Genomic DNA, 69,446 nt, shown 5'->3' on the forward strand with positions numbered 1-69,446 from the left:
TATCTTAATTTAGTAATGAGTTATGCGCGTTTGAGTGATTTTCGGGAGGGGACCTTGTATGGGAGCTATGACCAATTATGGACCGATCGGAAAAAACTTTCACAGTAATATTTCTATGCATATGGGCAATACTTATACCAAATTTTATTTGGATATCTTAATTTAGTAATGAGTTATGCGCGTTTAAGTGATTTTCGGGAGGGGACCTTGTATGGGAGCTATGATCAATTATGGACCGATCGGAAAAAAATTTCACAACAATATTTCTGTGCATATGACTAATATTTGTACCAAATTTTATATGGATATCTTAATTTAGTTATGAGTTAAGCGAGTTTAAGTGATTTTCGGGAGGGGACCTTGTATGGGAGCTATGACCAATTATGGACCGATCGGAAAAAACTTTCACAGTAATATTTCTATGCATATGGGCAATACTTATACCAAATTTTATTTGGATATCTTAATTTAGTAATGAGTTATGCACGTTTAAGTGATTTTCGGGAGGGGACCTTGTATGGGAGCTATGTCCAATTATGGACCGATCCATAAAATTTTTCCTCTGAAAGAATTCTATTGACATAAGATTTTAATTTGTAAAATTTTGTGAAGATATCGACATTGTGGCAGAAGTTATTAACAAAAAACCCATTTTCCGGGAATATGTACTTTTGTATGGGAGGTATATGAAATTGTGGACCGATTCTGGCAATTTTCAGCAGGGATCAAGATCTTGTGCAGAAACGAATGTATGGTGATTTTCATGGAATTATCTTGCATAGTTTTCGAGAAAATTACATCAGAATGTGTAAAAAATGGTTATTTTTTTCCGAGGTTGTTTTAAATTTTGATTCATAACTTTTCCCGGTGTGAACCGATTTTGCCCATTTGCAATACCAAACAACTTAGGAAAACGAAGAACATTTTGGGTGAATTTAGTTAAGCTCTATTGCTTCGTTTTATCGTGAGCGTGTTTTACACAGACAGACGGACAGACGGACATAGCTAAATCGACTCAGAATTTGATAAGGACCCAGAATATATATACTTTGTTGGGTCTCAGATGAATATTTCTTGGTGTTACACACGGAATGACAAAGTTATATATACCCTCTATCACCACTGATGGTGGTGGAGGGTATAAAAAATGTATTTTGAAGTGTCCATAATTTATACTAATAAATAAATAGAACATGTTAATGTTTATATTTATTTAAATTTATTATTAATTTTTTTGCATCAGCTGTTTACACTTTTGCATTTCGTGCTTAAGATTAAACCACCTCCATTGGGCGCTTAATCTTGCAAACAAAATTAACTAATTGAGTACTCCAAAACATCTTTCGAGGATTAATTTTAATTTAATCGCTAATCTTTCACCTAAAAATTGGCCCTTAAAGACTAACTACAAGCTAACTATCATGTAATGACTAAGTGCTCCAAAATTATCTGGAGAGAATTTTATTTCAACATGTTTTCTCATGTTTCTGCATTATTATGAATTTTATTGGTTAACTTTAGTAGACTGACTATAAATGAACTACAATATAATGAAGAAATGTTCCAAAATTTGGTATTTGTTAACGTAAGCAACCGACTTTTAAAGACTAGCTACAAGCTAACTATCATATAATGCAGAATTACCCCAAAATTATCTGGAGAGCATTTTGTATCGACATGTTTTCTCATGTTTCTTTATTATTTGGAATTTTGTTTTACATTTTTGTAATTTTATTGTATACATTGTGAAATTAGAGTCAGTAAATTGGAAAAATAAATTATAAAAGGTTAAATATTTCAAAACTCGGTCCCTAAATTAGATTTGGATCAATGAGAATCATGGATACCGGTATTATTAATAGTTCCCCTGCGGAAAACTGATGTCTATTAATTTTAACAAACTACTATCACGACTTGAAAAAGCAGATCATATTACATAAACATTCAAAATCTTAAAAAGGTGTCTTTTTCCACAGTATTTTCAACTACTTAGTGGATCCAACGAACTTGAGCCATAAATAGCTTCAAGAATAAGCAGTGGAACTAATTTCCATTCAGATTTCTCTGTTTTTAACATGTTTTGCATAATTATCAAAAAAAAATTTTTTAAAGAATATTTTATTAAATCGAAGTGTAATTTGGATAACTAATAGTTAAATAAATTTTAAATATATTTACCCCCATTTTCACCACCTACAGTTATCGTTTAACCGGTAGTTATTCTTCCAGTTAAGACAATTTTTGTATGAGAACTGTCAAAATATCTTGAAGTTAAAAAATAACTAGACATGGTGAAAATGGGGGTTAGTGTCTCATTTTATAAAACGAAACGACAAACGTTCAAAAAATTTAAATTTTCAAAAATATCCCAGTATTTTTCATACAAATTTTTCACGTTAACGAAAGTTTCGTTTTATAAAATGATGGGGTTAATTAATATAAATAAATTTTACATATATTTTATTAAAATGTAATTAATTAATACAGTAGGTAACACAAAAGAAAACTATTAGTTGACTTATCTGCAACTAACTTTAAGTTAGTTAATAAACAGTTAACTTTAAGCTAATCTTTTTGTAACTAACTTTAAGTTAGTTGAAAAGTCACGCAGAGTCGGACAATTGACTACTGCGTAGGACATCGCCATGTTAAAATAGTCAGTTGGCTCCATTAAAAATAATCCAATGATCAACCATAACTAGTTGATGAAAAAGTCTGCTTTTAATGCATTTAAAGTTAGTTGAGTTGCTGGCAGGATAATTACTTTCAACATTTACAGGAAATAAAAATGTAAAATTTGGTGTGGAGACATACAGAAAGAAACAGGGATTTTGCAAATTCATTCTAACAAAACAAATTTTATTTATTTTATATAATGGTGTTTCGTATGTGTGCTGATGCTAATAATGTCAACTTCAAATTTTATAAAACGGTTGAAAGCCTTTCTGTGTGATCGGTCGGCTGGCTGTCCATGTATACCTTATAAGCAAGGGACTGGTCAAAGCAATTTGATCTATAGTCAGAACAAAGATTAGGGTATAGGGTAGCACAGACAATATAATAGTCTGTACTCCAGACTAAAGTCCAAACTATGGACAAGACTATTCGACTATAGAATATATCATATTCCTGATTATAGACTAAACTATAGTCCAGACTATAGTATAGACTATAGTCCAGAGTATAGACTAGACTAGTATAGACTAGTCCAAACTATCCACTAGACTATAGTTTAAACTATCGACAAGACTCTTGTTCAGACAATAACCTATACTATAGTACAGTTTAGAGACTAGACACTAGTCCATTATTGGCAGGATGATAGTGTTAGTCCAGACATATGCGTGATATAGATATACATTTATCCTGTATAAGATATATAAAATTTATATTATATTATAAATAAAAACTTTTACAAAAGCAGAACCTTTATAACTAATAGTATACGCACAATTGTGACGAACGACCAATTTCGCCCAACACAACGAATTGCTTGACAATGATTCGTTGCGTATATTCGTCGATTGGAACACAATAAATCCTTCCGTATGGCGAATTGCTTTAAAATTTCTTATTTTTTCTCAATTTTCGCGGCACTTCCCGTAATATAAAATCACAACAAATAATATTTTCAACACATTTTTAAACAAACTACACGAAATTAATAAAAATTTATGAATTTTCAAATCTGTTTTTGTTTACATACTGATTGGTGTGACCATATATCTAAAACAATAAATGTTTTATTTGAAAAATTTCTCAATATTTTTTTATTTTCATATTAAAAGAAAATTATATTAATAAAAAATCGTGTTAACTTAATTTTTATACTATAAACATAAAAGAAGCCACTACTTAAAACAAAAAATAACTTAATTTACAAAAAAGTTCTTAAACCAAAATATGAAATAGAAATAAATCTATCGCACAGTTCGAATTTCGTCATAAGCATTGATTGTGCGTATTTTCATATAGTTTAGTGTGTTATATATCTGACGACGAAAATTCGTTCCGAAAAATTCGCCGTTCGTCCCAATTGTGCGTATAGCATAATCGTTGTGTCGTTTCTACAATTTAGGAGCAGAAGTTAGCAATCGATCGTTTAACTATATTATTTATATATTTCTGGCAATTTATATATGTGCAGATTTCAATGCATTACTTATGTACATATCGTCACCTAAAACGCAAACGGCCCTATCTAACATTTTTAAAATTTTACAGGAGAACCAAAAAACGATTTAAATTGAAAAGTTTGTCTCTATCAAGGCGATTTATTTGTAGTAAATGAGCAAATTGTTAATAGTGAAACCTATCATTTGTTGTCATAGTTGACAATGGCGTATATAAAAATGGATAAATTGGACTTTTTACCAGGATAGGTAAAAATATCGCTCGCGATCGCTATTTTATTTATATCGCTCGTTTTAAAATTCAAAATCGCGAGTTTTATTTTTCAACACGCGAGCACAATTTTAATTAGAATTTTATGTGTTTTGCATTCGCTTCGTAAGCGATATTTACATGTCTACCTTTTTATTTAAATGTGTATGTTTTTTATCTGTAGTTATGTATGTACATATGTATATTGATGGACATGCAAGAGATCTTTAAAATTTTTTTTATTTATTACTGCCGGTTTATCTAAATGCGAAAGAACATTTTCTTTCTTACAAATATATTGAAAACAACAAATAAATTTAAAATTTTGTTTTTGTTTTCAATATATTTATAAGAAAGAAAGTGTTGTTTCGATATTGTGAAACAGGCAGTTAGATTATTGATTGTGAATCATGTATATATGTATATATATGTATGTATGTATGTATGTATGTATGTATGTAATGTATGTATGTATGTATGTATGTATGTATGTATGTATGTATGTATGTATGTATGTATGTATGTATGTATGTATGTATGTATGTATGTATGTATGTATGATGTATGTATGTATGTATGTATGTATGTATGTATGTATGTCTGTATGTATGTATGTATGTATGTATGTATGTATGTATGTATGTATGTATGTATGTATGTATGTAGTATGTATGTATGTATGTATGTATGTATGTATGTATGTATGTCTGTATGTATGTATGTATGTATGTATGTATGTAGGTATGTATGTATGTATGTATGTATGTATGTATGTATGTATGTATGTATGTATGTAGTATGTATGTATGTATGTATGTATGTATGTATGTATGTATGTATGTATGTATGTATGTATGTATGTATGTATGTATGTATGTATGTATGTATGTATGTATGTATGTATGTATGTATGTATGTATGTATGTATGTATGTATGTATGTATGTATGTATGTATGTATGTATGTATGTATGTATGTATGTATGTATGTATGTATGTATGTATGTATGTATGTATGTATGTATGTATGTATGTATGTAGTATGTATGTATGTATGTATGTATGTATGTATGTATGTATGTATGTATGTACGAAGTGTCTACTACTTTGCAGCAAATAATGTACGTACATATGTATTTGCGTACATAATTTTAATGGGAAACTTATTTGGTTATGTCATATTTATATATAAATTGATTATGCCTTATAAATTTAAATTTATTCCATTTACAAAATTATAAAACTCGCGATTAACTCGTTTTGACTCGAATCGCGATTCGCGAGCGGGTTCTATTTTACGCTCTTTAAATTTTCAACTCTTATCGCGAGTTTAAAAATTAAACTCGCGAGTCGAATAGATTTATTCGCCGGAAAATAAATTATTTAAATCGCTCGAATTAAACTCGCTCGCGATCGAATTGAATTCGATCGCTATCTGTACCCTGCTTTTTACCTTTAATATTTAAATGTTTTTGTAGATAGGGCCTTTTGTTTTCTGTCAATAAAATCGATAATTATGGTCGGAGGAGTCCAATTTTTGGTGTGGACATTTGTTTTGATGCAATACATTAGAATCACCAATAAAATCGATTGCGTTTCAGGTGACGATATGTATGTATATTATAGTTTATGTACAATTTTAAATTACACATTTGTCATAAATATCTTCATGAAAATCTAAATATTCTTTTATTATTGTGGCAACGCTACATATAATAATTAAGAGAAAAGGAAACTTCAAAAAACCTTATTAAAAAAAAAAAAAATTTATTGGCACTACCTTCTTTATTTTTATTACAGTTTCGTCACCCCAACTTTGGCTATTGGTTTCGGCACCGCAACTTCGGTTGTTGGTTAAGATACTGCGACTTCTTGAACCAGAAATCCAGACTGCCAGAGAAGATTTCGTGTTCCTGAGAATCCCGACTTATTATCAACGCTGTTAATAATTTCTTTTTAACCGAATTTATTGTATCGAATAAGAAATATAAATAAAACATTGTTATTTAATCCCCAATAAGGGTAAAACAATTGTGTTTCCTTCTACTTGAGGTTTGTGGACCGGTAAGTCGACTTTAGACAGCCTGAACTCAGCCGACGATAAAACCACGTTACAAATGAGTATACTTATACAGAAATATACATAAACTAAGTGAGAATTATAACATACTAGCTATACTCAGTGTGCTTTGCTAGCCTAAAAGCAATATAAATAAAAAAACACTTTACGATTTTGAAGATTCTAACTATAATAGTTTTCCAGATATACATTTTTAACATATTGGGGATGCTACGCAAATTATTGCAAGTTCGCCAATTTTTGCAAACGTTAATTTAGATTTTAATGTAACCTATGAAAAATTTGAATAGTATAATATTTTCCCAGATGGGAGATGCCTAGGTCCTATTGAAAGTCCACCCATTTTTCTCTAAATGTTCACATGAATGTCAAAGTTTTTCATGTCAAATTTTTGTATTTAATTCATATGGGAGGTTCCAATTTACTAGTCCGCCAATTTATTACCAAAATGTTCACATTGATGTCAAAGTATTTTTGCTCTAATAGTTTCCCAGACATTTAATTGTATTTAATTCATATGGGAGGTTCAAACTCCCTCTAATAAAGGTCCGCCCAATTTTTCTCAACATGTTCAAATAAATGTTAAATTTCTTCGTGGAAAATTTGAAGATTTTAGGTTATTAGTTTCCCGGACGAACGACAATGCCAAATTCAGGATTTTGCAAAATTTAAGGATTTTAGCTCTAATAGTTTCTCAGATATACGAATTTATCTTTTAATTCATATGCGGCGTTCCAAGACTCCTGATGAAAGTTCGCCCTTTTCCCCCAAAATATTAAATTAAAGTTCTTCGTGCAAAATTTTAAGATGCTACATATGCTACATTTGTATATTTTATTCATATGGGAGGAGCAATTGGTAGTCCGCCAATTTATTACCAGTTCCCTTCAGTAAAATTTCCTATACCATCTCAAATTAACGTAAAGTGTGGTTGAAAATGACTAGTACCATTAAGGTGGAAGTACACAACACGCGTTGTACGCGGAAACGTGTTATAGGCTTTTGTCAAAAATAGTCTTAAACAAGTTAGAGTGCTATATTCGGCTGAGCCGAATCTTAAATACCCTCCACCAGCAACTTTTGTATTAATACATTTCTAATTAATAAGTTTTCTCATGTCTTAAATATAAAAATCCCAAGATTTAAACAGCTTAAATCTACTACAATTCCAAGATTTATTGAACATTAGAAACACCACTTTCATTTAAATTTTTATAGCGCCCTAAGATATGCTTTAGCGATATCTCGTATTTGCATGTATGCATGTGTGTGAAAGATTTAAGGATTTTAAAAATACATACATATATATAATTTTGTTCTACACAAATTGATAATGCATATAGTTAAATACGGTTAAAGCGCTTTTAGGGGCAGGACCTAGTATGAGAGATATGACCAAATATAGACCGATCGTGAACAATTTTTGAAATAGTATTAAGTGCTTTTTGCATTACAAAATATTATTTATGAACAAAAATAGTATTTATTTATATCATTATTTGGTAATGAGTTATGTGCCTTTAAGTGTTTTTCTGAAAGGGACCTTGTATGGGAGCTATGATCAATTATGGATCGATAGGAAAACAATTTCACAGTAATATTTCTCTGTATATGAGCAATATTTCTGCCAAACTTTATATGGATATCTTAATTTAGTAATGAGTTATGTGCGTTTAAGTGATTTTCGGGAGGGGACCTTGTATGGGAGCTATGACCAGTTATGGACCGATCGAAAAAAAAATTATCTGTAATATTTCTGTGCATATGAGTAATATTTGTACCATATGGGTATCTTAATTAAGTAATGAGTTATGCGCGTTTAAGTGATTTTCGGGAGAGGACCTTGTATGGGAGCTATGACCAATTATGGACCGATCGAAAAAAATTTTCGCAGTAATATTTCTGTGCATATGAGTAATACTTGTGCCAAATTTTATATTGATATCTTAATTTAGTAATGAGTTATGCGCGTTTAAGTGATTTTCGGGAGGGGACCTTGTATGGGAGCTATGACCAATTATGGACCGATCGGAAAAAAATTTCACAGTAATATTTCTGTGCATATGAGTAATACTTGTACCAAACCTTATATGGATATCTTAATTTAGTAATGTGTTATGCGCGTTTAAGTGATTTTCGAGAGGGGACCTTGTATGGGAGCTATGACCAATTATGGACCGATCGGAAAAAAATTTCACAGTAATATTTCTATGCATATGGGCAATACTTATACCAAATTTTATATGGATATCTGAATTTACTAATGAGTTATGCGCGTTTAAGTGATTTTCGGGAGGGGACCTTGTATGGGAGCTATGATTAATTATGGACCGATCGGAAAAAAATTTCACAACAAAATTTCTGTGCATATGAGTAATATTTGTACCAAAGTTTATATGGATATCTTAATTTAGTTATGAGTTAAGCGCGTTTAAGTGATTTTCGGGAGGGGACCTTGTATGGGAGCTATGACCAATTATGGACCGATCGGAAAAAAATTTCACAGTAATATTTCTTTGCATATGGGCAATACTTATACCAAATTTTATTTGGATATCTTAATTTAGTAATGAGTTATGCGCGTTTGAGTGATTTTCGGGAGGGGACCTTGTATGGGAGCTATGACCAATTATGGACCGATCGGAAAAAACTTTCACAGTAATATTTCTATGCATATGGGCAATACTTATACCAAATTTTATTTGGATATCTTAATTTAGTAATGAGTTATGCGCGTTTAAGTGATTTTCGGGAGGGGACCTTGTATGGGAGCTATGATCAATTATGGACCGATCGGAAAAAAATTTCACAACAATATTTCTGTGCATATGACTAATATTTGTACCAAATTTTATATGGATATCTTAATTTAGTTATGAGTTAAGCGAGTTTAAGTGATTTTCGGGAGGGGACCTTGTATGGGAGCTATGACCAATTATGGACCGATCGGAAAAAACTTTCACAGTAATATTTCTATGCATATGGGCAATACTTATACCAAATTTTATTTGGATATCTTAATTTAGTAATGAGTTATGCACGTTTAAGTGATTTTCGGGAGGGGACCTTGTATGGGAGCTATGTCCAATTATGGACCGATCCATAAAATTTTTCCTCTGAAAGAATTCTATTGACATAAGATTTTAATTTGTAAAATTTTGTGAAGATATCGACATTGTGGCAGAAGTTATTAACAAAAAACCCATTTTCCGGGAATATGTACTTTTGTATGGGAGGTATATGAAATTGTGGACCGATTCTGGCAATTTTCAGCAGGGATCAAGATCTTGTGCAGAAACGAATGTATGGTGATTTTCATGGAATTATCTTGCATAGTTTTCGAGAAAATTACATCAGAATGTGTAAAAAATGGTTATTTTTTTCCGAGGTTGTTTTAAATTTTGATTCATAACTTTTCCCGGTGTGAACCGATTTTGCCCATTTGCAATACCAAACAACTTAGGAAAACGAAGAACATTTTGGGTGAATTTGGTTAAGCTTTATTGCTTCGTTTTATCGTGAGCGTGTTTTACACAGACAGACGGACAGACGGACATAGCTAAATCGACTCAGAATTTGATAAGGACCCAGAATATATATACTTTGTTGGGTCTCAGATGAATATTTCTTGGTGTTACACACGGAATGACAAAGTTATATATACCCTCTATCACCACTGATGGTGGTGGAGGGTATAACAAGTTAGAGTGCTATATTCAGCTGATCATAATCTTAAATACACGCCAGCTATTTTTATATTAATACTTTTTTAATTGATCAAATATTTGTAGAAATAAGTTTTCTCATGTCTTAAATAGAAAAACCACAAGATTTAAACAGCTTAAATCTATTATAATTGCAAGATTTATTGAACATTATAAACGCCATTTTCATTACTTATTTCTAAAGCGCCCTAAGATATGCTTTAGCGATTTTTTATAAATTTCTGTGAAAGATTTAAGAAAAACCATATTTTCGGGGCAGGACCTAGTATGGAAGATATGACTTATTTTGGAATGATCGTAAAAAATCTTTAAGTATCATTTCTTTATATAAAAGCTATATTTCAGTCAAATTTTGTATCTATACGTAATTTAGTAATAAGTAATGTTTAAGTGATTTCGGAAGGGATCCTTGTATAGGACCGATCGCACCCAAATTATGTACCGATCGTGAAAAAATCTTAAAATATAATTTTTGTATTTTATATCAATAGCAATGAGTAATGTGCGTTTAACAGATTTTCTTAAGAGGAACTTGTATGGGAGCTATGACCAATTATGCACCGATCGGAAATTTCACAGCAGTATTTTTATATATAAGGGCAATACTTGTACCAAATTTTTATGGATATCTTAATTAAGTAATAAGTTATGAGCGTTTAAGTGATTTTCGTGAGGGAACCTTGTATGGGAGCTATGACCAATTATGGGCTGATCGGAAAAAATTTCACAGCAATATTTTAATGTACAACAGCAATACTTGTACCAAATTTCATATGGATATCTTAATTTAGTACTGAGTTATGTGCGTTTAAGTGATTTTGGGGAGGGGACCTTGTATGGGAGCTATGACCAATTATGGACTGATCCTAAAATTTTTTTCTTTGACTGAATTGACATAAGAATTAAATGTGTAAAATTTTGTGAAGATATCAACATTCTGACGGAAGTTATTAACAATAAACTTATTTTCCGGTAATATGTACTTTTGTATGGGAGGTATATGAAATTGTGGACGTATTCCGCCAATTTTTAACAGGAATAAAGTGGTCATGTAGAAAAGAATATATGATGATTTTCATGGAATTACATTGCATAGTTTCCGTGAAAATTACATCAGAATGTGTAAAAAATGTTTTTTCGGAGTTGTTTTAAATTTTGATTCATAACTTTTACCGATGTGAACTGATTTTGTTCATTTTCAATACCAAACTGCCTAGGACAATAAGGAATATTTTGGCCAAATTTCAATAATTTATTTCACATCCTTTTTACGTGAGCGTGTTTTACACAGACAGACGGACATAGCTAAATCGACTCAGAATTTTATAAGGACCAAGAATATACATATATACTTTGTGATGAATATTTCTTGGTGTTACACACGGAATGACATGTATCAAAGTTATCACCACTCATCGTGGTGGAGGGTATAAAAACATTAAAAGAAAGATCAAAATGATAAGTGGTGTGTAACTTGTCGCTTATAAAGCGCGAAAAGTTCGAAAAGCGTAAAACGCGTTGCCGCCTCAATGCGTGTTGTGTACTTCCACCTTTAGTTACAGGCTTATAGACTTGCACGCAATTGGAACCTTTATTACTAGTTTTAATGTTCACAAAAAGTCCCCAAATTTGTTTTGCTTCTTTGCGATGCTCCTGTTCCTGAAGCACAAAGATACTGTTCGCTAAAGAATCCTATTGGGTTCTATGGTCCATAATGATAATTGAATATGGGAAAGCGCAGATGGTAAAACTGTAGCAATTCAATTGTATTACCTTCCTCTGAAATAATATAAGTAATGTAAGAGTTTTATGATAGTCCCAGTGGTGGTCATCTTGGTATGCCAAAAACCTACAAGAAGTAAAGCAACGGTTTTATTGGGTCGGTTGTAAACAAGCGGTAACCCATTGGATAGCAAATTGTCCACAATGCAAATCTGCCAAAGGTCCAGTAAGAAGTCGTGCACATTTTCAGCAGTACAACTCAGGAGCGCCACTTGAGAGGATGGCAATGGAGGAAGCAGGTCCTTTCCCATCATTGATGCCGGAAACCGTTACGTTGTGGTGGTTATGGACTATTTCAGCAAATGGTCAGAGATATATGAAGAAGCCAGAACAGTCGTAGGAGTATTTGTGAACAACTGAGTGTTATGGTATACTATTGGAGTTACACTCTGACCAGGACAGAAATTTTGAATCCGCGGGGTCCAAGGAAGTATGTGATTTATACGAAGTAAGAAAAACAAGAAAAATCCGCTGCATCCTCAACCAGAAGGTATCGTAGAATGATTCAATCATGCACTGGTATATTTAAAAAAAGTGGTTAGTACCCATTAGAAGGATCAACAGATGTTCTCAATTCCACCTCCACAAATTATCTTTGCAACAGAACTCAACCCAGCAAAAGTAAAACGAAGTACTTCCGAAAGAATAACATTTGTCACCACTTCAAAAGCAGCACTAAGTGATTTTTTTACATTCTGTGGAAGTGATGTTTAATGACTTCCGAAGAAGCAAAAAAATTATATTTTTTTTAACGCTTAAGATATTTTTTTTTGATTTTTATGAGCTAAAAAAATTTGTTTTTGGGATTTTGTATTTAAATGTTTATCCCTTATTAATGTTAATACTATTTAAGTCACATTAATTGTATTCTATAATACTACAATTTCACTTGCAAATAAGTTCAAAAAAATAACATACAAGTTACTTCTTCAAATTGACTTCTTTGGAAGTTCGTAAGTTGCCTGGGGATTTAGAATTTGGTATAAAGCCTTCTTCAACAAGTAAGGATGTTGAAATCTTTTCCCAAGAACGGGACTACCCTTATGAACTTTATGAATTCGTATAAAATGAGCAATCTATAGTTATAAACTCCTCATCAAAAAAAAAAGAACTTCCAAAAGCCCAAAAATTAATTTTTTTTATCCCACAAAAATTTAAGAACAAAAAATATATCTTCAGTATTGAAAAAATTTAATTATTATATTTGACAAAGTAATAAAATGTTTTTTCTATGTTTACTATAAATTATTTCAACCGTCCGTCCTTTGCTGGGTAGGTTTTCAAAACTATACCTTAAAGCCGTTTGTGTCGAGGTGTAGACGAAAAACAACATCATTCGCTTCAGCCTCTTCTAAACATTTGGATCTGCATAATAACTGTGGTAAATATTCTTTGATCCATCTCTTCCGCAGACGATATTTTAAATGTTGAGCTATATGCCACTGTTTGCGTAAACACATTTCTTAATTTGTAGTATTCTGAGTTTCGGTTGTGTTAAGGCATACTAGAAGGAAATTGTTCAGCATTAATGGTTCCTCCTTTTTTTTATTTTTTTTATTTCTTCATTTATTATAACCGAGCCTTTTAGGCCATATATAGTTATAAAAAGCTACTACAACAATAATTATAATACATTTTTAGAGAAAGTGTTAAACATATAATAAAAAATAATATAAAAAATAATAAAAATAAAATAATAATAAACAATTACTGAAGATATTGGAATTTCAGTGAGTGATCAGGAATTTATAATATTTTCTGCTTCGATCAGAATACTTCTTAATGTCTCAACTCTTTTAAAGTTTTCTGTAACAGTCGTTAACAATACGTATTAAGCGTTCCCAACAACCTCAAGAACTTGATTGGTATTTGCCAATCAGTTTCATCATGCTTCAGGAAAGAGGGCTTGACTATCCATTTACTTTCTGTATTGAACTTTGGCGGGTATATTGTTCGTGTTCCAGTGTCTGCTACATTTATTGAGTAGGAACCCTGTTCCACTGAACAGGCTTTGTATTTTATAGGATTTCTTCAACACTATGACTTACATAAGCTTTGACATGACGATCCTTTGAATAAATCCATTCCAAAACTGTTTGGGAATAGGACCAGTAGTGACATAACGATATTTTGAACTCGTGGTTTGGCATAACTGACTTAGACAATCTAACTCCTAAAACCGAAGCTTGTAATTCTAGACGAGGTATGCTCAATATCCTTTTTATAGCATAATGTACCTTTCCAATAACAAAAGAGATATCTACATCATCATAGACTATTCGCAGATAACATATGGCAGCAAAAGCTTCTTGACTAGCATCAACAAATACATGAAGATGGATGTTATCACTTTGTAGTAGGTTTACCTACAAGCAGCGGGGAATTTCAAAACGTTTTACATCTTTAAATGCGGACTTCCAATTTTAATGAAGTTCTTCATGAATAGGATCGTCCCAATTGTTATTTGTTTTCCAAGTCTTTTGCACCAAAGTTTACGATTACAACAAAAAATCATCTACCCAAAGGATCAAATATCGACATGGTTATTTCTCTTTTTGTTGGTACTCGGGATTGGTCTTAAACCTCAGTTGGTAAACTATGAAATTTATTATGGAAACCTAAGATTTTATCAACGGTTACTTGCTTTTCCATTTTGACTGGAGTAACATCGTCTGATGAATTAATTAATATTAAGAAGAGATTCAACTCGTATATTGTTGGAAGTGAAACCTCTTAATTCGAATCCACCTTGAGAGTGTATGTAAACCACTTCATGACACACTTTTATTGTCTCTTTTTCGCTGTTGAAACTACATACGAAGTCGTCTACATAATGTTTTTCTATAATAGCAGAACTGGCTTCAGGAAACTGTTCCGCGAATTGAGTTGCGTTTAAATTTTTTATATATTCTGCACAACTGGGTGAACAAATTGCGCCAAATGACATCTACTCCATTTGATTAATTGATTTTTCATCATCACCATTTCTCGAAAAAATTTGTGTGTGTTGATCTTTCGGTATTATTTTTATTTGAGAAAACATTTCTCTTATATCAGGTGCTCACTTAATGGCTTAGCTTGTTCAGGACATCTTAATATTCAGAATTAAGTGATACATCACCAACTTTAGCAGCTGCGTCAAAAACAATACCAAGTTTATCAGTTTTGTGTGGATTTATTACTCCAAAATGTGGTAAATACCAGATATGAACAGAGTTATCATTTATTTCTTCGGCAGTCAACTTTCGGGCATAAACTTTCTCTAGGTATTTATTGATTTCTTTTATATATCTTTCAGCCTATTGGGGATCATGCCTCATTTTTCGCTTTATAGTAAAGAACTTTTTCAAAACTTGGTTGCAAAACTGGTGGACAATTCTTCCACAAAAGACCAATTTCCAATCTATTACCAATATTTTTCGTTAATTTATGTATGTTCACCTGAAAGCAGCAATTGAGCACATATTACCAAAATTCTCGTTTTCGATGAATTCTTCAAAAATATTGTGGATTTTATTATCATTAGTACACATTACTGTTGACGTAAAATATCTAACATGCTTTGTTTGACCATATACTACCCAACCAAGTTTAGTTTCAACACCAATTTGATTTAAGTTTTTGAATTCTTTGATATCAGAATTCACACCAAGATGAGAGTTATCTAATACAAGAAGTATAACTGGAGAAGCATTCCAATAGTTCTCAATCAATAGGCAACAAATCTAACTCAGTATATTCTGATTTTTTGAAAGTTTGAGTTGGCAGGTTTAAATTTGGAACAGTATGGACATTCTTTAATAGATGCATATTCCTGTATGTTTTTATCTCATTGTAAAGCATGAAGCATTTTGTGATGATTTTTTCGACAACCTTCAATACCACAAGACTTCTTATTGGTACATACGGAAGTTCCATGGCCTTTATGCAGCCAGCTAAAGCAAAGTTTTAATTGCTTCACCTTTCCCCAGCGTGTTGACAATGACATGTTTTCAAATTCGTTACGTTTGGTAATACTATGTTCATTGTTGCAAATTTTATCAATAACCATAATGGGCTTTGGCTGCACAATTTGCCATGATGTACTTGGCATAAGGCCAATATCTTCCAATTTTTAGGGTATATTGAAGATTCTAAAAATGGTACTGTAATCCACTCTACTATGTAGACCTACCAACTTCATTAGGTCTCACGATTAGTGTATTGATTTTTTGTAATTTTGTCACACCGTGTTATTAGACAAACAGAAAAAATAGTATTTGTATGTGAAAACCATTATTTGACTTACAATAAAACAGCTAAGCGGTGGTGTGGAGAGAGTGTGGCGAACTGGCAGACGGAAGATTCCAAGTTCAACCCCTGCCTGTGTCGACTTTTTATTTATAAATTACAGTGGGACCTCGATTTTCCGTGATGGTCGGGACCGGAACCATTCTGTATAATCGATTTTCCCGGTTAATTGAGTACCAATTTTGGCTAGTTTTTTATTTTATTTTGCCTGTATTAATTAATAAATGAATAGTACATATTTATATAAAATCTAAATAATTCAAGGATTTTATATTCATACATGTTTCAAAAATATTAAGAATAATAATTTTGTCAGAATACAGTAAACAGTGGATAAGGATTTTGTGTTATGTAATTTCTAAAAATAATCATGTAATGTTGTTTGTCTCTTATTTTTCAATTTTATATTTACGTTTCAAGGGAATTCCCCTTTTCGATTTGTTCTAATTGTGCATGGTCGTTAAAAAATAACAGAATTTTCCCAGCAAAAAATGGTGCTTCCTCGGAAGCAGGTTTGTAAGGCAGAGAGCACTTGTATACTGCTACCACTTCGCATGAAAGATTACATGATTTTTATATTGGATTCCTCGCGTAAAGGCTCTGCATAAGGAATCCAAAATAAGCATATTTCACAGCTTTTAAATTAACCTGATTTCATCGAATTAAATATGTACAAATAATTGTGCATTTCGGAATTGATTATATCAGGTGCTCGCGGAAGCACGATCCAGTTGCCTTTTACACAGCATCCACTATGTTGGTAATTCATGCCTTAAAAAAGGGATACTATCACGCCTTCTTTAATATGTATTAAAGAAGGCATTCTAGTAATGCTTTATTAAGCCATTTCCTCTACCAACACCCCCACCACCCCAAAAAAAGAACTGATAAAAGTTTATGTATAGAAATAATTTTATTTTTATCAACATGTAATTTTTATGAATAAGAACTAAAAAAGAGATCATTTACAAAACATATTATATTGATTAATTTCACACTTATAACTAAATATTATTGATTATTCATGTTTTATAAAGGATGAAATAAAATATAAGGAATAATAAAAATTTAGGTGTATTAATAAATATTAGTGTAGTTTTATTACCATAGCTTCCATATTTTCATCAGAAATTTCTAGTTCTATATCGTCCATTTCCGATTTAGATTTAAGAGGAAATTTGTCCAAATATCTTGTGGCTACTGCAGTGGAGGTTAAATTTGATTTTATTAAGACATGCATTTCAGACAATAGATCTACAATTATTTTGTTTTGTGCACAAAATGTTTCTTTTAATTCCTTAATTTCTTTAGCCATGTCGCTGTTTACTAATTATGTTAAAATACATTTATAATTTAAGGGTTTTTTTTATAGTTTTACTTAACAAGTTTATACCTTTTTGAAGTTCTTCTATACTTTTTTGGAGTTTTTCCAATTTTGATGCAGTCTCAATGGTTGTTGATGGACTTGTTTTAGTAGAAGATTCCTTCACAGGTCTAGAGCGTCCCATTTTGTAAAAAAATATTCTAAAAATGCAAAATATCTAATTACTGTTTTTTATTTATTGTTATTTATTTATTTATTATTATTTATTAATAAAGCCCAAACAAATGTTTGGATGGACCAACTTAATATAATCATTAAGAGCAATGACAAAATGAAATAAGTTAATGGCTACTTTCATATGGCAAACATATTAATTTGCCGCGTATTTCTTGAAGTTTAAATGTTTCTTCTCTATATACATTTAAATTAACAACGAATATGCCAAGATCCTTCGATCGTATGGGTTCTGAAAACATATCTTCAGTGTTAATAAAAACATGGGCTTTAAACATATCATTTTCTAGAAAAGCTGTAATTTTGACAGGTGTATTATCAGAAATTAAGCAAAAACTATCTTGAAATTTTATATTAAAATACAAATTTTCTGATTTGTAAAATACAGTGGAAGTCCAATAGTACGTATACTCTTTATTACGAATATCCAATAATACGAATGGCAAAATTGTTGCATTGTCTACTCTATAGTACGAATAAAGTCACAATTTTTCTGTTCGATAGTACGAATAACGCATTTTTTATGGGAATTTTGGTTTTATTTACGTATGAATGAAGTTTTTATTATGTTTTTATTTTATTATTTCGGTATCATTCACCTTAAGCTCAGTAATTTTGAAGTTTTTTTGTATTTATTACAAGTGTTTTGTATTTTTAAAAATAATATACACACAATTTACTGCATGTATATTTACAAATCAACAATTATTTAGTGTTATTAATTTATTTTATTGGAAATTTGATGACCCAAGAGAAGAAATTAAATTGGATGATAACGCCAATGAGGAATTTTATTAGTTCCCGACAATAACTCTGCTGAGAACAATATTGAGCCTCAAAAGCGCTGTTATTGAAAAAGCCGTAAGAATCATTTTACAATGTAATAAACATCGATGTTAAATGATGGATTTTTTAATAAGTAAAATGATATTTACATATATACATATATATGTATGAACTGTTAATTTTGAAAGTAGTGTGACTCCACATTCCAAACAATGGGTTTAAGGATAACTATTCTAATTTTTAAGAGAAAATTATAAATTAGAGAATTGTGTAATCTGAATATTTTAATTAATCTGAACATTTTATTATATTTTGTTCCGTTATGTAATTTTTCATGAGAAATAAAACAAAAATAAATAAAATCCAATATTTTATGTGTATTATTTGAATTTAAAAATACAAAATGTGTTGTTCAATAATACGAATTATTCGGTATTACGAAAGGTTCTGACACTATATAATTCGTACTAGTGGACGTCCACTGTATTACGTTTCCCATTTTACCACGTTTGATTCCGTTTTCGACCGTATTTTTTGCCAATGGTATTTTGGAAAAAACATTAAACATTTGTTGCTCAATGTGTTGAGACTTTTTAATTGATCTTTTTAAAGAGGTCATAGCATTTTCAAATGGATATGCTGTTATATTTGAAAGATTTCCATATTCTAGTGCAACCTCTTTTAGGTGTAGAAGATTATGCACATTATGGGTAATGCTTGTTTCTCCATAATAATTTGGAAATTGTTCCACAAATTGTTTTAGAATTTCATGAGCCTGATGTATTTCACTTTGTCTAATATTATTTCGAATTAAAATGCGATAAGCACACGATAAAAGCAAAAAGTGTTTGAAAAAGTTTTCACTTGTAAATTTTTTAATTACAATGAGCCCAGTATAAAGTACAAATTGTCGAAATTCGACAGCTTTCCACTTTCTTATTTCTTCAAAAGAACGAGGCTTCCTAGCAAACCCGCGTGGTATAAATGGATATAGAGATATCATTAATGATGACATTGATTGTTTAGTTTGAGCTGATAGGCGTTCGTTTGTCTTAGATGTTAGCAGTCTTAAAAGCATTCTTTTCATTACTCCTAAATCTATCAAATGCATGATATCAATGGGAAATTGAGTTATCATTTTTATGTCTAGACTTTCTAGCGACATTTGCATATTTAAAAATTTTGGTTGGTGAAAATCTTGATCACGTCTGTATTTAAAATCGGCATCAGTACGTAATTTACCCACAAATTTACTAAAAGTTGTCACATTTGAGATACTTATTCCTTTCTGGTCACATTTACTGCAACCATTTAAGGCATTGTGACCTCTTATCCCACACACATAAGAGCGGGCTGGCGTGTCACAAACAAATGCACGGATAATTATGTACAATTTACGTTCTTCGACTAGAAACCCATTTTCTTTTATATCTTTAATTTCATAAACAAAGTCATGTAAGTATAAATCAATATCTAATGGTTTTTTTTTTCGCCAACATAACTTCCTATCAAAAAAACGTTTACCATTGGTAAATTTACAATGCGGCCTAATATTGGCCATAAACCCCTATCCTTGCTTTTAAATACGGGCAGACCGTCGATTCCAATGTCCAAAACTAATTTATTGACATTTTCGTCTTTTATAACATCAATTATTTTATTCAGATTATTTTTAATCCCTATATGAAAATAGGTACCGGGAGCTACAGTCCGTTTAGAAACAGGCTGTTGTTTTCCAGATAAACTGATAACACTTAAAGGTATTTCAGAATGCCTTTTATTTAATATTTTTAATAAAGATGTAGTGCATTCATATGAGGGTCTGTATTTTAAATACCATTCTTTTAATTCATCCTTTAATTCCTTTACATCCGTATCACTATTATCCCTAATTTCTTGCAGAGACAAGTCTTCAATATTTGAACGTGATTCGAACTTATTACCATCAGTTCTTCCCATGGAAGATGCTCTAAGTAGAGCTAATGCATTTTTGTTTTTCTCTTTTTTTATTAATTTGTTGATTTGACTTCGACCTACCATAATTTTTTTTTTAATAAATTTTTAAATTTTTTTTTTTTAAATTTTTATACATAAACTCACTTTTATATGAAAGTGTGCAAATGCGTATGTATGTTTTTAAACCGTTATACTTTTTTATTTTAACACTATCACTTTTATGCGCTTACTCACTTGATTTAAAGAACGACACATCAGAACTAAATGTAATTTTAATAAATATTGCATCATCTTAATCTTCGTTTTAGTTGAATTATCCGTCGTGTATAATCGAGAAATCATTATTATAATTTTTGCCTTACTTTAGTGCTTCTGCGCAGCAGTGTGATCTACGGAAAAGCACTATTTTTACAATTATTTACAATATTTATTTATTTCAGGTACCAAAAAATTATTACGCCTTCTGTTAGTGCTTACATGAAGCAGTAAAAACAAATACTAAAAAAGAGAATTACGTAGAAAATATTTGCAAATTATTTCTCTCTCAACACAGTTCTTATAAAATGTTCTCTAATATGTTTTTTATTCTATTGTGGATTTTACCGTTAGAAATATGTATGTAATATTGTTGTTGTTTTATGTATTCTGAAAAAGTTTCTAAATTTATAAAAACTGATATTTATATGTAATACCATACATATGTAATAAATTTTTAGCACAATTAAATTTGAGTTTTATATAACTTGCTACTTTAATTTAACAATTCTTTAAAATTCATTAATAGTGTAAATTTTATAAATTGGTATACCTATTTATAATTAAAAAAGAAATTAGAAGAAAAATAATTAATTGTTATGGAAATGTTTTATAAATATCAATATTAGAAAATATCAAAACTGAATTACAGATTTTAAAGCTGACGAGAAGCAATAAAATCTTACAGATCCAGTGATTGTCTAACAAGAAGCTCTGATTTTTTCTAAGTAATTCACCACCTACACGAATAGCTGAATGTATGCCTTCCAAAATCATTTTTGTAAGGCAATAATTTTAGGATGCAATAAATGTAGCAGTAGAAGATGCAGTAATCATATTTATTGCTTCCAAATCCAGAATATTTTTTGCTGGGTTGCTTATAATCACTGATAATAGAGGTAATCACTGTTAAACGATGCAGAAAAATATAAATCAATCCAAAATAAAATTAAGTCGATGCAAAAAAATTTATTTTAACCATCCCGGATAATTGACGTTACCGGCAGTGTTGCCAACTTAGTGCTTTTAGCACTATTTGCGGTGCCTTTTGGTGTGCCAAACGCGGAAAATTTTGCTCATGGTGCCTTTTTTCAAAAAGGCACTACAGTGGTGCTTTCTAATTTTATGACAGTGCATTTAGTGCTTTTTATATTTTATATTGATTTTGTCACTCCGTTTGTAACACATCGAAATATTGGTCGTAGACCCACAAAAGTATATATATTTTGGGTCCTTATTAAATTCTAAGCCGATCTAACCATGTCCATCCGTCTGTTCTTCTGTCCGTCCGTCTGTCTGTTGAAAGCACGATAGGGTTAGATCGGAAAGAGCAAGCGAGTTAAATTTTTCCACAAATATTTCTTATAGGTAAGGTTTGTTTGGTATGGCAAATGGGCAATATGGGTCCGCAATTTCGCATATCCCCCATACAAGTGACCCCCCGAAAAACAGCTTTAACAGTCACAACTGTTTTAAACATACGAGTATAGCGATAAAATTTGGCATAAATAAGTTTTATATGCGTCAAAATCTCTGTACCAAATTTTATGGGAATCGGTCCAAAATTGACCCTACCCCCCATACGAGTATAGCGATGAAATTCAACATAAGTAAGTTTTATATAAGCCAAAATCTCTACTAAATTTTATAGAAATAGGTCTATAATTGAGCCTACCCCCCATATAAGGTCTCCTTCAGAAAATGATTTAAATGGTCATTACTGACTTAAAAATACGAGTATAGCGATGAAATTCGGCATAAATAAGTTTTATATAAGGCAAAATGTCTCTACCAAATTTTATGGGAATTGGTCCATAACTGACCTTACCCCCAAATAAGGTCTCCCTATGAGTGCAGTGTTGAAATTCAACATAAGTAACTTTTATATGCATCAAAATTTCTCTACCAAATGACATTAATACTCATTACCGACTTAAAAATATTCGACATAAATATGTTTTATATAAGCCAAAATCTCTCTAGCAAATTTTACGGCAATCGGTCCATAATTGACCCTACCCCCACATATGGTCACCTTCAAAAATTGATTTTAACGCTCTTTACTGACTTAAAAATACGAGTATAGCGGAGAAATTCGAAATAAACAACTTTTATACAAACGTAATCTTCCTACCGAATTTAATTCGGATTTTTCGGTAACCTACCCTACCCCTTATTAAGGTCCCCTTAAAAATATGAGTACAGCGATGAAAATTGACAAAAAATAAGTTTTATACAATTTTTTTACACAATTGAACCTATCCCTAATATATAAAGCCTCCATGATTACTTCATCGTTGTACTCGCAATAAAAAGATTTTTATTATAATTCTTTATTCCGAATTTTATGACGATATAACTGACCAACAAAATCTATGTACAAAATTTTATGGGTATCGATATATAATTGTCCCAACCCCATATAAGTTCCCCTTTAGATAATAACTTTTACGCTTATGTCTGAATTAAAAATTGGAGATCAGCAATGAAATTCGAAACGAATAAGTGTTATACGAAGTCTTTCTACCAAATTTTACGACAAACAGTTCATAATTGACACTACCTCTGATATATATATATATATATATATATTTTGTTTTTAAAAATGAATATTTTGTTAATTCGAAGATCACGTACATAATTGAATTAAGCATTATCTCCCTGATGTTTACAGAGAAGCATTCCTTTTACGTCATAAGATTTGATGGTGGGTATATAAGATTCGGCACAGCCGAATATAACACTCTTACTTGTTAAAATATTTCAAAATAATTGTGAATTTCAGGAGGTAATTTATTTAATTAATATTAGGTAGGTAGGTAGGTAGGTTGATAGGAGGATGTATACTACATCAAATCCGAAGAAATACACCTAGGCCACTATCGGGCCTGTTGTGCGCTCCAATTCAAGAAAAAAAAAAAAAAATTGTTCACTGAATGTATTATTTTTCCATGTTCAGAAACTCAGTTTCCTGGACGTAATTCCTAAGAATCTTCCAATCGGTGTTGGTTAAGAATGTTATTTCTGGAATAACATCACTTCCAAGATACTTGGATCTAACTTCGACGAATGCCTGACAATGGCAAAGAAAGTGCTCCAGAGTTTCACTGTCCTCTCCACATGCTCTACATTCGTCTGAATTCGCACGTCCAATTTTGTATAGATGTGCTCGTAATCCTGTGTGTCCACTGAGAATACGTACCATCATACTAACCTCAGACTTTCTCATTTTGAGAAGATTTCTCGTCTTGCTCTCATCAGGGTCACCCCATAGAATCTTTGTGGTTCTACCCACCGTTTCATTATTCCAAGAGGCCTTATGGGATTCTCTCATCCATATTTTTAATTCAGCTTTTGTTGCGTCGAATGGTTTTGCGTTTGTCAGGTTAACTACATCGAGCTCCCTTCCCTTTAAAGCTATTACATTCGCCCTTTCGTTGCCGACTACTCCCGAGTGGCCTGGTACCCATATGATGTGAACCTTACCTCTGGGAGAGTATTCAGTTAAAGCTTTCTTACAATCCAATACGGTCTTAGATTTAATTCTATCACCTGATATCGCACAAATTGCCTTCTGGCTGTCGGTAAATATATTAAGCCCTGTGGGCGCCATATTTATTCTAATCCAATTTACACATTCCGTTATTGCTCGTACTTCTGCCTGGAAGCTTGTGTTATGATTAGGTAAACGGTGGTATATTTCTGTTTCTGGGTCTTCAATATAGAACCCCAGACCCACTTTGTCCCCTAATTTAGAGCCATCCGTGTAGCAACGGATTCCTACTGGTATTTGCTCTAATGTTCCGCTTGACCAAGACATTCTATCTGGGATTAGCGTTTCAAAGTTTCCGACATATTCAGTGTCTGGTATGCGATCAGGCACGTCCGATGAATGTGTATAACCTTCCAATGTGTCCAGTATACATTGATGACGTGTCCTATAACCGTTTTTGGCCAGTTCGCCTAAAGTAAAGAGCCGTTCGGCTGTAAGCGCCGCCTCATATCTTATATATGTTTCAATGGGTGGAATATCTAGCAACGTTTCCAGAGCCTTGGTTGAAGTAGTACACATGGCACCACTTATACCCAAGCAGCATGTACGCTGAACTCCCTGTAGTAGTTTGATATTACACTTTTTGTCCAAAGCAGTCCACCAGATTATTGAAGCATAAGCTAGAATTGGTCTAATTACACTTTTATAAAGCCAATTTGTCATAGTAGGACTAAGACCCCATTTCATGCCTATGGTTCTCCTACATATCGTCCAGCACCGATGTGCCTTGTTGATCCTATCCTCTATGTGGTGTCTCCATTTTAATTTCCGGTCAAGTATTACACCTAAGTACTTAACTTTGTCTGTCACCGGTATCTTCTTGCCCAAGAAGCAAGGTTCAGTATATGTAGAAATTTTTGTCTTTCTTGTGAAAAGACAGATTTCCGTCTTCGCCGGGTTAACATTGAGGCCTCTCGGTTGAGCCCAGCTCAAGGCCGTATTCAGAGCCTCCTCAGCTCTTCTACACAAGTAATTTGGATCCTTTCCCTTTAAAAGTATTACGACATCGTCTGCATAGCAGACAGGTCTAAGTCCTTTCTCGGTTAGGGTCCTTAGGAGGCTATTAATCGTGGTGACCCAGAGTAAAGGTGACAAAATGCCACCCTGTGGTATACCGCGAAATACCTTTTTCCTGATAGTTATATCGTACATCTCGCAGCTTATCCATCTGTTCCTTAGCATGTAGTTGATCCAGTTACGGAGCACCCGGTCAACATAAAACTGGTCTAGGGATTGGATAAGGGTATCAGTGTGCACGTTATTGAAAGCGCCTTCGATGTCAATGCATACTGCCAGTGTATACAGTTTGCTATCGAAAGATTCACTTATGTAGTGGACAACTTCATTTAAAGCGGTTTCCACCGATCGTCCCTTTACATAAGCATGCTGCTTATATTTAAGGTCATTGTATGGTATGCTGCTTTTAACCATGCTATCGACTATCCGTTCCAAGGTTTTAAGTAGGAAGGACGTAAGACTTATCGGTCGATAGGACTTAGGTGTCGCATAGCTAGGTTTCCCTGGTTTGGGTATAAATATTACCCTTGCATCCTGCCATTTAACTGGGGTATATGCCAATTTTAAGCATGCAGTGAATATCTGTGACAGATGTACGGAAACCAGTCCCGCCTCCATCTGCAAAAGTGCCGGGAAAATTCCATCCGGCCCTGCAGCTTTATAGGGAGCAAAGCTCTTGATTGCCCCTTTAACCATGTCAGTTGTAATAACTATTTCCGTGTTACCCTCCCCTTCCTCCAATATCGGTTCATCTATGTTATTCGATATACCGGGTGGGAAATGAGAATCCATTAGGAGTTTCATTGTCTCCTCCGTATCCTCAAGCCTCCTGCCCGTGTCATCGATCATAGATTCCGGTTGGACATGAGTTTTGGATAGGAATTTTTTTATCTTCGATACGTCATTTACGCTATCTACCTGTTCACAGAAAAGTTTCCAGGAGTCTCGTTTGGCTTTTCGAACGATTTTCTTATATTCACCAAGTTTATTACGATACTCATCCCAGTATACTGCGGTCTTTTTACGCCGTGCCCGGTTAAATAGTTTGCGAAGAGTCTTCCCAAGGTTCCGGATCTCCCCAGTTACCCAGGGTTTTTCCTGGGCAGATCTCCGCTCTCGCAGAGGGCAGCTGTCCTCGAACGATTCAACCAGGGCACTTGTGAACGTTTCCACTTTGGCATCTATATCCTCTTTATTTCGACATTGAAAAGTGTCCTGACCTAAACGGTTCTTTAGTAAGGCCCCGAACATTGTCCAATTAGTTTTAGACTTATTCCGAAACTTTATCGGCTTTGGTGGTGGCCTTAGTATTTTGAATCTTATGTACCGATGATCAGAAAAGGAGTGCTCGTCCGAAACTCTCCAATCCTGAATTTCGTTTATAAGCTCTTCTGAACATATAGTTATATCTAATACTTCTTCTCTGATTCTATTGACGAAGGTAGCTTTATTACCTAAGTTCAATGTTATCAAGTCTTTAGTATTAAAGAAATCCATGAGGGCTTGTCCCCTGCGATTGGTGTTTGTACTACCCCAAGCTACATGATGCGAGTTGGCATCACAACCTATTACAATTATCTTATTTTTCCTTTGTGCCTCTTCAACCAGTTTCATCAGATCCGACGTTGGTGGTAGGGTCGGAGAATCGAAAGGCAGGTAAATAGATGCAAGGAATATGTTGCCTCGACCTTGCTTCAGCACCGTTGCATCCGATGTTGATAATCCTGTTGAGAGAAGAAAACATAAGTTCTTGTGACATAAGATACATGTTCTCGGGCGAGATCCTGTATCAGCGTAGAAAAGTTGGAAATTTACGTGATTTAATCCAGAAACCTTGTTGCGAATCGTCCAAGGTTCCTGGATTAAAGCTATATGTATTTTACCTGTGTTGATTTTAGCCATCAGAGCGTTGGTAGCTGTCTCGCTCCGATGGAGGTTTATTTGGATAACCTCAACTGTCTTCCAGCGAGTTGGTGGTCACCTCCTCGCTCTTTGGATTTGACTCCTCCGGATAGCCTGAAGTGGCTATTAATGCAGTGGGTACTGTTGATGGCACTGCGGTGTCCTTATCAGGCATAGGAATAGCAGTATTTTTAATAGACACATTCCCAATTCTGGAGAGCATTGCTGTTCTGTCTTCTGGCGGGTGAGTGATTTCCTCCTCGCTTTTAGGATTTGACTCCTCAACATTGCTAGTACTTGCTAATGATGCTTTGGGTACTGTCTTAGGTGTTTTAGTGTCCTTGTCGGGGCCGGTTTTGACAGCCCTTTCAATCGGCGCCTTCCCAATTTTGGAAAGGGCAACTACACTTTCTTCTGGCGAGTTAATGGTAAATTCCTCGATTTTAGGATTTGACTCCTCAACGTTATCAGTAGTGGATACTGTGGTCTTAGGTTTTTTAGTGTCCTTTTCGAGGCTTGTTGTAACAGCCCTTCCAATCGGCACCTTCCCAATTTTGAATATGACAGATTTAGAGGCGAAGTAAGCCCTACCTTTATTCTTGGCAAGACTAGCCATGGATTTCTGGTCGATACCTATTACAAATAAAGTTCCCTCAGGTTCTTCTTTCCTGTAAAAGACATCCCATTTTTCCACGGCCAGCTCAGCATTTTGACCTCCAAGAATTTCCAGTATACGTTCATTAGCCAGTTTACTGCCCCATCCTTTTATGTAGACAGTGGACTTTAGGAGCACCGGAAGCTCGCTCTTCTTTGCCAGTCCCAGCCTAGCGCCGTCCCAGGGAGGAGGGATACTTTCCACCAAGTTCTTTAGGGTGCTAACACATTGGTGAGATGCCAACCTCATCAACATCACGCCCATGCTGAACTCGCAGCTCTCGCTCTCTATTGGTTGTTTGCCCTTTGAAGCTATTGCATGGTCCACTATCTTATTGTTGACCAGGTCTTCTATTTTACTCTGTTGGTCTATTGGAATTTTGCCTGTCGGATTACCGGCATCGTAAACTGCATAGCAGAGATCGTCCCGGTGCCTACTTCTGGCAACTTTGGCGTAAGATGGCGGCTCTTTACCTTTTCCTCCGTCTAGCTTCTCCTTCCTCGTTTTTCGGGGCTTCTTTTGAGATTCCCTTACCTTCGAGGTTGATTTCGCCGACGTGTTCGTCTTCGGAATATCTGGCTTGGCGTTGTCATATTAAACATTTTCTCTATAATGTTAAGAAAACTGAGGGATCATTCTTTGATCTTTCTATTTGTACCACTTTTTGTTGTTTATTAGAATACGATCAGTTTAATAGTTTACACTAAGGACTAAATTTTTCTTAAAAACTGTTTTATATTTTTTTACACGGGTGCTCTAAAGTTTTTTTTATTTGTGTTAAGTTTTAAAAGCAAATATTCTTCAAAAACAAAAAACAAAATATTCAAAATACGTTAAAATAAGTTATGTTATTCACTATCAGTGAAATTAAAAATTTTTCCAGAACTCAAAAAACTTAAAAATAATATATATAGATTTTGCAAAAAAAATATATTTCATAAGTTTTGTACAATTTTACAATTTGGGTGTGGTTACATCGGTTCGCCAGTTGGTAGTGTGCCTGTCAGTTTGAATGTTAGTGCTTTTTTACCCATTTTCAGTTAGAAAATTACGCTTTTTTACCCCTTTTTAATTTTTTTGCGCGCGTTTTGCTTGACCAATGTTGGCAACACTGGTTACCGGATAAATAACTCAAACTTACAAAACAACTTAGGATGTTTTTGAGACATCACGAAGAATAATAAGTACTTCTTGTAGTAGAAAAGGAAGTAGTTTTTCCTTTGAATTCTACATACTTTTCTACTTATTTTGGAAGTTAAGTTTTTACTGGGTTTTTCTAGTTTAGAATCTTTCTTTCTCTCTAAGTCGATTAAGCTATGTCCATCTTTGTGTCCAAGTAAACATTGTGCGCATGTTACAGGTCACAATTTTCAAGATAATTTGATGAAATTTGGCACATACTCTTCTTTTGATCCAAATACGAAGTCTATTGTTTGAAATTTTTACTTCCCTCAACAGTGCCAATTTGGCGCTGAGGAATAATTGCTGTATTTACAATGTTTCTGAAAAAAAATAAAATAAAAAAATTGGTCCATTATTTTGCCTAGCCACCATAATGTTAAATATTGTACAATCTCTATAAAAATCGGAAAATCTTAGTTTTATATAGGTTTAGTTTTATGTATATAAGTTTATAGGACCTCATTTGACCCTAGCCCCCATACAAAGTCCCCTTTAGAAAATGACTTGAAGGTGGAAATTCCCCTTTAAACCCTACTATCACACTGAAATTCTGCATAAATAATTTTAATGTCATCGTAAATCGCTCTACCAAAATTTATACCGATAGGACCATATTTACCTTTGCCCCCATATAACCCCTCTTTCAGAAAATCATTTTTTGGTAACTTTTTTTATTAGAAAAATAATCCACATTATAAATATACTCACTGGTGTAGGGTATAATATGGTCGACCATGCCTAACTATACATTCTTACTTGTTAATTTTTGTTTAATTATTGATATTGTTTGATTTTTCTCTTTAATTTGATAAAAAGTGCTTAAAAACAAAAATAAAATTTCAAAATACTTAAGTATATATGTATGTATGTATGTATATATACATACATATGTAATTATTTTCACCTTTTTTATTTCACATCAATTTCGGTTTTTTACAATCTTCTGAACAACATTTTTTTCCTTCAGTTTTAAGGTTTTAGTCATTGAACTCTTTGTCTCTATTTCCAATATAATGGGAAGTGGTTTACGTTTCAGAATATCAAGAACGGGTAAAATATGTTTCCAAAGGTCAGAGGCCACTAGTATTACTCCAATGTTAGCACGATTGTAGAGTGAAATAAAGAAATTTTGAACGTCATTTACGTATGTACCTAAATAAATAATAAATGTTAAAATATTTTATATGCATTCAAAATGTGAAATATTTAAATAATGAATGAAATTTAATATAAATAAATTCTATCGACATTCACATTCGACACAGCTCTTATTGTATTATGCTACATAGAAAAAATAGCAAGTAAGAGTCCCATATTCGCCTGTGCCGAATCTTATATACTCTTCACCATGATGTGTTAAATAGAATGGCCAGTACAAAAAATTATTACAAACAAGTAAGAAAGTATAGTCGGGCGTGGCCGACCATATGATACCCTACACCAGTTATGAATATTAAATGTGATTTATTTTTCATAATAAAACTTTTATCATCAATATTCCCTTGTTCCGATACATTTAAGCAATTTATTGATGAAAAACTAATTTTCTGAAAGAGGCTTTATATGGGGGCTAGGGGCAAATATGGACCAAGCCCGATAAAATTTTGCGAATATATTTATATTTACATAATATTTTATTGTGGTGAATTTCATCGGGATATTTGTGTTTATAAGTTAATTTGGGACATTCAAGTAATTTTCTGAAGGGGACTTTGTATGGGAGCTAGGGTCAAATGGGGCCCGATCTTTATGAAATTTGGCAGGGTTATCAAGACTTCTATAAAACTTAGTTGTGCCATAATTTATCGATATATCTGTATATTTAACATAATTATGAGCTCAGAAGCCCTTTTCGGGGGGTTCTGTTCTATGGGGGCTAGGTGAAATAATGGACCGATTTTAACCATTTTCAATAGGCTTCGTCCTTGGGTCAAATAAAACGTGCGTGCCAAATTTCATCCAATTATCTTGAAAATTGCGACCTGTAGCTTGCGCACAAGGTTTACATGGACAGCCAGCCAGCCAGCCAGACGGACGGACGGACATAGCTTAATCGACTCAGAAAACGATTCTAAGCCGATTGGTATACTTTAAGGTGGGTCTAGGACGAATATTTTTGTATGTTACAAACATCAGCACAAATCCAATATACCCTCCCCACTAAAGTGGTGTAGGGTATAAAAATCAAAAAATACCAGTTGTAAAACGAAAAAGTATCAGAAAATCCCTTTTTATATATATTTTCGATTAATCTGGGTGTTTCATAACTGCATAAAAATCAAAGAATGTACCATTCATAGAACAAACAAGTTGAAAAAATCGTTTCGTCCAGATTTGTATTAACTTAAAAGTACCAAAAAGTCCCACTTTACATGTTCTCACTATAAATACAAAATTGTATGCTTCTTGGTTCAATATTATAGAAAATTCAAAAAGTACCTTTTGGAGAAAGAACAAGTAAGACTGTTATATTCGGCTGTGCCGAATCTTGTATACCCACCATTGAATCATTCCCGAAAAGGAATGCTTCCTTATAAATAAACTTTGATATTTAAGAATCGATGCTTTTGTTATTATAAAAACAATTTTCTCATTTATTACATCTATGTATAATTTAACCATCATACATGTATATCGATAGGATCATTATGGACTGATCCTCCTAAAATTTCGTAGAGAAATGGGGGATAGGGTCAATTATGGACCGATCCTTATAAAATTTTACAATGATATTAAGGATCCTATAAAATATGTTCATGCCAAATTTCATTGCTATAGATGCTTCTTTTGGACAGTTATGAGCGTTAAAGTCTTTTTCTGAAGAGTAGGGTCAATTATGAACCGATTTTTATAAGATTTTACAAAGCGATTTAGGTTTCTATAGAATAAGTTCATGTCGAATTTCATCGCTATAGATGCTTTTTTTGGGCAGTTATGAGCGCTAAAGTCATTTTCTGAAGGGGACCTTATATAGGGGGTAGGGTCAAATATAGACCGATCTTTATAAAATTTTACAAAGATGTTAAGGATCCTATAAAATATGTTTATGTCGAATTTCATCGTTATAGCTGCTTCTGTTAGTCAGTTATGAGCGTTAAAGTCATTTTCTGAAGGGGGCCTTATTTGGGGCGTAGGGTCAATTATGGACCGATTTTTATAATAGATGCTTTTTTAAGGCAGTTATGAGCGTTAAAGTAATTTTCTGAATGGGACCTTATATGGGGGGTAGGGTCAATTATGGACCGATCCTTATAAAATTTTACAAAGCGATTTAGTTTTCTATAGAATATGTTCATGTCGAATTTCATCGCTATAGATGCTTCTTTTAGACAGTTATGAGCGTTAAAGTCATTTTCTGAAGGAGACCTTATATGGGGGCTAGGCGAAATCGTGGGCCGATATCGCCCATTTTCAATACCAAACAAACTGCATCAATATAAAATGCCTATGCAAAATGTAATCCCGCTAGCTACTTCCATTTGGACTCTATCGTGTTTTCAGACAGACAGACGGACGGACATGGCTAGATCATCTTAGAATTTATTAAGGATCCATGGGTCTTAGATGAATATTTCGATGTGTTACAAACGGAATGACAACAAGTTAGAGTGCTATATTCGGCTAATCTTAAATACCCTCCACCAGCAAGTTTTTATTAAAACCCATTTATTATATAATTTTTAGATAACTTGACAAAATTTTTGTTTCCGTATTGAGGATACTAACATTTATGCATGTGTCGAACTAATTTTGATTAGGTCCATTTTAATAGAATGATTTATATATACACAGAACACAATCATGTCGAATTTTATCCGGTTATAATCATTTAATAACGAATTTAGTGATATTAAGTGATTTTCAGAAGTTAACCTTTTATGGGGGTTAAGACAACTTATGTACCGATCTGAAAAAAGATTCCTTAGAATGATTTATATATACAAAGTACACATTTATGTCGAATTTTATCCCGATAACTTTGATTATCAATGTGCATTTAAGTAATTTTCGGAAATGGTCCTTATATGGGAGTTGTGATCAATTAAGGACCGATAAGGAAAAAATTTCGTATAATGATTTATATAAAAAAAATCGTGTCGAATTTTACTCCAATAGATTTAAAATTAATGAAATATGTGCGTTTAGGTGATTTTCGGAAGTGGACTTTATATAGGAGGTATGACCAATTACGGGCCTATCCGGTAATATATATGTACACAAAACATATTGTGTCGAATTTTATCAAAATGTCTTTATTTGATAATGAAATATGTGCGTTTAAGTGATTTTTTGAAGTGAACCTTATGTAGGAGCTATTTCGAAATATGGACCGATTTGGTAGAATGATTTATATGCTCACAAAATATATTCAGGTCGTACTTTATCCCGATAGCTTTATTATTCAAAGAAATATATGCGTCTAAGTGATTTTCGTAAGTGGACCTTATACGGGAGCCTATCCGGAAAAAATTTCGTACACTCTCATAAATTTTTGTTTAAATTTACTCTATTTATTGTAGGTAACCAGACTCCTACTATAATAAGTGTAAAAATACATATCGAAAAATATTTAAAATTTTTAAACAAATTGTATTATTTTTACAAAATAATACAAAATTTGTATTTTTACTTAACTACGTGTTTAAAAATGTTGAGCAACATTCCAATTATGACTACATTTAAACATTTTATGTGTAAAAATACTAATGTAGAAAGTGGAAATGCATTTAAAGTGTTTAAAACTGCAATTGGAATATGGGTATATTTGTGTGTTTTTTCTATTATTTTCCAAAATATTTAAAAACAATAACTTGTGATTTAAAAAGATGTTTTATTGAATAATGATTTACAATAAACAAATAAACCAGAACTTAAGACTTTCATGACTTGATGTTAATTATTTATTTCACAGAATTCCTGATTACAAAAAGAAAGGAAAGATCTTGACTAACAGCTTTTTTGAAGTTGCTGTAAAATGTAATTGTGTCATATTATGACCCATTACCATTAAAAAAACATCTTATTCTTGAGATATGTCTGTTTGTATGAATCTTGAGATATAGTACATAGGTTGAACAATTTTGTTGGATATTGTATTCCATGATTTTTTGATTCTGTACACATTCACTTTGAACTTACATACATATGTATATATAGTATACATTGTACTTATACGCATGTACATGTTATTTAAATTATTTTTTCTTGCATTTTCCATTTGTTTTTGATAAAATTTAATGATTTTGTTTATTGCCTTACTTGAAATTTTTATTTTATTATAATTATAATAAAATTTTGACAATTTTGTTTCTACTTCGTTTGAAGGAAAATTACACACTTTGTGTTTAAAATAGAAATTCACCCAAAAAATGTGTAATTTTAAAGTAGAAGTGTTTATTGTATTAGAAACATGTTTACAAATAAGCAAAATACTATATTTTGTATGTATTTTTCATGATCAAAAACGTAATTAGTTCTTGTAAACATTTTGTGCTTTAAGTTACACTTTTTTAGTAATTTTCCATAAAAATTTACATGTTTTGTAATAGTAATTTTTTAGAGTGTAGAGTAATTCATACATATAAAGACAAAACATTTTTGTGTCGAATTTTATCAAGATAACTTTATTTGACAATGAAATATGTACGTTTAAGTGAATTTCGGAAGTGGGCCTTATATGGGAGCTATGACCAATAATGAACCGATCCGGGAAAAAAATGGTTGAATGATTTATATGTACACAAAACATTTTCAAGTCGAATTTTATCCCTATTGCTTTAGAATTCAAAGAAATATATGCGTTTAAGTAATTTTCGGAAGTGGACCTTATATGGGAGCTATGACCAATAATGGACCGATCCGTATTTGGAAGTTATGACCAATTATGGGCCCATCCGTAAAAAGTTGGTAGAGTGATTCATATTTAGGCAAAACATATTTGTGTCAAATTTTATCAAGATAGCTTTATTTGACAATGAAATATGTGCTCTTAAGTGATTTGCGAAAGTGGTCCTTATATGGGAGCTATGACCAATAGTGGAGTGATCCGTAAAAAATTTAGTAGAATGATTTGTATGTATACAAAACATAATCAAGTTGAATTTTATCCCTATAGCTTTAGATTTTCGAAAGTGGACCTTATATGGGAGCTATGACCAATAATGGACCGATCCGTAAAAAAATTGCTAGAATGATTTGCATGTACACAAAACATATTCAACTTGAATTTTATCACAATAGTTTAATTTATCAATGAAATATGTGCGTTTATGTGATTTTCGGCAGTGGACCTAATATGGGAGCTATGACCAATTGTGGACCGACTGAGATCTACGTTGGTAGTATGATTTCTGTTCATATTATATTTGTATGTACAAAATTTTGTGTTGATACCGATATATTTGAGGGAGTTATTAATGATAAACTAATTTTCGGGAATATATACCTTTGTATGGGGGCTATGGGAAATTTTGGATCGATTATTTATTTTGATTTTCTACATAATTGATCCCTGGTTAAAAAAAAATAATGTGTGACAAAATTCATCGAATTATCTTTTGTATTTTCTGAGAAAACGACCAAAAAGTCTCCTTTTATAGGTTTTCACCTAATCCGGGTCCCACATGCTAAATTTCATGATTCTAGGTTCAATATTATAGAAAATTCAAAAAGTACCTTTTGTAGAACGAAACAAATCCCCCTTTTATAGATTCTCACCTAATCCAGGCCCTACATACCTAATTTCACGTTTCTAGGGTCAATATTATAGGAAATTCAAAAAGTACCTTTTGAAGAACGAAAAAGTACCAAAAAGTACCATTTTATAGGTAGTCTCGTCGCTACAACAATTACAATAATACAAAAACAACAGGCATTTTGTTATTGTAAAATAGGCCAAACTGTCAAAAACAAGTGTGTGTGTGTAATAGAAAAACAATAAATAAACACAACCTAAATTTGTAATTTTTGTATTAAACAATTTTAAATAAGAACTGAACTGTTAATGCATTTTAACATTAAGACATGATTTTCTATATAAATGCAAGTAACAATTTCAGATATAGACATAACAGAATGATAATTTTCCCATAATTTTCTCTGAACTCCAAACAAAAATTGGTGAAAATTAAACTAATTCTAAAACTGTAGGTAAGAATGTGAGTGCATCTGTTATCTAGCGTCCCTAAAACTTTTACAGAGGTATCGAACTTCGTTGATTAAACTGGTGGTCTATACGAAGGTCGCTTCTATATATCTTTTACAGAATCAGTTCCTGGGTTACTCTTTAATTAAAAATTATCATCGCCAAACTAGAACAGATAAAAGCAAAATGCAAGCGTGCTATGTTTGTGCATCACGCAAACACAGGTCACGTTAAGGCTTAACTCCGGGTACATAGAAGCAATGAGTGCCACATTGAAGCCACACACAATTATTATTATTATTTATTTTTTCACAATATTTCACAATTATTTTGAAAGATTTTTCAAATTCAAATAATTTTAAAATTTTCCATAGTAACGTAAAGCCCCCTTCACATCAGCACACAAGTAATATGATCTGTCAAAATTTTGTGTAGAAGAGAACGGATGGGATCGTCTAAACGCAATATGTAATGAAACCATCACACATTGAGAGAAAATACGGATGGAAAATTTGACAGTCGTATGGCTCTCTTCATTTTTTGAAATGATTAAAAAAACAAGCAAGTCGCATTAGATCAGGGATGTATTTGTATGTAAACACATACAAAAAAAAGTGAAACAGCTGTTCCATCTTGCTTTGTTATTGTTTTATACCAATCGTGTAAACACAAAAAATATAAATCATACGACTTTTATTCTCTTTTTTGTCATACGGATGGAATTTCATTTTACTTTTTCATTAGACTTGTCGTACGTAAAGTGTGACCGTGTGAAGGGCCCTTAAACAAACATTTTGACAAATTGGCCTTAAGCAGCTGATAATCAGCTGTGCTGATGAGTATAGCTTCTTAATCTACCTTGGATTTGTTTTTATAAACAAGTAAAATAAAAAAAAATTTACCGTATGATTGTTTTGTTGTTGTAGTTTACAGTTTCTGTCTGAGCATGAATAAAAAATCTAAATTTTTTACGAAATTTTCAGAGGTTGTTTCGGATTTTTGCTCATATTTCCGGTATTTATGGACCGATTTTGCTGATTTAATGATGATGAAATAGCGATCTTCTCGAAAGCATGTCTAACAGAATTATTGAAGATTCGGATCTCACCGATATCTGGGGTCTTGTAAAAACTGATTTCAAGAAACACACAGACGGACAGACAGACAGACGGACATAGCTTAATCAACTCCGCTACCTATGAGGATCCAGAATATATATACTTTATGGGGTCGGAAAATTATATTATAGTAATTACAAACGGAATGACAAACTTATATATACCCTTCTCACGAAGGTGAAGGGTATAAAAATGAATTTCAATTATGAAATTGCTCATATTAATTTAATAATTAAATTACAGATTTCAATTAATTTGTTATATAATAATTTGTTACATATTTTGAATTTGTCATTCCGTTTGTAACACATCGAAAGATTAATCATAGACTCACAAAATTATATACATATGTGTACTCTGGGTCCCCTTCAGAAAATTATTTTCAAGCCCATTAGTGGCTTAAAAATATGAGTACAACAATAAAATTCGACATAAAGGAGTTTAATGGGATCAAAAAATCCCACTACCAAATTTTATTAGGATCAGTCCATAAATGATATATATACCCTATATAAGGTACCTTTCAGGAAATTACTTTAACGCTCATTACTGCGATGAATTTTAAACGTACAAAATTTTGTGAGAATCGGTCCATAATTAACCCCAACCCCATATAATATCCACTTCAGAAAATGATTTTGCTGCTCATTACTGGTTTAAAAAACGAGTGCAATGATGAAAATCGACGTGTTTTATACTAACCGATATCTCCCTAACAAATTGTATGATTATCGTTCCCCCACTAACCCTGCCACTTATATAAGGTCCCCTTCTTTGACTTTAAGTCTCATCACTGGCTTAATAATACGAGTATAGCGAAATTAGATCAATTTCTATGTACAAAACTATATGATTATCGGTCCTTGATTGACCCTATACCCATGATTGACCCTATACCCATTAATTAAAAATCCGGCGATGAAATCCGACACAAACACTATAAGTTTAAAACCAACCGAAATTTGTGTTCTAAATTTTTTAAGGATCAATTCATAACACGGTATGACAAAATTACAAAAAACCAATACACTCATCGCGAGACCTAGTGAATTTTGTAAGTCTAGTAGAGTAGATAAGAGTCTTCAATATACCCTAAAAATCGAAAGATATTGGAAAAAACGCTTTTTTTGGTAGACAGTTAAACGATAACTGCAGGTTTTTTTTTCATTTTATTTATTCTTTATTGAATCTTTCTTATGTAGAAATTTACAATAAGTATTAAAATCTTAACCTAAATTATAACTAACGTTGTTATTGCCAATGCAATTTCAACCAAAGTTCTCGATAATTTGGCAAAATCCAATGTTTCTGTTCTTTTAAGTCGTCTATGACCCTCAAATGACAGCAACTCCCTGGCAAGGGGATTTGGGTGATCCATTAGTTTCGACAAGTAGGTTAAACAAGAGAATTTGATCTCCTCGCGTATTATGGGGACATTGAGATCCCTATGAATATTACTATTGCGAATGTACCACGGAGCACCTGTTATTGACCTTAACAGTGCTGACTGCATTCTTTGTAATACTCTTTGTATTCCAAGTCTAGAGCTGACCGTGGTCCAATTAGCCAGCACATTTGAGCTGACTTTAATTTTATTTGTGTAACCTTGGCTTCAATGTGGTGAGTCCATGTTAAGCGGCGATCAAGGTGGATACCAAGATATCTCACATGGCTTTGTTCAGGAATTTTTTTTATTGTTTATCTGTACGGGAGGACAATTTTCTCGTCTTAAAGTAAATGTAACGTGAGTACATTTTGTTGCATTGACCTTTATTTTCCAATTCGCCGATGTGAAGCTGGAGTTGTCCAGAAGCTATTGAAGGGTTATCATGTATGCTTACAAAAGCGGTATCATCCGCAAATGTAGATGTGTGAGTCAGTGTGCTCGTTGGCATATCTGCAGTATATAAAATATATAGGAACGGACCTAGGATACTCCCCTGGGGTACTCCTGCAGATATTTTTCGACGTGAAGAGATCACATCTTTAGATCTGATTTGAAAAGATCTTCCATATATATAATTTTTATGCAGTTTGTGAACATTTGCAGGTAGTAATGTAATAATTTTGTGTATTAGTCCATCGTGCCAGACTTTATCGAAAGCTTGAGAAATATCTATGAATAATGCTGAGCAACATTGCTTGCTCTCGAAGGCCTTCCGAATAAGAGTAGTTATTCGATTTACCTGTTCGATAGTGCTGTGCTTTCTTCTGAAACCAAACTGATGGTCAGGAATAATGCAATTATCGTTAAGGTGTAGTATAAGGCTTTCAAGCAATAACTTTTCAAAAAGTTTTGAGAATATAGACAACAGGCTAATGGGACGGTATGATGTCACTTGAGTGACATCTTTTACCGGTTTTGGTATCATAACAGTTTCGGATACTTTCCATGAGGTAGGGAAATATCCAATACGTAGCATCGAGTTAAAGATGAACAAAATAATTCTCAGTGCTGAATTGGGCAGGTTACTTATCATCGTGGTAGTAATTTTATCTATACCAGGTGATTTTCTTGCCTTTAGACCTTTGATTGTCGTCTTCACGGTAGAGAACCGGAATTTTATTGGGCGTGGAACCACATTATTTATAATGTTAGCACTAATAGAAGAATCTGTATCATTTTCAGTAAACACATTCTCCAAGTGATTGGCGAATGCTTCAAGTTTTTCTGTCGTGTTTTTTGCCCATTGACCATTCTGGAGGCGTATGGGTGACTCATATGCAATAGGGTATTGCATATGTTTAACAGCTTTCCAGAGACTATATTCTGTTTTCTTAGTAGGGTCTAAGTTTTTGAGATAGTTTCTCTGATTAGATTCCTTATTATTTTTTAAGGCGATGTGAAGTCTTCTTTGGCACTAATTAAGTTTAACCTTTATGTTTGGAGATCGCGATTGTTGCTATTGACACCTGAGTGTTCTCTTTTCTTTAATTAGAGACTCAATGTTCCTAGGACATTTCGAATTTTTGTAGTATCCCAAGGTGACTGGGGGTGTAGAAACTTTGACAGCATCTTGTAAGATATCCGTAAATATTTCGACAGCGGATTGTATTTTATGGTCATTTTTCAATGAAATGTTTTGTGGCAAGTGTGAGCTGACATACATTTTATACTTTAACCAGTTCGTCATCTTGTTAGGGAAACAAGAACAATAGTTTTCCAATTTATTTGGCGTTTCTAATAACGTTAAAACTGTAGGCGAGTGGTCTGACGAGAGGTCCAGTGAAGGGATCACTGAAATAAATTCTCGTTTTATGTTTTTGATTACAGCAAAGTCAATTAGATCGGGAATCTTATTGAGGTCTGTAGGCCAATAGGTAGGCTGGCCACTAGATATGGCATCTAGTCTGTTATGCGATATTGCTTCTAGCAATTGTCTGCCTTTGGGAGTAATGAGGCGAGAGCCCCAAAATGTATGTTTTGCATTATAATCACCAGCTGCTATGAATCTTGGTCCAAGAGTTTTAAAGTAATCGAGAAACTGCTCTCGATTAATATTATACCTAGGAGGACAATATATTGAAGATATTGTAACTCTGCTATCAGGTATATTTATAGAGGTGGCCTGGATATGGTCTTTTTTGTATTCTGGCATTGGGAAATGTCTAATATTTTTTCTCACTAATATGGCTGTTCCACCACAGGCTCTGCCACTTGGATGTTTTGTATCGTAATTGTAGTATCCGTTAATTCTGAAACAATTCTTTAGGGTAAAGTGTGTTTCAGAGACGAGTAGTACGTCAATTTCCTGAAGTAGCAGGAATTGTTCAACTTCATTCTTGTGTTGGCTAAGGCCGTTAACATTCCAAAAACAAATTCTTAGGGAATTCATTTCTTATTTAGCAGGATCTGCATGAGCATGCTTTGATTCTGCATTAATTGTTGAAACATATTTTGCATATTTGACATGAAACTTTTCATGGTTTGAATTAAATTCTCAATAGAGCTTTGAGAAATTGTTTCGGGTGCGGGTACACCCTCTTTTAATGCATGTGCATATGAAAATAACGTGGTATTATTTTCATTATTTGTTTGCAGATTTTCATTATTTTTATTTGTAAGACTTCTATATTGGGCACTAGAAGTTTGTTTTGCATTACTTTGGGTAACGGAACTTTTGTCGTATGGGCATACGATTTATTCTGATTGCTTTTATTTGTGATACTTCTATATTGAGCACTAGAAGTATTAGGAAGACTTGGGAAATTAGAAGCTTTATATTGAGCATATAAAGGTCTTCTGGCCTTATTTAATTGTTGCATGTGTATATATACTGGACATCCGCGATAGTTAGCAGTGTGATTTTGACCACAGTTACGGCATTTTCTTTTATTGTTATCTGTTTTTGGGTGGGGACAATCTTGGCTTTTATGGATGTCTCCGCATCTCACACAAACAGATGGTAATTTGCAGAAAGTTCTGGTGTGACCGAACTCTTGGCAATTTAGGCATTGAGGAGGACCTCTGCGTTTAATGGGTTCCTCTACAGTTATTTTGCGATTAAGAAGATATCTTAAACTATATATGGGATGAGTATCACCCTTTTTCTTCAATTGTGAAGAGTTAAAAGTAATTTCAACTCTAAACATTGGTTGAGGAATTTTGTCCTTGTTAAATATATTGTCAATGGACTTCACTTCATAACCTTCAGTCTCTAGCGCCTTTTTAATGTCATCATTTGGTACAGAACTATCTACACCTTTGATAACTACTGTCAAACCCTTTGCACTTTTTAGTTGATATGTGTAATAATTTCTTTTCTCAGAATCAAAACTATCAACTATTGTTCTAAAAGACTTTTCTGAATAAGTCTGTATTTTTGTTTCCTGAATGTTTCCTTTGCGTAGGGAGACTACGTGGAAATTTTCCTTGCCTACAAGTTGGGACAACTTATTAACCAATAGATTTGTGGTAGGTTCGCGCAAATAGAGGGGAGGTGGCTTGTGGTCTTTTAGAGGCATGGATGGTGCTTTTTCACTTTCTTGGTTGTCAAGGAGTGCAAAACGATTTTGACTTAGCGAATTTGTTTTCGCCTGTTTTGGATTTGGTTCCAATTTTGAAGTCCTAGGGCTGGACTTACGTTTTGTATAAGTGACATAACGGTCCATTCCAGTTTGGATCTTTTCCGTTTTATGCGAGCTCAATGTATTTGGCTTGTTTTTTGGTATGGCACCAGTATGCTTTGACATTGGGCTTGAGTGATCTTCCTTATCATTAATGGTTTTTATAGTGTTAATATTGTTATTGATACTATTTGTGATATTGTTCACATTAGCATTACTATTTTCATCAACCATTGTATCAGTTGTTTGTTTTTCTATTTTTTCTTCTGCGTTGTCTTCCACACAATTTTCTTGTTCTGGCGCACTTGAGAGAGGAGATCTCTCGTTTGTTGTTGTTTTTGAATCTGTTGTTTGTTTATTTATTTTTTCCTTTGCGCTATTATCCACACAATTGTTTTGTTTTGGCGCACTTGAAAGAGAAGATTTGTTGTTGTTTTTACACTTAAATAATTTTTATGATTTTTTGGATCATAATTATTGTATGGAGAGCTCATAACAAAGTATGCATTTTTTCCATTGCTACTGAGCCTCCTTTCACTTATTGGAGAGTTAGAGAAACTCATACACAATAACACAAACACTATACTTTATTTAAGGTTTTGTTGTTATTATTTTTGTTTTTTATACTTCTTGTTTTGCTACAATTTGTTATTGTTAATAATTGCATTAACAAAAACGACAATTTATTTGATTTTAATGTTTTTTTAATATTAAAAATATATATAAGTACCCTGCCAGCAAACTTGAGTTTAATTTTGGATACATGAACTGAATAGTCACTATAAAGGCTCAATTTTATGTTTCTCAGTGCTAAGTTAAAAAATTTACAAAAACAAATACAGTACTTTCTAATTTTGATCATAATTTTGTTAAATTTTAGTGCGTTTTAATATACCAAAAGCTAAATTAAATGATAATAAGTAGATAGAATAAAAATTTCAAAAACTAACACTTTTTAATACACTAAGAAGATAGTTTAATGCAGAATCATTCTTGCTCTCAAAATTCAGAAGGAAAAGTGTTTGCACATTTCAGTAAATATATTTATTTCATTGTGATCAGTTGTGTGATATATTGTGAAATTTAGATTTTGTAATAAATTGTGTTAATTTAAAATTTAATATATTTAAAACATAGTTTAATATAAAATAAGCATCAGTGAAGGATTAGTGAGTGCAAAACAGTATAATAAAGGAGAAATAAAAAAAAAATTATTATAAAGTCGCTTTTATATCATAAAAGAGTATAAAATCATAACACTTTCCAGCTTCTCTATTGTTATGGCAAAACTGGAAATTTACTACATTTACATGGGGGATAGGGTCATTTACTTATACCGAATTTCATCGCAAATATTTGCATTTTGGGACCAGTAATGAGTGTTAAAGTAATTTTCAGAAGGGGACCTTATATGGGGGGGTAGGGTCATTTATGGGCCGATCCTCAAAAAATTTGGTAGAAAGATTTTGGCTCATATGAAACTTATTTATGTCGAATTTCATCGCTATACATGTACTTCTAAAGCAGTTATGCCCGTTAAAGCTGTTTTTGGGAGGTCCACTTGTATGGGGGCTATCCGAAAAAGTGGACCGATATTGCCGATTTTCAATACCAAACAAACCTTAACAATAGAGAATATTTATGCAAAATTTCAACTGTCTAGCTCCTCTCGTGTGGTCCCTATCGTGATTTCAACAGACAGACGGACGGGCATGGCTAGATCGTCTTAGAATTTAATAAGGACCCGGAATATATATACTTTTATGGGTCTATGACCAATATTTCGATGTGTTACAAACGGAATGGCAAAATCAATATACCCCCCATCTTTTTTGATGGTGGGTATAAAAATGGTAAAATGATCTACCCATCTAGGGCTATAAAAAGCATTATATCGCGTAATGAGTGTTTTCGAGTGTCACACAGTGTAATTGGCCTTCCGCCATATAACCTCACTTCCAGAAAAAAGTTTTTGGTTAGAAAAATTAGACCAACATTTTTTTTAAATTTGTATATATCTTAATATGGAACAGCTCGGTCAATAATTGACTTAAGCCCTCATTAAAAGTAATATTCCAAATATCACTCTGATGTTTACATTAATCTCGATTGTAAAATTCAACATAAATCTAATAAATGACAATAATAAAAGGACTGATTCATAAATATCAAAGTTTATTTATAGGGTAGTCTTCGTATTTATGATTTGATGGTGAGTATTAAGATTCGGCACACCTGAATATAATAACACTCTTAAGGCCCAACTATAATGTGCATAAGCTTGCTTAAGGTAATGTAACAATCGAACGAAAAGTCTCTCAAATGTTTAAGAAAATCCGAGGAAACTTTTAGGTGGCTATAATGTACTTACGTGTATTCAAAACAATTTAGCTCCATTTACACATTTATGTGACACACGTAATAAAAAAAATACATATTTCAAAATATTTTATTGAAATAAATTAATTTTCTTTTAGCTTTCCATTTTTTTCTTTATTTTCTTTGTGTATAATAAACAAACAATTGATTCCGTACGTAATGTGCTGTCAGTATCGCTCTTTGCTTAAGCAAATAAAATTTGACGAAACTTGACGAAACTCTCTTAAGTACATTATAGTTTGTCACATACATTTTATATGTGTTCGCACAGTTGCTTAAGCTGACTTCAGTTTGTTTAAGCATATTATAGTTAGGCCTTTACTTGTTTAATTAATTTAAATATATTCCCAACTAAAATTTCGCTAAATATCAACAAAAATAATATTTAAACTAAATATCAACAAAATATTAAATTTATAAATATATGCACAAAACTCACATATAATGTTTGTAATATTTATAAACGTTTGTTCCTGAAGCACGCAGAAAAAAATTAAAATGCGTTTTAATTATCAAATTAAAGGTACAGGACCAATGTTGAGCTCAAAAACATAAATATACAGTGAATCAACTATGTTTTTTGTTTGTTTAAGAGAATTTTGTTTTTTGTTCATAAATAAAATTAAAAAAACAGGTAAAAAGTAAATTATGTTTTCCAATTGAAAATAGAGATTGTGTAGAATGGGAAAACCAAGAAAAAAATATTAAAATAAAAATTTTGGTGCATTTGTTGTTGCATTTTATTATTTTTCATCAGAATTTGCACGTCAATTTTCCCAATTGCAATTTTTTGCATATTGAAATTTCCAGTTAATTTCGTTGGGTTTTTCAAATTATTTTTTAATTGCTTTTTGGAATTTATTGTTTTATTGTTAAAAGGACACGTGTTAAGTATTTTTCAATTGTAATTTTCAAAAATCTTATCCTCATTGTGTGAAACTGTGTACACATTCACTTTGAACTTACATACATATGTATATATAGTATACATTGTACTTATACGCATGTACATGTTATTTAAATTATTTTTTCTTGCATTTTCCATTTGTTTTTGATAAAATTTAATGATTTTGTTTATTGCCTTACTTGAAATTTTTATTTTATTCAAAATAAAATTTTGACAATTTTGTTTCTACTTCGTTTGAAGGAAAATTACACACTTTGTGTTTAAAATAGAAATTCACCCAAAAAATGTGTAATTTTAAAGTAGAAGTGTTTATTGTATTAGAAACATGTTTACAAATAAGCAAAATACTATATTTTATATGTATTTTTCATGATCAAAAACGTAATTAGTTCTTGTAAACATTTTGTGCTTTAAGTTACACATTTTTAGTAATTTTCCATAAAAATTTACATGTTTTGTAATTTTACAAGCATTTTTTAGAGTGTAGAAAACCAAGATTTTAGCATGTAATAGTTCTATAGTGGTATATGGTGATATCCCCATACTTTGAGTGGCTAGGATGGCAAAAGTTATGTATTGAAATATTTTTAAAATATAAAATTATTAACATAATTATTAGTTTTATTGATTTGGAAGATTTAAATGATGGATTAACGAATTGATTCAGTGTTAGTAAGTAATAAAAAAGCCTGTAAAAAATATAAGTAAAGTTTAGTTGGTCATGCCGGTACATGACACACCGCAATAAATGGATAGGTATATCGCTTATATGCAGGTTTAGCACAGCGAGGATTTGATGATATTCTTCTTTTTTGGGTTATTCTAACCAATTAGGAAATAGTAGTTTAAAGTGAAAACTGTAAGTTGAATAGGTGATGGTTATATGTTATATAATGTTATATAAAAATAGATAAAAGTTGAAACTGCTAAATATAAATCATGTCTTTTGGGATGAAGAGTATTTAACCGTACTTAGCAATTTATCGTTTATTATTAATTTACTATTAATTTATTAATTTACTATTAAACTTGCATATATGTTTTGACAAATTATTTAGAACAGTTCCACTCTGTATTTTGAACAGCTAACATTTTTTTACTGGTTTTTACACTGTACATTAGAGTACTCCAGCATTGTGAACGTAGCATAAATATGTAGGGTATAATAAGTCGATAGAAGAAATGTTCGTTATTTTTTATTATTTTTAAAATAGTTGAAATACTTTTGTAAAACAAGTTGTATAACTAATTTTGACAATTGAGGTTTTAAACTTCAGATGGGACTTTTACTAAAACCCATCACATTTTCTGAAAGAAAACATTATTCAAAGCAAATTATACACTTTGATAATATCAATCAAAAAAAAAAATCAAAAAAACCAGATTTGAACTACAAAAATAGGGGTTTATTTTAGCATATTTATGCAATTTTTCCAGCATTGGTATATATATATATATATATATATATATATATATATATATATATATATATATATATATATATATATATATATATATATATATATATATATATATATATATATATATATATATATAGATATAAAATATAAGAATATCAGAATATCTTATATTTTAATTTTCTACCAAAAAAAAAGTAAAATCGTGATATTAACTAACGAGATTTTTGATAAAATGTGAACGTATTGTTAATTTTTTAGATCAATAAAGTATTTTGCTTTTTTAGGTTTTTTTTAATATTGCTGCATAATTTTATACAATTTTACATTTTTATTACTCCTGTATATTAAAATAAAATTGTTTAGATATTTAAGTAGTGGTACGATTAAATTTGGGCATTTCTTAACCGATTTATTATCCTATATACCTATAAGAATTTATCAATATTTCACTTAACATGAAATGTATCGTTTCTTTGATTTTATTTAGAAAATAATAAGTAATTTTGATTTGGATACATGATAAACTAGAAAATCAATGAATTTGGACATAGAAAAAAGGTTTAGCGGGGTATAAAACTTCATATTGTAACAAAATAATGCGGGTTTTTGGTCATTTTGTATTGATAAACAAAAGCAACATTAAGGAAACCCGTTTTATTTGGGGAGTACTGTGTGAATTTTATTTAGAATTCTATAATATTGATTCTTATTCAATAAAGCTAACACTAAGTGCCATCCTAGCCACTCAAAGTATGGGGATATCACCATACCATATATTGCTTATTTGTAATATATATATATATATATATATATATATATGTATATGGCTAAAATTAACACAGATAAAATACATATAGCTTTAATCCAGGAACCTTGGGCGATTCGCAACAAGGTTTCAGGATTAAATCACGTAAATTTTCAACTTTTCTACGCTGATACAGGGTCTCGGTCGAGAACAACTATCTTATGTCACAAGAATTTATGTTTTCTCTTCTCAACAGGATTATCAACATCGGATGCAACGGTACTGAAGCAAGGTCGTGGCAACATATACCTTGCATCTGTTTACCTGCCTCCGACACTACCACCAACGTCGGAGCTGATGAAACTGGTCGAAGAGGCACAAAGGCAAAATAAGAAAATTGTAATAGGTTGTGATGCCAACTCCCACCATGTAGCTTGGGGCAGTACAAACACCAATCGCAGGGGACAATCCCTTATGGATTTCCTTAATACTAAAGACTTGATCACATCGAACTTAGGTAATATAGCTACCTTCGTCAATAGAATCAGAGAAGAAGTATTAGATATAACTATATGTTCAGAAGAGCTTATAAACGAAATTCAGGATTGGAGAGTTTCGGACGAGTACTCCTTTTCTGACCATCGATACATAAGATTCAAAATACTACGGCCGCCACCAAAGTCGATAAGGTTTCGGAATAAGTCTAAAACTAATTGGACAATGTTCGGTTCCTTACTAAAGAACCGTTTATGTCAGCACACTTTTCAATGTCGAAATAAAGAGGACATAGACGCCAAAGTAGAATTGCTTACAAGTGCCTTGGTTGAATCGTTCGATAAGATTAGATGTAGTTCAAAGTTGTCAAAAATGAACAACATCCCTCCAATGACACGCTAATGTAAAATTCATAGAGTTTTCACCTGAATTTGAAGAACTTCGGGTTACTAGTTGTAATGAAAATTCTACATCTTTTTCCAGACTTTTTATGCTGGGTTGGTTTGCATCAAATTGAAGATGTCCCTTTTTCCATAAAACTCTTTGGATTTATAAAAATCTCACTAAACTCGAAAGAAAAAGAGCTCCAATTATTTGTGGGACCAAAGGTAGTATTAGTCTATGCATAAGAAGTAGAAGGTGTTCAAATCCACATAAAGTTCCCTTTGCCGGAAATTCATGATTATTAACATCATTCATCATTTGTATGAAAGAATCATGTATAGATCTTTCAATATCAAGTTCATCCTCACTATCACTTTCCGTATTATTTTCGTCCTGTATTACTATCATTCTAGAAGCTTTTAGGTGCTCTGGTCTCTATTTACATGAGCTTTTCATCGTCATCTGAGTCACTGATGTCCGTACTGTCATAAGTAATACCCTCACTATTGCAAAGCAATTCACGAACTTCCTCATCAGCCATATTGACTCCATCAACCTTTCTAAATCCTGACATGACTTTAAAATTCTTTTAGTTCCAAATTATGAAATCAATTAAAAAAAGTCTGTCTATTGCAAAACTCAAAATAGATAATCATATAAACATAGCAAGATGCCAAACATACAACCAGCAAGTTCAAAGGGCAAAATACATACATATATATGAACTTGAACAATAACACAGTACATAATTCAAATAAAACGAATATGTAATTCATAGATGAATGCGTAGTGTATCTTAAAAGATGCAACCTTTAAATAACGCTCTGTAGCCTAATTTTGAATCAGAAAGCTTTTGTAAACACTTTTTTATGCCTAAAGAAGTATTTTTACACTATTCTGAATTTTTTCAGATCCTTTATTTATCTCTGCTTAATATTATGCAACATCGAATAACCAAATTTTTCAATAACATCCATTGTCAAGTATATACATACATACAACAACACGTAATGTAGACTACGCAACTTTGTCAACATTGCAACAATTCGTTGTCGCAATCCAAACTTTATGAACATCCGTTGTCTAAATGTTAACAAACGTGGTAAGCTCACTATTGGCAACGCATTTTGAGCTTACCACGTTTGTTTAGATTGCGACAACGAATTGTTGCACTGTTGACAAAGTTGCGTGGTCTACATTACATGTTGTTGTTGTATGTATGTCTATACTTGACAATGGATGTTATTGAAAAATTTGGTGTTAATTTGGTACTAGGCGTGTATATTAATTTTTCTCTCTGTGTAGTGACTTTTCTACATCTCTTTCATCACAATTAACTGGGTTTTCATTTGTAAGTAAATGTTTGATTTTTGGAGGTGATTAGGTTAGGTTGATAGGAGGATGTATACTAAAAATCTGAAGAAATACACCTAAGCCGCAATCGGGTCTGTTTTTCGCTCCTTGGAGGTGATTAAGATGTCGTTTGTAAAGTATGATATCAATTATTTTTTGCTGGGTTACCTTTAGTGTTGTCATTTTAGTTTTTGCTATGAATTTTCTCCGATTATCGTTTACAGTATGTATTTTTAATTGTCGAAAACTCAGAATTTAAGCATTGCGGCATATAAGATTTTATACGAAACATTCATAACGGTATATTTCTTACAAAAAAGCGAATAAAAAGTTGATGGTATAGCGAATAAAAGGTTGATCATGAGATTAAGTCCACACAACAATAATTGAAAAATATTTTTTGTTGCAGCCGAGACAATAAAACACTTTGTGTTTTGTGAACCATAATTGGGGGATATAGTATCACTTAAGGGGGTTTTACATTACATTACTTTGTATTAATCTCAGAGTTTCATTGGGTTTAATACAAAATCAAATTTGTTGTCAAAATTTATTGAACAATTTTGATTCATGTACATATTATGAAACCTATTTTTGGTTTATTTTCAATTCCAAATGGATTATGTAGAAAATTATGGGAAAAAATAAAACAAATTTTTTTTACAAATTAAAATCCAAGAGAAAACTACATATAAAATAATTGTGTATTTTGTAAAAAACAGATTCAAAAAAAAAAAAAAGAAAAAAAAGAAAATTTTAAACCACAAAATGTTTTAGATTTTCAGACCTCAATACATTTTCAAATAACAGTTTGTATAAATATAAAATCACATAATGTAAAGTACCTTTTATAACTTACAGCTTGAATGTGAATTGAACAATAATTCTTATTAAAATTTTACCTTCCGTAACCATTAGAAAACTGCGATTCTTTTTTAAAACACCAAATGATTCTCCAACACCAGCCAATAGAAATCCAATTGTAGTTTCCTTTTTAAAGCATTACATAACATATAAAAGCAAGTTAGAGTGCAATATTCGGCTTCCCTATATATGTATGTATATACCCTTCACCTATATACTATTTTTTTATTAACATGTCGAATAAAAGCATTGAGTCAATTCAAATGAATTTGCCAAATAAATTGCAATTCGTTTCCAATTCAAATGAATTTGTATAATGAATTACAATTAATTTCCAATTCGTTGGAATTGAATTCATTCAAATGAATTAGAACTATTAAAATCAAAAAGGAATGATACATGTACAGATCTGATATTTATAAAAATTTAGATTTTATAAATTTTGAATTTGATTTATAAATATTTATAAAAGAATGGTCCGATCCAGAAAAAGTGTGGTAAAATTATGACAATGAAACATATTCTAAAAGAATTGTATCTCGATATCATTATTAGTTATTTACAATTAATTGATTTTCAGAAAAGGGCTTTATTTGGGAGCTATGACCAATTATGGGCCGATTGCATATGTATGTAGAAATCATATTCGAGTATTATTGTAGCCCGATATAATAATTAATTTATTTTTACTAATGAAATTTTGAGCCGATTCTAATAATTTTCAACTATGTTAATCACTGATTTCTCCCGTGATGGCTGTAGTTTAAATCGCGAGAAGATAATGTAAGTTAAAAGATTGATACACGATGATATATATGTATATTTCTGATAAAGTTTTGTGCTGTTGGCGAAATACATAGATAATAGATACCCCGCAGAGGAGTGACTGTGGGACTATAAGTTTGGAATGAGTTAGTGTCAAGTGTATATGATAAGGAATGGATGAAGAAGTGTCAGATGTTTTCCTCAATGAATGTGTCATATAAATGATTAGTGTACGAATGTGTGGAATCTTATGCAAGTGATACCATTGTTTAGGGATTACGTTGTTCGTACCATACTTAAAAGTGTGTGTTTCTTGTGAGTAAGAACTTGTTTTTGTCCTATTTTATGGATTCGTATTTCAGTTTACCGGTTACTTATCTAGGTGCTGTTGCCGAATCAACGGAAACGTGGTTGTAAACGGAAGTGATGTTTTTGCATCTCGGTAGTTAAGTACTCAAGTACTAGAGCAAGGTGCTTGTACATGGACCGGCGGAATCATATATCAAAATTGCCACTTGCGTGTTGGTGCAAGGCATACAAAGGGACGGTGGTAAGACGTCTAACAACTCACTGTTTGCTTGTAAAAGTAGCACCGTGAAAGAAGCACGATATGGCAGGTGTTGAAGTAAAACACTTCGATTTATATCCTTCTCACGAAGGTGAAGGGTATAACTACATACATACAAATTTAAAATAATTTACTGTTTTTTATACTATGTTTTTACCTCATCTGCGATTATTCCAATAAGCATTCGCATGTCATCATCCATAGACGAGAGGTGATTTAATCTTTTAGCACTGTCCATAAGCAATAAATTTTTCTTTGTTAAAATAATTCCGGAATTTAAATAAATATTGCAATTAAGTTAAATTATAATTTTAATAAAAAATATATGTGTATGTAGGTATGTATGAATATTGTTGTACACTGAAAACAAAGAATAATAAGAAATGTAAATGTGACATTGTATTACAACTGAAATATTTCTTTTCTCCTCACCCAGAAGTTTTTGCATGATACAATAAACAGGTATATGCAATCGAACAGCTAATTATTTTTTTATTTCTCAGTGGTATAGGATCTCTGTCAAAGTTTGTTTTGTTATTGTTTATTTTAAATGACAGTGAAAATAAATTAATTTGAATTAAAAAAAAATTATTAAAGCTTGTAAGCAATTGTAAACAAAAGCTGTGCAATAAAAAATATATCTACAGTACTTTTCGCTTATAGGCAAAACCCTTAATTGCACACAAATTGAGGACTATATCGCTAAAGAACTATAAAGAACTATAAACTAATTTTTTTTGCATATGCCACAATGTGCTTATAAAGCAAATCTTATATATTCATTTTTTGTGAATATAAAAAATTTAAAATTCATGTTTATTAAAGAAATAAATATTATTTTCATAAATTCATTAAATTAAAAAATATTGTTTATTTTATTTAAAAAAATCAATAATTTTCATCTGTTTTAGCTTGAGGATGTTGGTTACAGTTGTATCTTCTATTTTTTCAAATAAAAAAAATTAATTTATATCTTGCTCTAAGCAAAAATATATCTTCTTCAACAAAAACTTCTTCATTTGGATCGTTGCTACTTAATTTACGATACATTTTTTGTCGTAGTAGTGGTTTGCGACTTTGAAAACTATTCTTTTAGAAAAAAATTTCGTGTGTGACGATATAAAATTGATCGACAGAGACATTTAAATCTAATAAAAATGACAATATAACTAATGTGACTATACCCTGCCAGCAAATTTGAGTTTAATTTTGGATACATGAACTGAATAGTCACTATAAAGGCTCAATTTTATGTTTCTCAGTGCTAAGTTAAAAAATTTACAAAAACAAAATACAGTACTTTCTAATTTTGATCATAATTTTGTTAAATTTTAGTGCGTTTTAATATACCAAAAGCAAAATTAAATGATAATAAGTAGATAAATTTCAAAAACTAACACTTTTTAGTACACTAAGAAGATAGTTTAATGTAGAATCATTCTTGCTCTCAAAATTCAGAAGGAAAAGTGTTTGCACATTTCAGTAAATATATTTATTTCATTGTGATCAGTTGTGTGATATATTGTGAAATTTAGATTTTGTAATAAATTGTGTTAATTTAAAATTTAATATATTTAAAACATAGTTTAATATAAAATAAGCATCAGTGAGGGATTAGTGAGTGCAAAACAGTATAATAAAGGAGAAATAAAAAAATTATTATAAAGTCGCTTTTATATCATAAAAGAGTATAAAATCATAACACTTTCCAGCTTCTCTATTGTTATGGCAAAACTGGAAATTTACTACATTTACGAAATTTTATGTTATAAAAAAGTGACTTGAAACTGAAACGAAATGGGCACATCAAGTAAGTATTAAACAGGCGGAACAGTTTCTTCCGAACGGGGTCACTTTTCATTCACTCAGATTATATCAAATTAGATTGTTTTAAACATTAAGCTGTAACGTTATGGTTACAATTTGGATAGAAATTGTTGGCAGGGTAACAGTGATGACTATAAACCATTGGAGGCCAAACATGCCCCTGCGGGCATTGTGTTATTCTCACTCATACACATGCAATACGAATGTTCTCAGCAACAAAACAAACTATACACAAAACAAAAACAATTTAATTTAGTTGCTCTCTTTATGAAATGATACACAGATAATATTTTCAAAAGCCGCCACAAATAAATGTTTGTATAAATACTTTTGATAGATAGATTTATTTTGTAAATAAATGTTTACAATTATATTTGTATTGTCATTTATTCAAGCAATTAATCGCCAAAATTTTATCGATTAACGGTTAATTATTTGAACACTTATAGACGGACATACAGTGGACGTCCAATAGTACGTATACTCTTTATTACGAATATCCAATAATACGAATGGCAAAATTGTTGCATTGTCTACTCTATAGTACGAATAAAGTCACAATTTTTCTGTTCGATAGTACGAATAACGCATTTTTTATGGTAATTTTGGTTTTATTTACGTATGAATGAAGTTTTTATTATGTTTTTATTTTATTATTTCGGTATCATTCACCTTAAGCTCAGTAATTTTGAAGTTTTTTTGTATTTATTACAAGTGTTTTGTATTTTTAAAAATAATATACACACAATTTACTGCATGTATATTTACAAATCAACAATTATTTAGTGTTATTAATTTATTTTATTGGAAATTTGATGACCCAAGAGAAGAAATTAAATTGGATGATAACGCCAATGAGGAATTTTATTAGTTCCCGACAATAACTCTGCTGAGAACAATATTGAGCCTCAAAAGCGCTGTTATTGAAAAAGCCGTAAGAATCATTTTACAATGTAATAAACATCGATGTTAAATGATGGATTTTTTAATAAGTAAAATGATATTTACATATATACATATATATGTATGAACTGTTAATTTTGAAAGTAGTGTGACTCCACATTCCAAACAATGGGTTTAAGGATAACTATTCTAATTTTTAAGAGAAAATTATAAATTAGAGAATTGTGTAATCTGAACATTTTAATTAATCTGAACATTTTATTATATTTTGTTCCGTTATGTAATTTTTCATGAGAAATAAAACAAAAATAAATAAAATCCAATATTTTATGTGTATTATTTGAATTTAAAAATACAAAATGTGTTGTTCAATAATACGAATTATTCGGTATTACGAAAGGTTCTGACACTATATAATTCGTACTAGTGGACGTCCACTGTACATACATAAATACATCAACATATGCATTAATTGATGTAAGAATATCAATATATGCATCAATACATCGTTTCGTCAACACATACATACATCGATGTATACATTCCCTTTGTTGTTAATTTATAATACAAATAATATGAATAACACAAATAAGTACAAACATATAATTTTTTTCAGTGCAAAGCACACATATTTTCATTTATGTTCTCTTTCATATTTTACACTACACATATGCATTCTAAAAACTCTCTTTCTGGCCACCAATGCTATAAACGAAAGCTACTGTACCTAGAATTGGTATAAAGTGTCTCTCATAAGTATTAGAATTTAGGTAAACTATGAAAAGAAACCAAATTTAATAATAAATTTTGTGTGCAAAAAGAAAATAATTTGTTATATTGTCTAGACAGGTCTTAGGTTTGATATCACGCTTTTTTAAAACTTGAAAAATTTACATTTACTTAAATTAAATTAGTTTTTTTAAAAAGTCCATAAAATTGCCGCACAAAAGTATACGATTTTTTCCTGTATTTCATATTTGAGCATATTATACGAAACACAAATTTTAGAATCGACTGGTTTTTATGCTTAAAATTGTTTTAAGGGGTTACTATCAACCGAAATGATATATTTTTGGCCCATTTGGTCCACAATTTTTGGGGATTTGTACCCTCTTTTTATGTAATATCATTAAAATGGCGATTTTTGGCAATATTTGTAGTATTTTCCCTTTTTTTCCAGAGATAAAACCAAAGTTTGATATTGGTATTTAATAGACCCCTTGGAGTATCTAAAAATAGTATTTTTGTTACAAGAATCTGTATTTAAACGATCCAAGATATATTATTGATATCATTATTCTGTCGCTAATTCAATATATTGGAACTTAAGCCAATTTTCATAATACTAGGGTCAACAATTTTCGGGGAAAGTTTTCTTGTATATATTCTTTTAGGTATCAGCTTTTATATATTTTAAGTTTTCAATGTATTGTGGAAGTGTACAACTCCAAAACATGCCTCGAAGAAACACCATTCAATATGGTAGTATCATTATTTTTATATACCAATGACCTCCAGGCTGCATGCCACTATATCATTATGGTCTAACTCAAAAATTTCGATATCTGTTTAAATATTGATCCTACTATGATCAAAATAAACCCAAAATTTTGGATTTACAGTGTTATTGTAATGGGCAACATAAGCGTGAATGTTACGAATAGTAAAAACTGAAATCTTCTGTATAGGATGACGTTTTGTTGTATTGTATACCGATATAATGTATTGAAAATTTAAAATATATTAGTGCTAATATGTACATGAATGTATACTAGCCAACTTTGTCGGAAAATATCGACCCTAGTGGTACGAAAAGAGACTTAAGATCCATACAATTCAATTAGAAACAGAAGAACGATACCAAAAATACATCTTGCAACTTTTAAGTACAGATCCTTATAACAAAAATTATTATTTTTAGATACCTGATTTCTGAAAAAAAAAGGAAAAAAATGCAAATATGGTCAAAAATCGCCATTTTAATGATACATGAAAATATGTTACAAGTGCTCCAAAATTGTGGAACAAATGGGCCAAAAATATATAATTTCGGTCGATAGTAACCCCTAACACAATTTTAAGTAAAAAACCACTCGATTATAATATTTGTGTTTCGTATAATATGGTCATATATGAAATAGTTACAGGAAAAATTCGAATACTTTTGTGAGGCAATTTTATGGACTTTTTTTAAAAAAAGTTAAATCAATTGAGGTAAATGTAATTTTTCCAAATTTTAAAGAGTGTGATATTATACCTTAGGACTCTCTAGACAATATAACAAATTTAATTATTCATTTCACACACAAAAAATATTATTAAATTATGTTTCTTTTCAAAGTACAACCAAATTCGAATACTTATGTGAGACACTGTACATGAGAAAAATCAACCACACAAAACTTAGAGTGGTTTTCAACGCCTCTAGCCCAACGTAAGAATAGTCTTAATGACATTTTGTATCCACGACCAATTGTTCAGCAAGATCTTGTTCTATTGATTTCGCAGTGGAGATTTTCCGTTATGTATTCAACGCCGATGTCACAAAAATTTACAAGAATAATAGTCGACCCTACTCAAACAAAATATCAAAGAATTCTGTTCAGAAAATCAAAAAAGTGACCCCATAGAAGACTTTGAACTCCTCACAGTTACTTTTGGAGTTAATTGCTCTCCATACTTGGCAATCAGAACTCTTTTGCAGCTAGCCGAAGATGCCAAATCAACTCATCCACTAGCATCACACATTTTAAAACACAATATGTACGTGGACGATGTTCTAGCCGGTGGCCATACCTTAGAAGACTCCATAAAATCCCGAAGAAACTATTTTAAAATCAACAGATTTTGACCTAATGAAATGGACCTCTAATGACCCACGAGTTATCCAGGATTTGCCAAACGAGACACTTTTACCTCTAGACTGGCTAAATTTAATCAAAAATTCTGGCACAAAGACTCTCGGCATAAAATGGAACATTTCATCAGACTCATTCAACTTTAACGCTCCAGACATAGAACTTAAACATACGTACACCAAACGAGAAGTTTTGTCTACGATTGCCAAGTTTTTTGACCCATGTGGATGGCTTGCACCGATTATTGTAGATGCCAAAATCAATCAACACGATGGATCCATTACAGCCCCTTAAGCCTGGTCAAAATCCAGGGATTCTGTGATGCCTCGGAAAAAACGTATTCTGCAGTAGTTTTGAAGAATATAAGAATACAAAACAATGAATATAATGTACACACTAATACCCCTCCCAAAAACTTGTCACTACACCGATTAGAGCTTTGTGGAGCTGTGCTACTAGCAAACTTAGCCTCAGGATTGTTGCCAAACCTGCAAGTCTTAAGGACTCATTTCTGGAATGACTCTATAATTGTGTTATCTTGGCTAAAGAAACCACCATGTACCTGGAACACTTTTGTTGGTAATCGAGTTTCAGAAATCCTCCGAAAAGTCGGTACCACAAATTGGAAACATGTAGACTCTAAAGATAATACTGCAGACGTTGTAAGTCGTGTCTACTTACCCAGTGTGTTGGAATCACATAAGTTATGGTGGTTTGAACACCCATGGCTAAAAAGCCAAAAAAACAATGGCCTGTACAAATCGTCATTCAAGACACAAATTTGGAATAAAAAATGGTAAAGACACTTGTTTTAACTAGTAATGATGATCCACTAAGTCTTTTTCATCACTATCCTGTGCTTATCGAGTCATCGCTCATACGTTACGTTTTTGAACAAATACCTGTAGAAACAGAAAACACCTCCGAGTATCGACTCTGGAAATCTCCCCAGGAGAAATCCAAACTGCAAAAATTCGTTTAATAATTTGGACTCAGAAAAATCTAATTCTCAATGACTACAACGTTTTGCTTCACAAAAACGGTCTTTCCCTCAAAAGCAAACTGTTGACCTTAACACCATTTATGGATCGAATGGGAATCATACGAGCAAATGGTCGCCTTGCACAATCACCAGCGTTAATTACAATGAACGTTGTCCGATCCTGCCACCCTACTATTATAAATTGGCCCAATTAATAACAGAATTTACTCATACAATTACATTGCATGGAGGAAATCAACTCCTGACCCGAATTATTAGATGAGAATTTTATAATTTTGTAATTAGTAAGGCAGTTATTAAAAATTGTAAAACGTGTGTACTATACAAACAACATACCCACATTCAAATTATGACTTCTATATCACCATAACGCACAACATTATCTAGACCCTTTACCGTAACTGGAGTAGAATATGCAGGACCCTTCGAAGTAAAAAACTTCACCGGTCGAGCATGCTTCATTACAAAAGGTTATCTTTGCATATTCGTGTGCTTCGCTTCTAAAACCCTATATGTATTTAGAAGCTGTAAGTGACCTACCCAAGCATTTTTAGCAGCATTTTTCTCGCTTCAAAGAAAGACGAGGCAGTCCAGCGCTCATATACTCGGACAATGGAGCAAATTTTGTCGGCGCAGCAGAACTCATCAGAAAAGTCCGCCTAGAATTCATAAAAACCCTTCAAGATCCAGTGACTCATCATTATAGTCATCAGAACATCGAATGGAAATTCATACCGCCTTGTGCCCTAGATATGGGCGGACTCCGGGAGTCAGGTGTAAAGATGATCCCCAATATGAAATTTACATTCGAAGATTTATCTACAATTTTGACTAAATTCTAGACCCTAAGTCCTCCTAGCGATGACCGAAATGATTTGACCCCATTGAACCAGGACACTTTCTTGTTGGTGCACCACTTTCGATTCCAGCTGAACAAGATTTAACGCATTAAAATCATCTACCACTCTTTTTGCCAAAGATGGAAGACTGAATATCTCGCCTAGCTACATCGCAGATACAAATGCAAGTTTCCTCAAGAAAATGTTAAAGTCAACTACTTGGTAGTACTCAAAGATGACAATTTGCCACCAAACGAGTGGAAATTAGGTCGAATTATCAAGGCCTACCTGGGATCAGATCAAAATGTTAGAGTTGTTGACATTCGTACCGCCAACGGAACCTGTACACGACCCATTACAGAAATTGTCGTTTTGATCAAAGGCTAAATTAATTTACTTGAATGTATTTATGTTTGCACATCTTATATTTACAGTTATGACAACCAAAAACTCGTAAACGCCACACTCCCCCAAATGACTCAACTAGCCTAAGGTCTTCTCTCCAACAATTATAGAGATGGCTGCATCAATATTGGACTCGGTCATGTTTTTTGTAAAAAAAAAACCTTGGGATACATATTTTTGTGGGAATCATTGTCATACTGTTGAAATCTGCACCGACTCATGGTGGCCGGAATGTTCACTGTTCTTTATAAATTGGCCACACACTGCAGTTATTTGCATTCCTTTTTACCCTTTGCTCTTTTATTAACTTTTTCCTAAATTAAATGTAAATTCTTGCCTATCATAGTTGTAAAACCGCTACCTAAAATCATTGTAACTTTGTAACAATAAACAAGTGCATCAGTGAATAACTGCAAGAACAAAACAACAGTGACCCAAACAACAACAAACATTGTGAACAAAATACAAAAACAAAACATTGTAAATTAAATAAATAGAATTTCGAATTTTTATCTTGATTGACATTATATGAATATTAATCTAATAAAAATTCCATGTTAAGAAGAATGGAAAACAATATTTAAAATTTTGTATGAAAAACAATAACAAAAACTGAGTAGTTTTCCTACAAAATTTCAAAAATTGTTTTTTTTTTTCTTCTTTCTGAATACGGGCCTTAATTTCAAAACATACATAATTTCATACATATTAGGTAGAAATTGAGTCCTTCGAGCATCTATCATTTGGAAATATTTAGTTTTAAAGTTAAATATTTTTTTTTTAATTTTTGGTAATTTTCTCATATATGTAATATTACATGCAATTTTAATTAGATTAATATTCATATAATGCCAATCAAGATAAAAATTCGAAATTCTATTTATTTAATTTACAATGTTTTGTTTTTGTATTTTGTTCACAATGTTTTTTGTTGTTTGGGTCACTGTTGTTTTGTTCTTGCAGTTATTCACTGATGCACTTGTTTATTGTTTAAAGATCAAAGTTACAATGATTTTAGGTAGCGGTTTTTTACTTCGAAAGGTCCTGCATAATCTACTCCAGTTACGGTAAAGGGTATAGATAATGTTGTGCGTTCTGGTGGTAGAGAAGCCATAATTTGAATGTGGGTGTGTTGTTTGTAGAGTACACACGTTTTACAATTTTTAATAACGGCCTTACTAAGGGTTTAATCGAAAAATCTAAAATTCTCATCTAATAATTCGGGCCATGAGTTGATTTCCTCCATGCAACATAATTTTATGAGTAAATTCTGTTATTAATTGGGCCAATTTAGAATAGTAGGGTAGCAGGATCGGACAACGTTCATTGTAATTAACGCTGGTGATTGTGCAAGGCGACCATTTGCTCGTATGATTCCCATTCGATCCATAAATGGTGTTAAGGTCAATAGTTTGCTTTTGGGGGAAAGACCGTTTTTGTGAAGCAAAACGTTATAGTCATTGGGAAATAGATTTTTCTGAGTCCAAATTATTAAACGAATTTTTGCAGTTTGGATTTCTCCTGGGGAGATTTTGATTCCAAATTTGTGTCTTGAATGACGATTTGTACAGGCCATTGTTTTTTTGGCTTTTTAGCCATGGGTGTTCAATCCACCATAACTTATGTGATTCCAACACACTGGGTAAGTAGACACGACTTACAAAGTCTGCAGTATTATCTTTAGAGTCTACATGTTTCCAATTTGTGGTACCGACTTTTCGGAGGATTTCTAAAACTCGATTACCAACAAAAGTGTTCCAGGTACACGGTGGTTTCTTTAGCCAAGATAACACAATTGTAGAGTCAGTCCAGAAATGAGTCTTTAAGACTTGAGGCTAAGTTTGCTAGTAGAACAAAGCTCTAATCGGGGGGTAGTGACAAGTTTTTGAAAGGGGCAACTCGAGTCTTCGATGCAAGTAGTGATGTGTGTACATTACATTCATCGTTTTGTATTCTTATGTAAAATACTGCGGAATACGCTTTTTCCGAGGCATCACAAAATCGGTGGATTTCTACCAGGCTTAAGGGGATGTAATGGATCCATCGCGGAAGTTTTATTGTGTTGATGTGACAATGTTTTATAAGCTTTTTACATTTTTGTTCGGTGATGGGTTTTAAAAGGTCATCCCAGTCAAAGGTCATTTCCAACCAGATCTGCTGCATAATGATTTGCACAATAATCGGTGCAAGCCTTCCACATGGGTCAAAAAACTTGGCAATCGTAGATAAAACTTCTCGTTTGGTGTACGTATGTTCAAGTTCTATGACTGGAGCGTTAAAGTTGAATGAGTCTGATGAAATTTTCCATTTTATGTCGAGAGTCTTTCGGTGGCTAGTTTTATCTAATACAATACGATATGTTTTGAAATTAATTTCAATTCAACCATAGATAATATAAGACATTTTTGTCAAAATTATTTGGACTTTAAAACAAATTATTGTTTCAACATGCATTGTACGTGGCAACGCGTTATAGGCTTCTGTCAAAAAAAGTTGAAATAGTGTATATTCATTTAAGAAGTTACACACAGTTCAGCCTGAATTTCATTAAGACAGGATTAAAATATAACAAAAAAGTATCACGACTGCTTTAAATTTAATATACATATTTACAATAGTACAATATCGGGGTAATATTTTTATGGTAGCTGTATGATACCATGGACAAGAAATTTCATCAAATTATATCTAAAAGGTTAACATTGAGGGACGGACAAAAATTCGTCATATCACCATATGTATAATGCCCTTTCTACATCCGTTGTTGATTGTTTAAAAATTTCTAAATTTGTGTAAATATATTTAAGAAATTAACAACTTTCAGCAAAAAAAAAATATTTAGTATTCTGAGATCCAAAGAGTACCCTCAGAAATATTTTTTGATACTGAAGCAAAATCTTATTTTCCATCCCTATCATAGATGATAACCACATACAACATTTAGCTAAATTGGGTTCAATTCACAATTAAAACTCTAACACAGTAATATGATCTGTCATATTGTATAGAAGAGTCTAAACGCAATATGTAATGAAACCATCACACATTGAGAGAAAGTACGGATGGAAAATTTGATTAATCATTTTTTGAAATGATTAAAAACAAGTTAGAGTGCTATATTCGGCTGTACCGAATCTTAAACACCAGCTACTTTTATATTAATAGTTTTGTAATTGATCAAATATTTGTAAAATAAATTTTATCATGTTTTTGAATAGAAAAACCCTAAGATTTAAATAGCTTAAATCTGTTACACATGCAAAATTTATAAAATATTACAAACACCATTTTCTTTTATATTTTAATAGCGCCGCACATAGGGACACAGACATATTAAAAAGGGCGATAAATCAACCACTGGCTTTTGGTACAAGTGACTGGTATCATTGAAAAGATAATATTCTCCAGTTTTTGAATACGTAAAAATATTATAACCCATTATAAAAATTATAAAATATAAAATTCCAAAAATATTTTTTAAAAATTTTCCCAAATATTGGAATTATAAAAGTTAGTAAATATTAGAATAATGTTATATATGTTTAACATATGTTTAAATAAATTAAAATACACTTAAAGAAATTTTTTTGGTAAATTTTAAAAAAAGTTAACAGGGAACAGAATTCTTTGAAAATTTGATGATTATAAGTACTTAGGCATTTACTATTCGAAATTTTTCTCAATATATGTATGTATGTATGTATGTATGTATGTATGTATGTATGTATGTATGTATGTATGTAGTAACAATTGGAACCTTAAGTCGTTTCTAATCATTACCTCAAAGTTAAAGGAAAATTTTAGTAACTAAGTACTATAATGCATTCATTGATATTGTAATTATGTATGATATGTATGTATGTATGTATGTATGTATGTATGTATGTATGTATGTATGTATGTATGTATGTATGTATGTATGTATGTATGTATGTATGTATGTATGTATGTATGTATGTATGTATGTATGTATGTATGTATGTATGTATGTATGTATGTATGTATGTATGTATGTATGTATGTATGTATGTATGTATGTATGTATGTATGTATGTATGTATGTATGTATGTATGTATGTATGTATGTATGTATGTATGTCTGTATGTATGTATGTATGTATGTATGTATGTATGTATGTATGTATGTATGTATGTATGTATGTCTGTATGTATGTATGTATGTATGTATTATGTAGTATGTATGTATGTATGTATGTATGTATGTAACTAAGTACTATATGCATTCATTGATATTGTATTCGAAATTACATCCTTAAATGTATCGATCTATTATGTACAGATCGTTAATCTAAAGATGAACTATAATAGCGGTAATTATTTAGAATCTTGTTTAGAATATTTTCTACGGAATATGAGATAAGAAGTTAAATTAAGTAATATATTGGACATTTATCAACTGAAGTTAGCTACTTTTATGCATTAATTAGTTCCCAGTAATGAACATACAAATGTGGACATATTTATTACATATATACATATGTTACCCATGGATATACATATGTATAAACAAATTTAATAGTTTTCCGATACCTAATATTCTGATTGAAACTTAATCGAATGTTTGCTGCGTCATGCTTATGTGTATTTAAATGTTGTATCTATTTATAGCTTAGACATCATAATATATTTAAAAAGCCATATAAAACAATGATTGTAACCGAAATTTTACTTAAAAAGTATATTAATACTAAATAAAGTACAAAAAAGGTGGCAACTCTAAAATAGTTATGGGCATTTTTGGGCATTTGAGTTACTTTTTTACCTTTAAAGTTTTAAAAATTAAAAAAATAATACTCATAATTTTTCTTTCAAGTTAACTGTGCATTTTGACACTTGTTACCATTACTATGTCTTAAAATTCGTAAATTAATTCTCAACGAAGTATAATATTATAATTCGTAAAGAAAGAGTCGATTTTTTTCAATAGAACGTCATATTATTAACATCAAGTATAGGTCCTACAACAGAAATTATTACTCCATTTCAAATATTTTTTTCCATCAACTTTCAACTCAGCTCAAGCTCAGATTAAAGCTTCTAGAAAAATTGTTGTGAACAAATCTTATGCAGAAAAGTGTCTACTTTCAAATGATATATCATTTGTATTATAAAGATCAGTTTTCACTTTTGACTTATCGCCACAGGTCTCCCCATCGTGCGCCGTTAAACAAATTCACAGTATCTTTTCTGTATATATTAAATTAATATTTGTGCCAAATTTGTATAAATATCTCAATTATGTAAAGAGTTATATGCGTTTGCGGTAACATTTCTGTGTATAAAAGTAATATTTGTGGCAAATTTTGTATAATTATCATAATTAAGTAATGAGTTATGTGCGTTTTAGTGATTTTCGTGTGGGGACCTTTTATGGGAGCTATGACCAATTGTGGGCCGATCGGAAAAAACATTTACGGTAACATTTCTGTAAACAAAAGTAATATTTGTGCCAAATTTTGTATAAATATCTTAATTAAGTAATGAGTTATGTGAGTTTAAGTGATTTTCGGGAGGGGGACCTTGTATGGGAATGTGGTAACATTTCTGCATATAAAAGTAATATCTGTGCCACATTTCGTATAAATATCTTACTTAGGTAATGAGTTATGGACGTTTAAGTGATTTTCGGGTGGGGACCTTATATGGGAGCTATAACCAATATGAACTTGTTGTTTTATTGAGTTATGAGTGTTTAAATGACTTTCTGGTGGGGACCTTGTATGGGAGCTATGACTAAATATGGATCGATCGAGAAAGTTTTTTCTTTTTATGAATTCTATAGATATTGAACTTTAATTTGTAAAATTTTGTGAAGATATCGACATTTTAACGGCAGTTATTAACAATAAACACATTTTCCGGGAATATGTACCTTTGTATGGTATATGAAGTTGTGAACCGATTCCGCTAATTTTCAACCGATGTCAAGCTTTCATGGAGAAAAAAAAAATTGTGTGCTGATTATCATCGAATTATATTGCACAGTTTTTGTGAAAATTACATTAGAAGGTGTATAAATTTTGATTCATAACTTCTCCCCATGTGAACCGATTTTTCTCAATACCAAACTGCCTAGGATAATAGTGAAACTTTTGGTCGAATTTCATTAATTTACTTAGCTTCGTTTTTATGTGAGCTGAGTTTTACACAGACAGACGGACATAGCTAAATCGACTCAGAATTTGATGAGGACCCAGAATATATACACTTTGTTGGGTCTCAGATAAAGATTTCTTGGTGTTACACACGGAATAACAAAGTTATATTAACCCTCTATCACCACTGATGTTGGTGGAGGGTATAACAATAAGCTTGTCGCATTAGATCAGGAATGTATTTTTATGTAAATACATCCCAAAAAAAAAAGAAACAGCTGTTTCCATACTACTTTGTTATTGTCTTATACCAATAGTGTAAAAGAAAAAATATAAATCATGCGACTTTAATTCCCCTTATACCGCATTTACACTACAGCGAAATCTAGTACTTATGAGATTTTGAGCAGATCCATTTGATTTTTACTAGATTTCCCATACAAAACAAAATGTACTCCATTAGTAGATTTCGGCAAAATCTACTCAAAATCTAGTACAAATAGAAATGCAATGCCAAATAGTACTAAAAATACCACGCTGCAGAAGAAACAATGGCAATTGAAACAAAAGAAATAAAAATGGAAATAAACTAATTTTTCAAGAAAATTTCCTACAAAACGGAAAACATGAATAAAAAATTTTTTGAAGGTAAAATATAACGTGATATTTAAATGCCGAATTCTATACAATATGTCAAATAAATATTTTATATTTTTCACTACTTTTTGCTTTTAAACAAGATTTACTTTTAAAATGAAATCTAGCCAATGTCAAAAAGTGAAGTGTAAACGATCTAGATTTTGAACAAGATTTGCGTAAATGCGGGTATAATGAAAATTATTTATAATTTGGTTATTTCCCGGCTTATAGCGATTTTTTTAATCACCATAAATCGTTCCAAACAACCGAGGTTTTTCGCTATATTGACTATACTAGATAGCTGCAACATGACAGTGCAGATCCACCATCTGTCTCTTTTCCACTTGCACAAGGTAGTGATGAAAAACAATATTAAATGAAATTTTAGAATAAATAGAAGTTATTATTCAATGATTTATCTTTTTAGTAAATATAAACACATATATTTTGCTTTTGGTTTGGTTGCGCATTTACTGTTCCTCTTGTTCCTGCAAACAAAATCTTGTTTTTTTACTGTTTATCCGTCGATTGTTTGTTTGTTTGTTTAATTTTAAAGTTACTTAACTATGCTTCAGTTAAGATTTATTTGGCCTGTTATAAAAACATAACGCCACGATAAGTATTGCTAGTAATACTAGCAAAAGTTACAAATTCGAGTTTTTCTGGTTCTCCACCATAATCAAAACTTAGTTTAAGTTAACACGATTGCACATGGTCAATATGCACCTCAAGAAAAACTGTAACTCGATACAGTTATCTGACGTTACACATTGGCCAATGCGGTTTGAAACGCAAAACCCTCTAGGCAGAGCAAAAAGGACGGCCTGATTACCCCTAAGAGATAGTGGCAACGACGCACGACGGTCTTCCTCCACCCAGAGCTGAATTACGAATGTATCCGTCAATTGTTTTAAGAAATTATTTCTTGTAATGTGAACACCGGGCAAACGAATTTTCGCCATTTGTATTGAATTGTGTCTGGCTTTGTTTCTTCAAAAACGTCAAAACAGAATACTCATTTTAAGCACATTATGAAATAAAAATGTATTTAATTTGTTGTTTTTAAGCAGAAATTTCTATGAAATCGTTAAAAACTATTGTAAGTTCAATTAAATAGTTTTTTTTTATTTAACGTTAAACGTGAATGGGTCCCGCTTAAATGCGCAAAATTTTATTTTACATACTTTCTTTCCGGAATATTTGTACTTAGTCCCGAAGAAATTTTTTCTAGGTTTTTTTGGCAAAAATTCAAAAAATGGTCCTTTTTACAGACAGACAGAGTGATATATTTAGGTTGTAATCCTTGTTTCCTTGTTAATAGATAGACATAGATGATAAGATCAACAAGGCACATCGGTGCAGGGCGCTATGTAGGAGAATAATCATAGGCATGAAACGGGGCCTTAGTCTTACTATGACACATTGGCATTATAATAGTGTAATTGGATCAATTCTAACTAATGCTATTGGTGGACTTCTTTGGACAAAAAGAGTAATATAGAACTACTACTGGGAGTTCCGCGTACATGTTGCTTGGGTGCCATGAGCACCATGTCAACCAGGACTCTGGACATGTTGCTCTTAACTTTAGGCGAACTGACCAAAGTCATAAATATATACTGGAAACATTGCAAGACTATGCATAAAAATCGGACGTGCATGATCGCAAGACACAGAATATGTCGGGAACTTTAAAACACTGATCCCAGATAGAATGTCATGATCAAACGAAACATTAGAACAAATTAGTAAACAGATGGCTCTAAGCTGGTGGACAGAGCGGGTCTGTGGTTTTATATTGAAGTCCCAGAAACAAATATACTACCGTTTATCTATCCGAGCAATAAACAAATGCGTAAATTAGATCTGAATAAAATTGGCGCCGACAGGGGTTAACATACATATTTACCGACAGTCAGAAGACATTTGGGCGATATCTGGTAATAGGAATTTTAAGAATGCTTTAACCGAATACTCTCTTAGAGTACATCATGTGGTTACCAGGCTATTTGACTCAACGAGGTCTGAATAAAAATATGGGCAAAATAATCCCATAAGGCATATTGGAATAATGAAACGGTGGGTAAAACCACAAGATCCTATTGGGTAACCCTAAAGAGAGCCTCCTCAAAAATTAGAAAGTCTGAGGTTAATATGAATTAAGACTTTTTAGATTATAATGTCCTCATGAAATAAGATTTTTAAATAGCAAATTTTAATTTTACTGTTCTTAAATTAAATACTACTTGCTCTATATCATTTTTAATGTAAAAAAATTCTAGTTTACCTATTATAGAATTCCTTATTTTCCTTATACATATAAGGTTTTCGTTAAAGTGAGTTTCGCTATACAGATATTTGCCTGTACTATTTATTTGTAATACTATGACATCAGATAATATTCATCTGTTTTAACCCTATTTAAAGAGAATTTTCTGTAAAATATATAGATTTTATAGAAAACTTTGCTAAACACGAAAAAAATTGTCGATTCAGTAAAAGCGTATTCCTTCGATCATGTAC

At 31.8% G+C, this 69,446-nt stretch overlaps 2 protein-coding genes across 4 annotated transcripts; both read right to left on the minus strand.

The window, feature by feature from the left end:
* Positions 1–17,226: 17,226 nt before the first annotated feature.
* On the minus strand, positions 17,227–29,443 carry LOC119609040. 3 transcript variants are annotated; one of them, XM_037963716.1, is made up of 4 exons: positions 29,343–29,443; positions 17,653–17,783; positions 17,365–17,585; positions 17,227–17,263 (listed from the first exon to the last, which is right to left on the minus strand). In XM_037963716.1, the coding sequence occupies exons 2-4, from the start codon at positions 17,765–17,767 to the stop codon at positions 17,258–17,260; spliced, it is 342 nt and encodes a 113-aa protein (XP_037819644.1). In that variant the 5' UTR covers positions 17,768–17,783; positions 29,343–29,443; the 3' UTR covers positions 17,227–17,257. The 3 variants fall into 3 exon arrangements, with proteins under 3 accessions (XP_037819644.1, XP_037819645.1, XP_037819646.1); XM_037963717.1 differs by lacking the exon at positions 29,343–29,443 and adding an exon at positions 29,083–29,200; XM_037963718.1 differs by lacking the exon at positions 29,343–29,443 and adding an exon at positions 20,794–20,947.
* LOC119609039 (V-type proton ATPase subunit F 1-like) lies at positions 29,158–52,648 on the minus strand. Its single transcript, XM_037963715.1, has 4 exons — positions 52,491–52,648; positions 51,039–51,126; positions 30,028–30,275; positions 29,158–29,443 (listed from the first exon to the last, which is right to left on the minus strand). The coding sequence occupies exons 1-3, from the start codon at positions 52,569–52,571 to the stop codon at positions 30,043–30,045; spliced, it is 402 nt and encodes a 133-aa protein (XP_037819643.1). The 5' UTR covers positions 52,572–52,648; the 3' UTR covers positions 29,158–29,443; positions 30,028–30,042.
* Positions 52,649–69,446: the final 16,798 nt, after the last annotated feature.

The sequence above is a fragment of the Lucilia sericata genome, unplaced genomic scaffold (assembly GCF_015586225.1).
Source record: "Lucilia sericata isolate MDLA Ls3-8-SP2 unplaced genomic scaffold, ASM1558622v1 Contig000918F_arrow, whole genome shotgun sequence".
Taxonomy (NCBI): Eukaryota; Metazoa; Arthropoda; class Insecta; order Diptera; family Calliphoridae; genus Lucilia; species Lucilia sericata.

Excerpts from the sequence above, each read along its gene's own strand:
- LOC119609039 (XM_037963715.1), bottom strand. The coding sequence starts at position 52,571 with ATGGACAGTGCTAAAAGATTAAATCACCTCTCGTCTATGGATGATGAC. Across the intron at positions 51,127-52,490 it reads TTGGAATAATCGCAGATGAG|GAAACTACAATTGGATTTCT; the intron begins GTAAAAACATAG and ends TGCTTTAAAAAG. Across the intron at positions 30,276-51,038 it reads TTTTCTAATGGTTACGGAAG|GTACATACGTAAATGACGTT; the intron begins GTAAAATTTTAA and ends TTATTTATTTAG.
- LOC119609040 (XM_037963716.1), bottom strand. The coding sequence starts at position 17,767 with ATGGGACGCTCTAGACCTGTGAAGGAATCTTCTACTAAAACAAGTCCA. Across the intron at positions 17,586-17,652 it reads TATAGAAGAACTTCAAAAAG|TAAACAGCGACATGGCTAAA; the intron begins GTATAAACTTGT and ends TAACATAATTAG.